General features: G+C 36.6%; 1 long non-coding RNA gene across 1 annotated transcript; it reads right to left on the bottom strand.

Moving 5' to 3' along the window:
- Positions 1 to 26,023: 26,023 nt before the first annotated feature.
- On the bottom strand, positions 26,024 to 31,613 carry LOC127864751 (uncharacterized). Its single transcript, XR_008042270.1, has 3 exons — positions 31,477 to 31,613; positions 28,356 to 28,490; positions 26,024 to 27,506 (listed from the first exon to the last, which is right to left on the bottom strand). It is a non-coding gene; the product is annotated as an uncharacterized LOC127864751 (long non-coding RNA).
- Positions 31,614 to 72,089: the final 40,476 nt, after the last annotated feature.

The following is a 72,089-nucleotide window of genomic DNA, read 5'->3' on the forward strand; positions in this document are numbered from 1 at the left end:
AAATGGGTGTCGACCGTCCATCTGTGCGTGCGTGCGTTAGACTTTTTTGTTTACGCGATTAACCCCACAGTTTTCATCCGATTCTTTTCAAACTTTTTCAGTGTCTTTATATTAATAAGGACTCGAACCCTATTGAAAATGGGTTTCGTCCGTCCGTCCATGCGTGCGTCAACGCCTGCGTTAGACTTTTTCTTGTTTACGCGATAAAGTCCACATTTTTCATCCGATTCTTTTAAAACCTTTTCAGTGTCTTTATATTAATAAGGACTCGAACCCTATTGAAAATGGGTGTCGTCCGTGGGTGTGTGCGTTAGACTTTTTCTTATTTACGCGATACACTCCACAGTTTTCATCCGATTCTTTAAAAACTTGTTCAGTTTCTTTATAATAATATTAATGAGGACTTGAACCCTATTGAAAATGGGTGTCGTCTTTCCGTGCGTGCCTCCGTGCGGGCGTTAGACTTTTTCTTGTTTACGCGATAAACTCCACAGTTTTCATCAGATTCTTTTCAAACGTTTTCAGTGTCTTTGTATGAAAATGACATGAACAATAATTGTTAAAACTGTTTCCCAATGTTGTTTAACATTCCAGCCAGTAGAGCATTTCATGTCCTCGTGGGCCTTTTGTTGTTAATTTCAGTAACACTACTTATATACTCATTATAAAACTATTTTCTTTAAAACATGCATAAAGGTTAGTCGAGTGAAGAATAAAAAATAATGATATATGTCTTTTATATTTACATTCTTCTTATCAAGTAAAAATATGCAGTGGTAATCTAGAGGTAAAACTAATCAACTTACTGGTCCTTTGAATTCTTTGCTGTACAAATCTTCAAAGCAGACAGGAACAAAAAAAAGAAAAAACTTCAGATGGGGATAATAAACAGACTGTGGTCAAGGTCACTCACACTGACAGTGACACAAGTGACAATATGGTATCCATGGAAACAGATGGGACAACTGCTGAACCATGTTTGGCCAACGATAAGGAGCAGCCACAGGGGCGGGTTTTCAAATACAAGTAAGCTACATGTATACATAGGTGCTACAAATCATGTTTCAAATACTCTAGTAATCGTATTTATTTTTATTTTTTATATACAAATAAATTTTGTGAGGGAATGTTTTAGAGTCTCTCTGCTGGTTTGTGGGTGCGTCAGTTTGTCTGCATAAATTGTTATAAGCTTATGTAGTTAACCACATTGCTCTAGCAATAAAATGTCATCACCATGACATGTATTTGTTCAAACACTTTTCATCTTAAGTAATCCACTCTTTCTTTAGTTATTTGCCCTTGAATATAACTGACATAGCAGTGCGGGTTTATCATCCCTCGCCAAAGGCGGAACGATATTGTTTTGGCGTTGTCCGTCCGTCCTTCCGTCCGTCCGGCACTTTTGTGTCCGGAGCCATATCTTGGAAGTGCTTTGGCAGATTTCATTGAAACTTGGTATGAGTATATATATGAATAAGAGGATGATGCACGCCAAATGGCATTGTACATAACGGAGTTATGGCCCTTTGTATTTAAAAAAAAAAGTTTTTTCTGTGACAAAGCTATAGTTTGGCGGGGGATATCAATTCAACGAATTTGCTTGTTAGTCATGTTTTTGACATATCTCTAGTTTAGATTTAGTTTAATATTATTTATTTGAGCCTGGTAGATTTGAAGCACTTGAGTATATTTCCTGTATAAAATCAGTCCTTTTTGTGTGGGGTTAAAGTCCGTAATGGGAATAAAAAATAAGTGAGCTGCATCATGCGGGAACGGGTCTTATGCAATATACAGTCAGCGTTACTCCAAGACCAGCCTATGCATTTGTACAAGTTTGGTCAAAAGCTCACAGTGTAGCTCCTGACCAGACTGCGAGGATGTGCAGGCTGACAGTGTAGCTCCTGACCAGACTGCGAGGATGTGCAGGCTGTCAGTGTAGCTCCTGACCAGACTGCGAGGATGTGCAGGCTGTCAGTGTAGCTCCTGACCAGACTGCGAGGATGTGCAGGCTGACAGTGTAGCTCCTGACCAGACTTCGAGGATGTGCAGGCTGTCAGTGTAGCTCCTGACCAGACTGCGAGGAAGTGCAAGCTGTCAGTGTAGTTCATGATCAGACTGCGAGGATGTGCAGGCTCACAGTGTAGCTCCTGACCAGACTGCGAGTATGTGCAAGCTGTCAGTGTAGCTCCTGACCAGACTGCGAGGATGTGCAGGCTGACCAGTGTAGCTCCTGACCAGACTGCGAGGATGCGCAGGCTGACCAGTGTAGCTCCTGACCAGACTGCGAGGATGTGCAGGCTGTCAGTGTAGCTCCTGACCAGACTGCAAGGATATGCAGGCTGTCAGTGTAGGTCTTGGCCAGACTGAGAGGATGTGCAGGCTGACCAGTGTAGCTCCTGACCAGATTGCGAGGATGTGCAGGCTGTCAGTGTAGCTCCTGACCAGACTGTTATGATGCGCAGACTCTCCGTGTAGCTTCTGACCAGACTGCGAGGTTGTGCTAAAACTTTAAATCTGTATCACAAGGGATGTAAACTAACTGTTATTGACCATGTTTGTCTACTCTCATTCTTTCAATACTTCTGGACATATGAGCCTTCTCAGAAAATTTAGGGGCCCACCACAATTTATAGGGGCCATTGACTGGTGGTCCCCTACTCATTTCCAGCCTTGCATTCGCATAATTTGTCCATATTTATGTACGTACAACATGTCTGTTTTCAGTGTACCAAAGACGTTCAGTTTTGGCCACGGTGTTTCCCGGGATTTCTTCCAGGGAGGGCCAGAGGGCGTGGTAGGGGTCATAAGGGTAGTCAGAAACATTGGCACAATATTGGAACTGAGGACATGGACACTGCTGTGGATATAGAACACGTGGACATGAAGGCACGCAGAAAAAGCATTGAGTTGATAGCTGGAAATTGAGGATACATGTGTGCACTTTGTGATGCTTTGAGATGAAAGGAAATCAAAGTAAAACATTGGCAGACTTACTGATTGTAAGGCATTGAGTTGGTTGGTACTACATTGAGTTGGTAGCTAGAACATTGTGATTCTTTGAGATAAAAGGAAACAAACATAAGACCTTGGTAGACTTACTGATTGTAAGGCATGAAGTTGGTACAAACATGTGAATTATAAATAAATGGCATATGTATGAAGCAACTTACTAGAACTTATCCATTTAAGTAATTGGTAAATGATAAACATGAAAGTGCTTGTGGATTCATTATTGTGTAACATTTACTAGAGATGTGTGTTGTAAGTAATGAATTAATGTGTGAATGAAAACATGGATGTGTGTTATTCATTGACTTGATACTGAAAAATAGACAGTGTGCGAAATGAAAAGTGAAAATATGTTTGTATGCATATATTTTTTGTCAATCTGATGTTGAAATGTGACAGTTCATTTAAGTTTAATTTTGTATTATTTTATTATTAAAATTAAGTATTCATATTGCCTATTTTCAATTGTCTCAATTTATGGACAATTAATTGTCAGCTACAAGCTTGGGGTCTGTTTCTTGGAAAGGCATAAACAATTGTTTCAGGACATTTTTTAGCTCATCTGAGCTCAAAGTGCTTATCGTCAGCTGTTGTGATCGCCTTTTGTCCTTTTGTGCGTCGTCAAAATTTACCTCATTTACACTCTAGAGCACATTTCTTGCCCAATCTTCATGAAACTTGGTCAGAACATTTGTATTAATCATATCTTGGTCGAGTTCAAAACTGGGTCACGTGAGGTCAAAAACTAAGTCCCTAGTTGAACTTATAGAAAAGCTTGTTAACACTCTAGAACTCCCATTTATATTCCAAATGTAAATTAAAGAAAAAGCTTGTTAATACCTTAGAAGTCACATTTATATTCAAATCTTCTTAAAACTTGGTCAGAAGAATTTTTCATGTCAGCCATGTTTGAAAATGGTTTGTTAAAAAACTTTGCTGCCGGGGGCAGGGCGCTTTTACTTTCATTGCTATAGTTTAACCCTTGTTTTAACTTTTGTCCTATATTCATGAAACTTTGTCAGAATAGTTGTTATTATGATATCAAGGCCAAGTTTTAAAATAAAATGGTTCGGATCCATTGAAAATCGTGGCTGCCAGGGTGTGGGGCAGTTTTCCTGATACGGCTTTAGTGAAACCTTGTTAACGCTCAAGAGCCCTCTGTTTTAGTCTTCATGAAACTATGTCAGAACATTTCTTTCAATGGTATCTTGACCGAGTTAGAAAAGGGTATTGGTTCGTTGGAAAACATTGCCGCCACTGTTATAGGCCAATAATTATAAACCTTTCTCTGACAATTTGTTCTTATCATAACTAGACCAAGTTCAAAAATGGTCCTGGCACGTATAAAACAGAGCAGCCAGAGGCAGGGAAATTTTCCTTGGTCAGCTATTTTGAAACCTTATAAACACTCTTGAAGTCGCATTTATTGCCAAATTTTCATAAAACTTTTATCAAAATGTTTCTTCAAGTTATAGTTATCCCCACGCTTTTTTAAAAAAAGGTGGCGATATTGTGGTTATCCCCGTCGTCCGTCCGTCCTGGCCACTATCTCCTCCTACACTATTAGCACTTGAACCTTGAAACTTACACACATGCAAACTATGAGCATATGTGCGACCCTGCATTATTTGGAATTTTGATCCGACCCCTGGGTCAAAATTTATGGTGGTTGGGATGGGGCCGGTTCAGAGATTGTTACTCATTTTTTTAGGTTATTTTAAATTTACTTCTTCATTTCTACACCGATTCACTTCAAATTGATACTGGAACTCTCTTATGACACTACGGTCAATCTTAACCATGCATGGCCCCATTCCCAATCCTGGGGCGCCCCGCCCACATAGGCCACTTCCACCCAAAATTGCCTTTTACTATAATTTCTTCATTTCTACAGGGATTCACTTCAAATTGATACTGAACTTCTCTTTTGACAATACGGTTAATCTCAACTAATCATGGCCCCATTACCAACCCCGGGGCGCCCCGCCCACATAGACCACACCCACACAAAATCGCCTTTTACTATAATTTCTTCATTTCTACACTGATTCACTTCAAATTGATACTGAACCTCTCCTATGACGAGACGGTCAATCTCAAATATGCATGGCCCCATTACCAACCCTGGGGCCCAGCCCACATAGACCTAACCCACCCCAAACTGCCTTTTATTATAATTTCTTCATTTCTACACCGATTTACTTCAAATTGATACTGGACTTCTCTTATGACAATTCGGTCAATCTCAACTATGCATGGGCCCATTACCAACCCTGGGACACCCGGCCCACATAGGTTACGCCCACACAAAATTTCCTTTAACTATAATTTCTTCATTTCTACACCGATTCTCTTCAAATTGATACTGAACTTCTCTTATGACAATGCGGTCAATCTCAACTATGCATTGCCTCATTGCCAACACTGGGGCACACCTAGGTCAAACATTCCGCGTGGATATACGCTTCAGCCTCTGCCGCGCTATTTCAAGTTATCCCCACGCGTTTTGATAAAAAAAGGGTGGGATATTGTGGTTATCTCCGCCGTCCGTCCGTCCGTTCGTCCGTCCTGGCCAATATCTCCTCCTACACTATAAGCACTAGAACCTTGAAACTTACAAACATGGTAGCTATGAGCATATGTGCGACCATGCACTATTTGGAATTTTGATCTGACCCCTGGGTCAAAAGTTATAGGGTTGGGGTGGGGCCAGGTCAGAGATTTTCAATCATTTTTTAGGTTATTTTACACCGATTCACTTCAAATTGATACTGGACCTCTCTTATGACAATACGGTCAATCTCAACCATGCACGGCCCAATACCCAACCCTGGGGCGCCCCGCCCACATAGGCCACACACACCCAAAATTGCCTTTTACTATAATTTCTTCTGGGTTAAAAGATACCTAGATAATACCAATACGAGTACATGGAAATCATTCTACCAGAAAATCCTAAAAAAATATGGTGACTCCTTACTCTTTGAATGTAACATCAGCAATACTATCTTACATGAAATTGCAAACGAAAACATATTTCTGTCTGATGTTCTATCAGCATGGAGTGATGTCACTCATAACCTAGAAACCCAAACCAGCAGTAAAACTATTTTATGGAACAATAAAGACATAACTTCAATCAATAAGACGTTTTTCTATAAAGATTGGTTTGAACGAAGCATTAAATATGTCGACCAGTTATATGACTACAGAATTAAGGATTTCTACTCTTTTGATAATATATGCTACATATACGGAATACCTTCAAATAATTTTCTGAAGTACTACACACTAATCAAAAGCATACCCATACATATTAAATCTGAAATCAATACAAATAATACACCATGTGCTCAAACAACATTCGTAGAAAACATACTTGGAAGAAAAAACAAAACGAATAAAATATTTTACACACTACATATCAAAAACCCTACAGAAAACTCCAAAACCCAAAATAAATGGCAAGTCCTTTTCGGAGAACGTGAACTTAATTGGAAACACATATTTACCATGCCATATAAAGCAACTATTGAAAGCACACTGAGAAATTTTCAATATAAATACATCCATAGAATTATAGCTACAAATAAATATCTCTCTAAATGCAAATTATCTAACTCAAATCTGTGTGACTTCTGCGGTGAAAACATCGAAACTATAGAACATCTTTTTTGGGAGTGCAAACACATCCAGACTATTTGGAATCAATTAGTGTCTTTTCTTGAACAACAGCAATTAAACGTTAAACTATCTTTCTTAAATGTAAGTTTCGGAATTTACTAATTGAAATCAATAGGATGTAATAATATTGTGAATTTTATTCTTATATTGATGAAATATTTTATCTTTAACATGAAGTACAAAAAACAAGTACCACATTTTAATTGTTTTGTCCATAGTCTTAAACTAAAAATCCAGACTGAGAAAGAAATAGCACTCAGTAATGACACATAACAAATCTTTGAACAAAAATGGAATCGGATTAAATTCTCATAATGTTTGTCCACTTATATACATTTCACTCTTATGTAAGTTTATCTTTCTTAAATATTTGTGTAAATATTGTTTTTCAATCTTATAAGATCATTGTGAATATATAACAAAACACACATGTCCAGTATGCTTTCTTCCAACTTTACACAACTCATCATTTTTCATAACTATTCTTCTGTTGTCTTTTTTTTTCTTTTTAAAAAATATATAAGCATATCTTGTATAACATGTCTGAACTTTATTGCTTTGTACAATCACTACGTTGTATGATCATATGCATGTATACATTTTATGTATTATATTGAATAAAAAAAAATATTCTTCATTTCTACACGGATTCACTCCAAATTGATACTGAACTTCTCTTATGACAATACGGTCTATCTCATCTATGCATGGCCCCATTACCAACCCCGGGGCGCCCCGCCCACATAGGTCACACCCACCCAAAATTGCCTTTTACTATAATTTCTTCATTTCTACACCGATTCACTTCATATTGATACTGAACCTTTCTTATGGCAATACGGTCAATCTCAACTATGCATGGCACCATTACCAACCCTGGGGCCCCGCCCACATAGACCACACCCACCCAAAACTGCATTTTACTATAGTTTCTTCATTTCTACACCGAATCAATTCAAATTGATACTGAACTTCTCTTATGACAATTCGGTCAATCTTAATTATGCGTGGCCCCATTACCAACCCTGGGACGCCCTGTCCACATAGGTCACACCCACCCAAAATTGCCTTTTACTATAACTTCTTCATTTCTACACCAATTCACTTCTAATTGATACTGAACTTCTCTTATGACAATGCGGTCAATCCCAACTATGCATGGCCCCATTACCAACCCTGGGGCACACCTAGGTCGAACATTCGGCGTGGGGATACGCGTTGGCCTCTGCCGCGCCATTTCTAGTTCAAAAATTGTTTGGGTCTTTTAAAAAAATATATCTGCAATGGTATGTGTAAGCTTAGCTTACCTTGTTATTTAGGTTAATGTTCAATCTTTTACCACTGGTTGATGTTGCTTTTTTCGACCATCTTTTAAAGTTATAGCTATGATAGTATGTTGGAGATGTTTTTGATGATTGTGATGATGAAGATGATGATGAAGATGAATATGATATGTCACTGTTTGATTGATTTAGAAACATGAACAACAACCAAAGTTTCTAAAAAAATATTTACATTACTTCAGATGATTATAACTATTTTTCCTGAAAACTACAAAGTGCTAAAACCAGTAAAACAGCACTGGACCTGAATGTTATCTCTTATCTATAAAAATTTATAGGTACCCTATTGAATTTTACAGTTTACAGTCACAGTTTTCATCATATCTTTATGAAACTTTGTCAGAATGTTTATCTTGATAAAATCTGGATTCGGATTGTATTAAGGTCATCTCGAGTCAGAAACTAGGTCAATAGGTCAAATCATAGAAAAACCTTGCGGAGACAATAGGGGTCGTAGCTTTCATCTGATCTTAATGAAATATGGTCAGAATGTTCATCTTGATAATATTTGATTTTGGATCGTATATGGGCCATCTTGGGTCAAAAATTAGGTCCCCGGGCCAATTCTAGTAAAGGTGAGCGATTCAGGGCCATCATGACCCTCTTGTTGTTCTACTCACCATTTCTCTCGAGAGAGTTTACAAATTTTTCCATAAAATACATGGCTGCCATGAGGTGATGCAGTTTTCCTGGAATGACGTTAAAGTATGTGTACCAGACTTTTATTGCATGATTTCAAAACTGTCAACCAAAAGCCGTCTGTGCCTCATTTTCAAAATGTGGACAGGAAAATTGTTCCAAAGCAGATCACATCAAGAGATTTTTTGAGGTCTCAGGGATTGTAAATGTAGCATGTCCCTTTTGAAAAGAGATTATATTTTATTAAAAAGTGTGTATATAACTCGATCCTCTTCGCATTTTTTTTAATTACTGGTCTGGTTTACAGCCCTGTTTTGGATGAAACTTTTTGAAGAAAATGCACGCTATTCTATTCGTCACATCATCTGTTTCCGAGCTATGTTTCGATTTTGTTTTTTTGTAAAGCTAGTTTCGTTTATTATGAGCGTTATAGGGGCTTTACTATACATTACATTTTGCGTAAGATACATGAAATTAAAAATATTTACTTAACACCTCAGCTATTCAAATTTTTGAACATTCATGATTGTTTTTGAACGATAGATTAGTGGATAAAGATTCACAGATTACGAATTATGATTGATTTGGGGAAAAAAATGGACTATATGAATGTGCTGAAAGTGTCGTCCCAAGTTACTCTGCGCAGTCCGAAGATGCCAAATACTAAATTAAACTATCCTGTTAAGAATGTCAAATTGTTTAGAATAGTCTTATTAAACTGTACACATGCAAGCAGGGCTCTAAAAGCAACTTAAAAATGGTTCAAATGTATTTAATTAAAAAGAAAATAAACGCACTGGGATTAGAACCCGGGTCCTCTGTACTTAAAGGTTTTCGCCTTCACCAGATGGCATTTTTTTTGGCTTGTAGTAATTTTGCTTTCTTAACAACACTTCATGATAGAAATAATGTCGTGTAAACAAGTGTAACGGAAACAAAAGTGTCATGTTCCAAATTATTTCATCGATTCCCTTTACAAACGCCATGCAATTTTATCGAAGTCAACGCATTGTCACATAGTTTACAAAACGCTATTTTTACAAACACATTATGTTTGGAATTTGAAAAATTGACAATTCGTCCATCTGCGAACCGGTCTCTTTAAGGACAGTGTACGCAGTGAAGTGAACACGAATAAAAAGGAAGCGATAAAGCAAGAACGCGTATACATAACATAAAGCAGTGTACACCGCTATTTACTTAACACTGAAGAGACCCAGGCAAACAGCGTAGATATTGTATTATCTAAATAACCCGAATATAGCTCGCTCGGATCGGGTATCTGGTTCATCGATTGAATACACGAAACGTTTTGAATGGTTATAGGTGTATCTGCATGTTTTCGGTAGATTATTTCTTAATACTTTATGCTGGCGATAAACACATGAACTAATATTTGATTCGAACATATGGATTTATTTTTATCATCGAGTCATGGTACTTATGTTGTTTAATTATGTTACGAATCAATAATACAACTAGTTTATTAAATATGCGTAATAAACCTGTAAAATTAAAACATTGTTTTGCAAAATAAACACATACTTATGAAAATATATACTTTACAAATGACTATTGATAACGTAGTTGAAGTCATAATAACACTTCAGAAAGTGTATTGCCTAAATAACATTGCCTGTCAAAATGCCTGTTTGTTAACCTTTTCAAAATATGGTTACCCGATTGCTTTCGATGAATAGCGGAGTCTTTGTAGCTTTCCGTTTGTGAACGTCTACATCTACGGACATGGTTTTACTTTTATCATTCCGTACAGATGGGCTGCCACTATAATTACTCAAAATATGTTTTATATCTCATAGTTAATTTTGCTTTTACAAAATAACCACGTAAACGTTGTGCACTAGTTTGTAACAGAAATTCTGAAAGCATGCTGATGTAATAATCAATTAACATTCGGATCGTACTGAATACGATATATTCGCTGGAACACACATTTGAGTCGTGCTCTGAAAAAAGGGGGTTTAATGCATTTGCGTTAAGTGCCGTCCCAGATTCGCCTGGGCAGCCCGCACAGGCTAACCAAGGACGTCAATTTTCACTTCTATGGTATTGTTTGCTTATAGGAATATCTTTTTGGCGAAAAGCAAGCTTAGGATGAAAGAGACGTCCCTTATTAGCCTGTGCGGACTGCAATAATATGGGCGACACTTTACGCACATGCATTAAATCTCCTGCTCACAGAGCGCGACTTATTTTGATAATCTTTTATTATAGTTTCGCAAAGATGCTCAATATATACTGAATATCAAAATCGACGCTGTTACTAGACAGATACAGGCATGCAGTTCTTCGTTTTCTGATTGAACTCGGGGATGTTGGCATTCAAGGAAGGGAACACATCTATGAAATGTATAAGAATAGTCGAGGTGCCGACGCGGAGCGTAAATACCAGTACATCGCTATTGCATTAGTTTCACTCCAGGATACCATGCAAGAGGATCATTCTATTGTCGACCAGTTCAGAGGGAATGTAATCAAACAAGATGAAGAAAACTCGAGGAAAACACTTCTATTTCAAAGAGTGTCTGTTGTTATGAACTGTGCACTCAAAAGCTTGTCTGTCCATGGCGAGCGCCGTGTGTTTGATCCAGATAAACGTTACTTGTTTGAAATCATAGATAGCAAAAGGAAGAACAGTTCAGCGTCTATAGTTACTAGTAAGAACCAGATATGCTTAGAGAATAATATATTACAGCAAATGCATTCGAATTATGTTAAACATTATCAAACAACCGAAGACATGATAATATTACTATATTCTCACAATATTCCATGTGATATTTCGTTTAATGAATGTTATTTGTGGACAACGCCAACGAAGTACTTTGTTAAGGTTATGACAAAGCTTTTACGTCATCAAATGAGGAAACAGTAATCCAACATCTTCGGAATAACGAAACAATCAAATTATTCAAACCGGTCGAGATTATGTCAGAACTTCAAAGAATAATGCAGACATCATTTGCATTTCCTGAATGTTCAGATGACATTGAAGACGATCATGCAGAAACATATCTTGAAGCTTTTACAGATTGGCTTCAGCACCTTTCCACTTGGTGAGATCATATTGATATGTTCTGACATACACGATTCCACCTGTCAGTTGAAGCAAACCATGATCGTTCGTTGCAGAAATGATTTATGTTTACATTTTGGCTTTAAACTACTTTAAATGAGTAATGCGTAGTTCAAATGTCTTCGAAGAGAGTGCTTAAAAGATAATGGTACTTTTGAGCCTAGCTGTGGAAAAACGAGATTTAATGCATGTTAGTAAAATGTCGGTTCATATTAGCCACACAGGCTAATCAGGGACGACACTTTCCGCTTGTATGGTTTGTTTTGTTTTAAAATAAGGGAGTCTCTTCTGAACAAAATTCAGTTTCGGCGAAATATGTAACGCCTCTGTGACGATACTTTACCCACATGCATTAAGCCCCGTTTTCCCAGAACGCGGCAAATATAAATTTAAATCTAAAACTGTGTTGCTGATGTACTTTACCTTGTAATTCGATATCAAGCCTTAGTGTTTAAGTATGTTTTCACATAAGTGTGGTTTTTGCTATGTAAACATTATTATTATCGTACATACAATTAACAAACCAACATGGGCAAGGGACACAGAAACCGGATAAAGAACAACTTGTAAACGCCGTTGAGGATTTACTTGAAAGCAAAACAATATGTGTTTGCACTTTGTAAGCTATGTGAGTGGACGCCATTGACATGTGATAGTTGCACCAACAGGTTTGCCAGAATCCTCGGAGACTCCACATGAGCAAAAGCCATTTTTTGTAATTCCTTTTTGATTTATAATGTACAACTTAGAGGCGCAACCTGCTTATGTTCATTTGTCTCTGTCTCAGCAGGAAACAACTTTGGCGCAAGTTTGACATATAAAACACTAATCCGTATTAAACGCATTATTAATATTTGACACATGTCAAGCACAATGATATATTCCAGACATTGTGAACACGACAACCGAAGGTTGATAAAACTGGTTATAACTATTTCGACTCCATGTAATAATAAAGCTGGGTTTAGTATAGAAATGTCAATCACAATCACACATGCACTATACAAAAGATTCGTATTGGTTATATGTGTCACGTTCTGGGAAAACGTGTAAAAACGCATGTGCGTAAAGTTTCGTCCAATATTAGCCTGTGCACTGCGGCCAGGCTAATAAGGGGCAACCTTTTCCAAAAGCAATTGCTTTTTGTTAAGAAGAGACCTCCTTTAAACGCCAAATTTCATTTAAAAGTCAGTTGTATACAAAATATCACTTTTCATCCTATGACAACAGTTGGATAAAAAATATAATAATAATATATCTAAATGGGATTAAGATTATATAACCTCATCAGAAAAACAAATGATTGAACATTATGCATTTACTGCTTATATATGAAAAAAAGTTTATTGTAAGCCTTCCATTATTATTTGCTCTTAGTGGAATTATAACAAATTCATATTTTATAATGGCATTATATGAACATGTGTTAAATCTAACGAAGAGGACACCCTAACTTTTATCTTTTTATTGTAAGTGTCGTGTAATGTATATGCAGTTGCTGGTTTGCCTGGAATCGAGTATAAACTATTTTAATGACATAATTTTATTCTCTCAATCTTATCCAGCATATGAATATTAAATAGGAATTTTGTATTCAATTAAATAACAATATTTATACGACACCAACATTAATTGTTGTTTTCTGCATTGCAATTTCATAACGAAGTTTACGCCGGTACCGACGCGTACACTCGTATTTGTTGCATCATCAAAATTGTGTTATGTGTAATGTATGAACGAAGCTGCATCGAATAAATAGGGTTTTCCCAACAATGTACCTGTTTTATGTACATGAATTAGGTTTCTTGTGTACAGAAGAAATTCTTTGCATTTGAATAAAACTGCAATTTTGTTTATTTTTTGGTACTGTTCTTCTCAGCTGTTATTTAAGTTTTTAATTCATCACCGTTTTATCTGTTTTCAAAAATATAAGATCATATATACTCATTTTTTTAAGTAAAAGACTAATGCATGGTTACATATTTTTCCTCCTGATTGTGTTTGCTGTATTCCAATATTTTTATAAATGATGCCAATTGTATGCATCCTTAGCAATGCTGATTGCAAAAAGGAAATCGATAAAGTTTAGTTAGTTAAAATCAGATGTTTTTTGTGAATTCTTCATAGTCCCAGCTTTTTAGTGGAAGAAAACATTATCACTGACGTAACATTCGGGAAATCTCTTTGGTTGAATTGTTGCAGCTATTTCACCGACAAAAGCACTGCACGACCCAAGTAAATCATACGGTTATAATATTACTTCAAGATGTTGACCCGACAGGCAAAGGCGTTATATGCATTATTTTGTTGAGATTTATGTTGGTATCTTGTTACAAGCAACATGTTTAGCACTTGCCGTTGCAGCCATACTTGCAGACTTACTTGTAAGAACACAAATAGATGTTCCATAAGGAATGCGTTTAAATGTAAAAGCAAGTCTCATGTTCATAGGTTTATATTTTAATTTATATAGAGATTTGATATTACATTAATAAAGACGATGTTAATGTTACAGTCTACATATTTGCATTGTACATGGACAAGACGTAAGTATATGTATCCATGTTGACAACAAACGCCGGATGCGATCCTCATCCTCCCACTAGATCCGTTAACGCTAACAGACGCCGGATGCGATCTTCATCCTCCCACTAGATCCGTTAACGCTAACAGACGACGGATGCGATCCTCATCCTCCCACTAGATCCGTTAACGCTAACAGACGCCGGATGCGATCCTCATCCTCCCACTAGATCCGTTAACGCTAACAGACGCCGGATGCGATCCTCATCCTCCCACTAGATCCGTTAACGCTAACAGACGCCGGATGCGATCCTCATCCTCCCACTAGATCCGTTAACGCTAACAGACGCCGGATGCGATCCTCATCCTCCCACTAGATCCGTTAACGCTAACAGACGCCGGATGCGATCCTCATCCTCCCACTAGATCCGTTAACGCTAACAGACGCCGGATGCGATCCTCATCCTCCCACTAGATCCGTTAACGCTAACAGACGCCGGATGCGATCCTCATCCTCCCACTAGATCCGTTAACGCTAACAGACGCCGGATGCGATCCTCATCCTACCACTAGATCCGTTAACGCTAACAGACGCCGGATGCGATCCTCATCCTCCCACTAGATCCGTTAACGCTAACAGACGCCGGATGCGATCCTCATCCTCCCACTAGATCCGTTAACGCTAACAGACGCCGGATGCAATCCTCATCCTCCCACTAGATCCGTTAACTCTAACAGACGCCGGATGCGATCCTCATCCTCCCACTAGATCCGTTAAGTCGATGCGATCCTCATCCTATCAATAGATCACTAGAAAGTTGTGCATACCCGTCGTTGTTATTAATATAAACACAAAACATTCTGCATTCGAACTTGGATATACGTGACATAATTATATAAACAGAGATTAGCATTTGAATCTTATTTAAAATTTGCACTTACAATATTAATTATATAAATTAATAGTAATAAGATTTTTGAAAACGAACAACGCCATTGGTTATATTTCACATGTGTATGTAATTACGTTATGCATAGATTCCTAATGTGTCGCGCTTGAAAATTCAAATTGATTCGTACTTCAATATGTTTGGTAAGAATAGCCATACTATACATAAATTCATTTCATGTAGAAGATAAAACTCGGTTATTAGAGTGCCCAATTTGTTGAAAGTCTCTGTTATCCAAAGTACCCTATATCGGGAATCAAAGTATCCGCAACTTCATAAATACCACCTATTAAAACATGCTCTATCTTCGTTTATATTTTATTTAATACTATCAAAATTTCAATATTTGAAGCACAGTGATTACCCTACATGCTGGAATATCAAACAATTTCTTGAAATATTTCTAAGTAGTTTTGTTTTGTTAAAATGTTTACTGTTCATCCGGTTCATGCTGTTTTCCGACCGAATTTTCTATTTTTGGGAGAAAAATCTACCATTATTCAGTGATTTTTTTCTTTCCAATATAAAAAGGATACACCATTTATATACTCGACCATGCGCCTTGTCTAAGAACCTAATCTTTATGATATAACTTTTTTTTTAACTGAGGAACTTGCCTCTCGCGCGTGGCTTTTGTTGTTATCTGGTATCGAAGTGTCATCTGTTATCAAAGTATCCGCATACTCAGCGTGAGTTAGTAGAGGGTTTTACACTATAAAAAAAAGTTACATTCGCTATCGAGGTAAAACGTCTGTGCCTGATAATAAAGGTAACTGAAATACAAATCATCTGTTGCTTTATAAAACAAAAATAATATGTCGTATTTATATGATGGGTATAATACCATTAATTGTTACTAATGCATTAAGGTGTTGTAAAAAATACAACGTATTGCTTTATATGCAATATTGAATTTTCTTTTTAAAAAAAATACTTGTACAGTATAGCCATCGCATTGTAAGCGGGAGGTCCCGAATTAGAATCAGGGGTACGTCTTATCAAAGATCGTACCACAATGTTAACTTACGATTGAATTTTGTAATTTACAAATATAATTGTAGCTTGCTCCAGTGCGATTGTGTAAGCCAAACTATTCGTGAACGACGTTCCAATACGCAAGTCAAGTCCCACAGGCATCTTGGACTAACCCTTTCAGAGGATGCAAAATGGGCAACACATATCTCTATCATGGTTGACAAGGCTTGGCAGAGAACTGGCATCCTCCGCTCCCTAAAGTATGTTTTGTCTCGCAAAAGTCTAGAGCGCATGTATTTTTCATTTGTCAGACCCCTTTTGGAGTATGGCGACGTCGTGTGGAACAATTGCTCTAACAAACTCAGTAACGAAATTGAAGCTGTCCAAAACGAGGCTGCAAGGATCGTAACAGGCGCTACCAAATTATGTAGCCTTGACCGTCTCATGATGGATCTTAAATGGGAATCCCTAGCCAACAGAAGAAAACATCATAAGCTCATTCTACTTTTTAAAATGAAAAACAACTCCACCATACCTTTCCAACCTGATACCCGTGCATTATGATCGTACCTACTCGCTTCGTAGCAATAACGATATTCAAACAATCTTCACAAAGACTCAGTTGTACGGATCTTCCTTTCTGCCTTGTTACAATATACAAGTACAAATACATACACATCATATACATTATTTGCATGCATATACAGGAATTCATGCGATAAATTAATCTTACTGGCTAAAATAATTTGTTCGGTAGTTAAAGTAACGCTTTTTTATACAGTTTGTTTACAATATGAAAGTGAAAAACTTTGCGAGATTTATAAATTTGTTTTTGTTTCACAAACAAATCAAAACGATCAGAAAGTAATAGATACAATATATTAATTACATTTGAAGGAGGATTGAGCGTGTATTAAAGCTTCAAATTCAATATAGTGAATACCTTTGTTGTTCGTTGCTATAGTGACGGAGACGGAAGTGGTGGAAGGTCTGCTCAAGGCGGAGGACTCTATCGCCAGGCAGGCCATCTGGCTGCGCCGGAACATCGAAGACATCGGCCGCCAGGAAAGCAGCTACGAACTCTCCAGTTACGACGGTGAGCGCATGCGCACGAACATGTATTATCAACTATGTGCGCCTCGCTCTGGGAAAACTGGGCTTAATGAATGTGCGTAAAGTGCTGACCCAGATAAGGCAAATCCGGAACGATACTTTGCGCACGTGCATTATGCCCTGTTTTCCACGAGCGAGACTATCTATATTAACACGTTCGCTCAATATTTATATCGTTGTTCTCGTATTTTAAGGTCGCGCCTACTGTATAAGAAATATTATAATATTACACAACAGCTATTCGTATATTATTTGTTATCTTTCGAATGATTGATGGGCAGAGTGGGGTTGATAAATATTAATGTTGTGACTCAAGTGATATATGTGGTCGAGTAGTTCTTCTTTTCACGTAGTTCGTGCTGTGACGCAGTTATCGTTGTCGTCAACTTTTTCACGCGGTTAAGCGATTCCTTGTGTAACATAAAGTCACGTGCTAACGTACTGTGTGTTGTCACGTGGTATAGTCACATGCTAACGTAGTGTTTGTAGTCACATGGTTCGTGCTGTCATGCGATTCATTTTGTCACATTAATTCACATGCGCACGTTATTTATGTTGTAACGTGGTTTGGTCTGTTACGTGCCAACGTAGTGTGTTTTGTCACGTGGTTCTTTCTTTCACTTGGTTCATTCTGTCACATATAGTCACGTGCTCACGAAGCGTGTGTTTTTACATGGTTCATTCTTTCACATATAGTCGCATGCTCACGTAGAGTGTGTATTGTCACGTGGCTATACGTTCCGATGTATTGCAGAGTGCCGGGGTGCAAAGGAGATGGTGGAGAATGCTCATCGGATGTTGCGGGAACTCAAGGAGCATCGGATAGAGGGGCGCATGCATTCCGACCAGATCTTACTCGACAACGTGCACTGGGTCGGCCGGGAAGGTATGTCGGAAGCACAAAGGCTGGTCGTTCATACATTCGCTTAACCCTTTTTCACTCTTCTTCTGAGCGGGAAAGGGTTAAAACTCAATTACAATGACGCTCGATTTTAGACGGCAATAGCACCTTATTCTCCGCGTTTGGCTCACACGATCGCACTGGAGCAAGCTACGGACGCTCTTTTCCACTTGCAGACAATCAAACGTTTTATGCCTACACATTTAATAACAATAACAGTTACAGTGTTTTCAACATTGGATTGTATATGCGGACGAGTTAACAAATATTGCTAATAAACATGTACACCTTCAATGCAACACAATTAATGTCAAGACACTTGCTTCGTTACCGATAAAAATTCCACGATTCTGGAGTTTTATTTTTATGTTCAAAGGTAATTGAATAAACTTATGGCGTGTAAGGTATTTAGCAAATCCGGTTTGCGCCGCAGGTATCGAGCCGGATTTCAGCGAAGAGTACCGCAAGTACCTGGCGCGCCTCTGCCATGACTTCGTGGTCAACATGATCTCCCTGGTGACGAAAGCTATTCGGAATCGAAAGCTCCTGCACGACCGACTCATCGAGGAATGTCTGCAGCACATTCGGTTGTGTCAGGCCAAGTGCGCGGAGTTCCATGGACGTACTGAGACGCTGGATGTGCGCGCGCATATTTTAATCATTTCAACATTTAGACCCTATCAATTTGGAGAATCATGAGCGATTTCCCTGCTACTAGTTTACCGAATTGTGTAATGTTCTATCGTATTCATATCTGTATTCTCCACATTGAGTATGTTTGGGTTTTCAATAAAGGATCCCCCAACTGTCCAAGACAGAGCGGTAATCGGAAATAAATTGGCACAAATGTTTTTCTTAGTTTAAACCTATGTATTTTAGCTTGATTGCATCGAAAATCACAGGCTTGTAGAAACGCTCTCGAGTCCGTTGCCTGAGTATATAATCAGTACTTGGTGTCTTTGGGGAAGATCTAGAGAACGCTCCCCGACTGAGATCGATCCAGTGACCTCCCGATCTCTAGGCGAACACCTTATCCAATACGTCATGGCGAACTCTATGTTTATCTTAATAATCAGTTGTAAAGTGCATTCAATTGGTGGCTACTTGTGTAAGGTATTTTCTGTATTAGGACATTAATATAGTATTTGTGCTTATATTATGTGGATGTACAATTATTTTTGTAAAACATGAAGCAAAGACAAAACCTGAGAAGTTTGTCAATGACTTAAGATTTAAGCCTCGCTTTGGGAAAACAGGGCTTAAGTCATGTGCGTTAAGTTTCAGTTCATATTAACTTCCAATACACACAAGTTTTTTTCTATCTAGTTTTTTGAATACGGGCCTATATCTGTTTCACCACTACGATCATTATTTTTTTCTTAAAAAAAATTAACTAACATGAATTATTAGAAAAAAAATCGATATTTCTTGTTTTCAGAATTGGTACCACTTGAGCCAATTAACAGAGCGATTAAATACACAAGGGTAGGTTAACATCGCGATTTTTTAATGTAGACTCCTAATATTTATTTAATACTTCATTTAGGAAACGTTCTTGTGTTGTAACCGGAATGAATGAAAGATAGTTAGCAACACAATGCGGATAGGTGAATAACGATCGAAGGCAAACATTAATATTTATAAGCGTGAGTACACTGCGCTAGAGCTAATGGAAATGTGTAAAGTGAAAATCAAACTAACTAAGCTCTCATGGACGTTTATATACGTAAAAACAAACACTTTAATGTAAGGTAAAATTTTCTGTTTCATTCAAAAAGTAAATGTTGCCTTAAACGTAACATTCGTGTTCCAATAAAGTTATTTAACGCCATAGAACTATATCGTTTATGCAAACAAAGGCGATTGGGGAAGAAGAAGTCTTTATTCAGAGTTAATGAAACTTGCATAAATGCCTTTTCTATTCCATGCGCATAAACAGCAAATATATAAATCATGAAATAAACAATTGAAAAGAAATGTCCTGTTAAAACCTTATCATGAAAATCGCTATTTATGGTGGTTTTGTAGAGTTTATTATCGGTTCATATTTGTGTTCAAGTATAAACGTAAAGTAACATAAATGTTTGACCCGGAACTCTCTGACTGCTAGTAACATTATAGACTTACGCAGCCCGAAAACAAATTGTTTCCATCCGTTTGAAATACTGTGCAAGAATAAGATTATAATTATAATTATGATGATGATGATTCATTAAAGCATTACGTGCTTACCAAATAAAGTTTTATCAAATACATATGGTGTAATGGAGCACATTGATGTGTATTGTATGTAAGACAAAGTCTCAAGCGATGACAATTACTCGTGAAGTGTTTAATAGTAACTCGGTACGTGTTCAGTCTAGCACCTGTAATTAGGTGTAGAAAATAAGTACCAATGGTTCATGTTATCAGACTGTTTTCACATATAACTAGCTGCAAGTTCCGGTACCCGATATACAGGCAGATCTGGACTGGGCAACAGTTTTAATAGACATATTTAATTGACACTAATTGACGGTATTGCACCAGATCACACGTAGGAGCATTACTCTAATAGCAAAAAGAGGAACAGCACAACTTAAATACGGACTATTTTCTAAGTCTATTGATTACGGTATCAACAGTTGAAACTAATACCTCGATAATGTCCGCCCATACACACATTTAAGTTAAGCTGACTTCCGCAGAACGTCAATTCCGGTACGCCTGAATGCAGGTTATGATTATCAGCCGTCACTTAGATGAGGCGAGCCTGCGGTATCATGTCGCCGACAGAACCGGCCACAAGATCTTCAGTTACAATATTCGGTTGGGTCTCTCCATTCTGGATGGCGTCAGAAAAATGTATAATGAAATCGCCGCCAAGAAGGCAGCCGACATTATAGAGCTGCAGCAAATCGTTTTTGACGTCATCGACCCGCGTGACGTCACACTCGAGGAAAGTGATTCTGACCTGTCATCCGATGACATGTCTGTTACTTCGGTTTTCGGAAGTGAGTCCGGTTACAGCATCGAAATGTGCAAATGAGAGCATCAGCACAACTTCTTTCCATGACGTTCAGATGAACGCTCGGGCCTTGAATCGCCTGAGAAAGTATGTCCGTCACCGAGGAATACTATGACTATGTTAAGTCCAAAGACGCGATCATACATTATCACCAGGGCGACCAACCTCTGCCATTATCACCAGGGCGACCAACCTCTGCCATTATCACCAGGGCGACCAACCTCTGCCATTATCACCAGGGCGACCAACCTCTGACATTACCACCAGGGCGACCAACCTCTGCACAGAGACATTATGGCTGATACATAGCATAGCTCAATATTAAATAACTTCCAAGATCTACCATTTTTTACGGGGGAGGGGGGGGATACATCTACTTGCCGGACGACGAACTACGAATACACTCTCCTTCATATACACACTTCCATTGGCCTAAATAAGTCGACTAGACACATGCGCCTTGTTCTTTGAAAACTGGGCTTAATGCATCTGTCTCAAGTGTCATCCCAGATTAGTATGTGCAGTCCGCACAGGCTAATCAGGGACGACACTTTCCGCTTTTATGACATTTTTCGTTTAAATGAAGTCTCTTAGCAAAAATCCCAATTCAGGCGGAAAATGTCGCCCCTAATTAATGCATATGCGTCAAGTGTAATCCCAGGACGACACTTTACGCACATGCATTATGCCCATTTTTTTCAGAACGCGACTCACGTGTATGTCTCGCAGTCTCCTGTCAAAATACAACTGAAGAGTCGTTCAGGCAGGGCATGTTGACGTTACAATTGGTTATTTTTCGTTAATTTTTATGTTAACTTTGTACTGTTTGAAAAGTGTTTTTGTGACAAACATGTATAATATAAAAGTTAAGAAGCAAGTGTGTACATGTTATAGTTGTATTTTATTGTTATGATAAATCAGTGGCTTTATTATACCTTTTCAAATATGACGCCACGCTCGCTATCGTTTTAGGTTTATTTGTAAACAGAAAGTTAGAATCTTCTCTTTTTAAATTCACCGATTGACGGCAAATTCTAAAAATTACTTGTTGTTGGTCATTTCTTATAAAGGTTCATTGTATCCTTAACATATCCTTCTATATCTATTGAATAAAGTTATGCTCTTCATTCGATTAATACTCCATACTGACATATTTTCATAAAACACACACACATACTATTTGCGGCTGTTATACGCACACAACAGTAAAGATATAGCACGACTTAACATGTCAGGGGCGCCTCGCAAGATTCGTGGTTACCTGTCCATGAAAAACCGTCGGACGGCAATATGTAGAGATCTCTTACCAATTTATGCATAGCGTCTAGAAAAAAGGCCTTGGCAAACAACGTCGACCCAGATGAGACGCCGCATGATGCGGCGTTTCATCAGGGTCTGCACTGTTTGCCTAAATGAATTTATGCAAGAAATATTCTAATTATAGAAATAAATATACTAGACATCCCTAATTTTGGAAATAAATTAATCCAATTTAGAAGGATGGGCAAGTCCACTAGGCATAAATGGGTTAAGGAACCTTTTTAATACAGATTTTGACATGTTTTGCATTATTTCCTTTAGTGCTTTACATTGATAAATGTAAAAACTGGAACTAAATAGCTACAATAAAAAAACAAGAACAAAATTACAGAAAACAAAACAAACTAATCCTCAACTGGACTCGAAACAATGGCCCTTACAGGAAAAGTCGTTCACTTATACCCCTCTGCCAGCCATGCTCGTACAGATACTGCTATCATACTGGTGTGTTTCATCATTTATATTAGCTTTCTCGTAGCGTCACAAAATATAACGATTAACATAAGAACTCTCAAAATTATCCAATCGTTTCGCTTTTGTAACACTGTGTAGTGTTCAGGTTTTTAAATCGTCAAAAGATGCATATAATGGATATTTTAGAGTATGGTAAATTTTCAGTATTACTGTTTCTTTGCAAATAGCATCACTACCATGATTTTTTTTTAATCTGAAACATTTTTTTTTTGCCAATGTACCAAAACGTGAAAAGTTCCCTTAAAGGGACTTAATTGTGCCGTTTCATTTTAACCATATATTCAGTCATAGAATATACATGTATAAGCAATGCGACTAGTTGCGATTACCACCAGTACCTTCCTGGTAAAATTGAGCCTCTGTGTTTATTATTTTGTAACATATGAAACCTAATGTTATTCGTAAAATAATAAAGGAGGAAAACAAATTTTTAGACTATACATGGGTCGATTGTAAGTTGACACCAAAGATTTAAGGTTTATTCATAGATATTATGTTGAAACTAAGCAGTTTGGTATATAGAGTACAGGTCCAACATTACTGTCCTATCGCTGTGTAAGATATATCAGGCTAGGCACGCATAAAACAAAGGAGCGGTCTGACAGTTGTGCTCTCTGGTTTGACTTAATTAAATTTTACTCCTTATAAACATGACTTTGAAATGTTCTTAACGTGTGTTACCTTAACAAATGGCCAAATACTGATAATCACGTATAGAACGTCGATATGTATATTGGAAACTATCAAACGTACATTTTCTGTCGATATAGACTAGTTTTTTTAAGTAAATGTTTCATTCAATTATGACGTATGAGTGGCAATTTTGCCAACAACCGATTCAACACGTCGAGATGCTGATAAAAACTTTTAAAAGAAATCGCTACATGCGTAGTATAATTTAATTGTTAATATTCTTTCTTGAGAGTTTTACTGAATATACGTGCTGTGCCTTTTTAATTTTACAATGTTTTATATTTTCACCGTTAAAATCAACAGAAGGGTTAACAAGAAATATCTTTAAAAAGATATACGGCGTTGGATGTTGTAATATTTGCGACCAGTGAAAGGAGATGTAATGAAGCGACCATGTATTTTAATGAAGGTAGTGAATGCGAATGAGATAATATATTTTAATGTATTATCAAATAAAAATGAAGAACAAGAAGAGGTGAAATTGTATGTTTTATTGTCAATAAGTATTGTAATGACTAGGTTTTCATAATTGAATGAGTAATACATTAGTTTCAATAGGAAAAGAAAACATATTGGAATGAAATAAAAGAGAATGTGTTATAATGTGTACAGATATGAGTAGAATGTAAACATAAAATACTCAATATTTTATATTGCAAGCATCATAGTGATATGAATTGTTTGCAGAAAAACAGAACTTTATATAAAAATGAACACAACAGAGTACACAGAAACATATTATCACTATTAAACGCAATATGGATTATAATAAATCAAAGACAGATATATTTCCAACATCTATATATTTCCTTAGTATCGCGGGCTACCGCCCCAAAACTCCCGCTTTGTCGATAGTGATAAACAACTGCGAACCGGTAAAGTGCCATCTAGCCTGTTTTTGTAGTGTTTAGTGTGGCCGCTACGGCATGTAGCAATAGATTCTTTTAATTGTAGAGACATGTGATTAATGCCATAATGCTTCGTTAACTAAGGAGAAAAATTTCGATGTAATGTTTAGAGGATGTTTTGTATCATGACAGTTTTTAACTTATTGTAATTTACATGTAATTTACAATATCTTCATATTTCAATTCAAATGATATGCATCCAATGTTTTTATCTGGGAACCAGACTACCAATGTTTACGGTGATTTTTGTATTATAAGCCAATGCACATTTCGGGTTTATTCATTTCGGACCTATCATGAATGAAGGTCATCTAAGGTCAAACGTGACGTTAAACAGCTATGCCGAAAAACTATTTTTATACCATTGGGAATCGTTCAGTCTATCTTAGCGTTTTATATAGAAGGCGAACAACTCCACCGCGCACGGTTTTGGTTTTCACATGGTCATGTAGCTCATTTTGTACGCGTTCATTTCGAGGGATAACGTTCTCATTTCTCATAAGTACAACATGTTTGCGACACTAAGTATTTATTTTGCGAAGTTACACGTTAATTAAATTATAATGCATTCTCATAATTTTTTCGTTGTTTATTTGTGTAGAAACGCCTTTTCCGTGCAATATCGACTGCGACCTATCGTGGTTAAATTTTTGTCGTGATTCTTATATGCTCTCGTAAAGGTCCAATTACTTTTTTTTATAAATTAATTTAGAAATCAGATAAGATTACTATTTGTGTCTAAGACAAAATTGATCAACATTAGTTGCCTATAGATTACATAATTGTATCGGCCAGGTCATAGGATCTGCTCTTCACCCGATAGAACCTCAGGCCGTTAAGGATATATAAATAAACTATATTTAACTATATTGTTGTAAATTCTGGCCAATTTATGAGCAAGAAAATGAGATTTCGTGATAAATTCCAAACTTAATATCAAGAAAATTCAAGATATGTTGACTTAAATCATTAACCTACAATATCATTAAACATTGAATACTTATGGTTTTTAGACAAACAATTATTGATACTTTTTACTAGATACTATATTTACTAAACCAGTTTTACAGTATAAAATATGAAGACAATCATATAATGGATAGTTGGATATAATAACCAACTTAAAGAGATATGATAATCCCAGAGTCTTGAGACATGTTTGAAATAACCTTAAAAAATGCATTAAAATGACTAAATATTTGTGTTTGGAACTATGATAATATTTCAACAATGATATTTCAAGTTTTTCAATAGCAACTTGTTTTCATGAAGAAACCCAATAATTTGTCGTTTGTTTCTTTATCCCAAGCACATTTTACTTTTTAATAATAAATATTTTCTAAAACAATTTTTCCGTAAGTTATGTGACCAAATTAAGCAGCACATATACTGAACATATGTGTATTCATTAAAATGATATTATGTACCGGTATACCATTATATTTAACTATAGCAACTACTTGCAATTCAAGGGAGGCAAGACGCTGTTTTAAAACTTGACCAAATTTTAAACACGAAAATGAAATTTCTTGACAAACAGCAAATTTATGACAAACAAAATCTACTTTTTAATATTAAATAGCATCTAAAACATTTTTTCTCTGAGTAAAGTTATGCGACAACACCATGCAGCAAATATACTGACCAGATGTTAATTCATTAAACTGATATTAGGTGCATTATGATTTCAACTGTAAAAACAATTTGCAATTAAAGGGAGGCTAGAAGCTGTTTTAAAATCTGACCAAATTATTAGAAGGAACAAACAATTTCTTAATCAATACAATATGTATTATGAACAAAAGTAGAGGCATATTGACATAAAGTGTTGATCTAAAAACTCATTAAAATGTAAACTTTGGGAAACCAGCCTAAATCATATTGAACAAAATAATTTTTTTAATCAAACAGTTTTACAAAATAACACATGAAGACATTAAATTTGCAATTCCAGGGCAGCAAAATGCTGGTTTCAAAATGTGACCAAATTATGAGCATGAAAATGAATTTTTTAAATAAATACCACATTTATTATTATCAAAGTTTGAGACACGGTGACATTTAGTGTTAACCTACATTCATTCAACATTAAAATACTTTAGGTAATTAGCATTAAAATTATTAACAACAAGAGATGTGTTAGTCAGAAACACAATGCCCCCTACTGCGCCGCTTTGATACATGTTTTTTTACCTTTGATCTTGAAAGATGACCGTGACCTTTCACCACTCAAAATATGCAGCTCCATGAGATACACATGCCAAATATCAAGTTGCTATGTGAAGGGACATAAAACGCGAAACCTAAACGCAAAGTGTGAAGGAAGGACAGACAGACAGACAGACGGTCCGATCACTATATGCCCTCCTTCGGGGGCATAAAAATAACTTATTTAGTCTACCAGTCTAACAGTATAAAATATGAAACCGTTAATAGGATGAATGTAAGTCATGATAACCAACAAAAAGATATATAAAAATCACATAAGCAGCAGCAGTCTCACTACAAGGGGATTGATTTAAAAACAACCTCAGTTGAGGAAAATGACATGCCCCCCTTACAGGGTTCAACACGACTCTTCAATTGTATATAAATCCATTAAACTTTATCATTATTAGCAAAATTAATTTGACATTAAAAGGGAGAACATTTGCTGAAAGCAGTAACAATCACACCCCTGAGTCTACAAACACTTCTACTGCCAATGCCAGAACGTACATGCAGTGTACGGTGACAGGTCCCTTGCCCTTATGTCTCATCCACTCCAGCACGGCATCAGTGAGCCGCAGCTGACTGGACGTCCCCACTGGGACACTCTTGTAGTCCGGCAACGCGTTGAACTGGAACTGCTTCACAGCACGGTCCTCTCCCTGCATGGGATACAGGCACAATACAGTATGACATGCTGCTCAGCACTTAGGGGTTTTAAAAAGGTTACACACAACCTACTAGTAGGTTACAGTCAAATATTGGTTCTATAGACAGTGACTCACTGATATTGGTAGGAAATTGACCCGTTACAAAATTGAAACAAGAGCTGTGTTTGTGAAACACAATGCCCCTTACTGCCCTTTGAAGCCGCACGGCAGCTATTTAGAAACAAAAAATGACCTTTGACCTTGAAGGATGGCCTTTACCTTTCACCACTCAAAATGTGCAGCTCCATGAGATACATATGCATGCCAAATATCAAGTTGCTATCTTCAATATTACAAACGTTTTGACCAAGGTTTAAGTTTTGGGACACACACAATGACAGACAGACAGGCCAAATACAATATACCCGGATTATTTGATCCAAGGGCATAAAAACAAACATCAATAAACCACTTGAGATGTCTCAAAAAGTTCTCTTAAGGTTTTCTAGAACAATACACAATCATGACCATAATTTCATAATTAATCAATAAAATATAATGAGTATTAGCTCAGTCTTATTCAAAAGTAGATATTTTTAAATTGTTAAACGCTAATTGAATGATGTATTTTACTGTATTTTACCAATATTACATAACATTACATAAAATATATCACACTATAGGCAACATTACGAACATTAATTTGTATTCCAAAACAATTGGCTTTTAATAATTAAAAAACACAAACTCTACAAAGCAGATATTCCTTATGCAATATAAGAAAACCGATATCAGTAAAAACATGAATTCCTGTGTCCAATACCATCAAAATATACCATGCTTTTTCTGCTGTCTACAAACCTTTGTCCTGTGTGTCAACTTGAATGTCCTCACAGTTATGTTGGCGTCTTCTTCTGATTAGAACAACAGCTCAATACTCAGGGGACCGTACTCCACTGTGTACCCGTACTCTTCAGGCCAGTATAGGGCACAGGACTGGACAAGGGAGACAATACGTACAGTTAGGGGATTGAACTCATGTCATACAACCATATAATGGTGAGATACTCAGGGGACAGTACTCCATTGTATACCCATACTCTTAAGGCCAGTACAGGGCACAGGACTGGACAAGGGAGAGAATACATACAGTCAGGGGAATGAACTCATGTAATACAATCATATAATGGTGAGATACTCAGGGGACCGTACTTCACTGTATACGCGTACTCTTAAGGCCAGTACAGAGCACAGGACTGGACAAGGGAGAGAATACATACAGTCAGGGGAGAGAACTCATGTCATACAATCATATAATGGTGAGATACTCATGGGAACTTTGTCCACTGTATACCCGTACTTTTCAGGCCAGTACATGGTACAGGACTGGACAAGGGAGAGAATACATACAGTCAGGGGAGAAAACTCATGTCATACAATCATAAAATGGTGAGATACTCATAGGAACTTTATCCACTGTATACCCGTACTCTTCAGGCTAGTACAGAGCACAGGACTGGACAAGGGAGAGAATAAATACAGTCAGGGGAGAGAATTCATGTCATACAATCATATAATGGTGAGATACTCATGGGAACTTTATCCACTGTATACCTGTATTTTTCAGGCCAGTACAGGGCACAGGACTGGACAAGGGAGAGAATAAATAAGTCAGGGGAATGAACTCATGTCATACAATCATATACTGGTGAGATACTCAGGGGACCATTCTTCACTGTATACCCATACGCTTCAGGCCAGTACAGGGCACAGAACTGGACAAGGGAGAGAATACATACAGTCAGGGGAACGAACTCATGTCATACAATCATATAATGGTAAGATACTCCATGTACGATACTCCACTGTTTACACCTACTCTTTAGGCCAGTACAGGGCATAGGACTGGACAAGGGAGGCAATATATACAATCATATGATGGTAAGATACTCAGAGGGTTGAACAATAGATGGAATGGAATAGAGTATGTCAGGTTATTATTGCATATGGAAAAGTAGATCTTTCAAGGCTAAGAACAGTAGATGCACAAGCAGGGCCGTACGTAGGAATCTTGCATGGGGGGGGGGCCAACCAGGGAGGGTGCGGGAGGGGTCTTCCCTCCCTATTTTTATTTTGCACTCTTCAAGGTTAACACAATTTATTTTGTAATATGAAAAAAAATATGGATATATTTATATAAATGAATCAGCACCTTTCTGAAGTATTAAGCTTTAAATATTGGTGTGAACAGCATTTTCAGAAATCAAATATATGATATTTGATGAAGAAGGAAAGCAAACTATGAAAATCAAAAACTTTTTTTAAGAAATTTATCATAAAGTATGACTGACATATAACCATAATACTATTTTCTCTTTGAATTCAAACCTCCTCTAAAGTTTCAAAGTAAATTCCTAATAAAATGTTTATCATCTACTACACAGTTTTACTTTCACCACCATTAACACAAATAAACCATCAAAATTATCAACAACTTTGACATTAGATAGGACCTTGAAACTTTTTCTATAATAACCGTTTTCCGTAGTTTTTTTTACATAACTATATCAGATATTGAGCTGATTGTTGGTATGCCAGTCATCCTACATGACCGAAAGATAAAGTGTGAAATTCATTCTAGACCATTGATATTTAGCGAAGTTATGGGCCTTGGACTTAAATTTCCACTATAATAACCATTTTCCTGAGGTTTTTTTGCAACTTTTTCAGATATTAAGCTGATTATTATGCCCCCGTTAGGATGGCATATGACAGTTGGACTATCCATCCATCTGTCCGGCATTTCAATATTCAGACTTTTTTCAAAACGCTTTAGAATATTGACCTGATATTTGGTGTGTGAGTGTACCTACAAGACTTTGGAGGAAGTATGACTTTCGTCAGGTCCATTGAATTTTAGCAAAGTTATGGGCCCTTGACTTTGACAAAGAAACTTGCTGGTTCAAAATAATGAATAATTGTCAATATCACCTCTCTAATTGCTTCCAACAGTATTTGTATTTCACAAATTATAAATGTCAGCAATATTCAGGCCAAGGACGTCCTGTTTGCTTGATTCGCTGCTTCTCTTTCCTTGGCTGATCAAAAAAGTGTTACATCAACCATCGATAGATGAAGCATTCATGATCACAGGGTGAATTCACTGATAGGGGATTTGCATGCAAGGCCATAAGAAAACATTGCCTAGGGGCTTATCTCCACTGGCAAGTAAAATAGCGCTAATCCCCTTGTTTATCAGGGACAATAAAACCCATAATCTCTTTTGTATTGAGGGGAAGTGTACTGTGGGCCCTTTTCATGAGAAAAATTGCAGTAAGTCCATTATTTGAACAAATCCTAACATGACAGCCAGCTGGGGGGGGGGGGCCTGGGCTCCATGGTCCCCCCCCCCCTGTGAACGGGCCTGACAAGCGTAGCAAGATAACTTCTCTACATTCAACAAAAATTCTATATATTCAATAATTTTCACACTTGCATCATACATTAATATAATAAAATCAAATAATAACAGATTATTGTATTATTTATTACGATCAATAGCATCATCATGTAATTATTTACAGCTAAAAGAAGACAATTTTTAAAATAAGTTAAAGTCAGTATCTCAAAACCATCAAACTATATGTTTGACTGATTTCAACCACTGTAAAGGCAGACAAATCATGCTTGATTTAAGATATTTTTATAAGCATTAATATTTTATACTTAATATTACATTTTACATTAATTTTATCAACAATAATTTCTTAAAACATTTATATTACCAAAAGTTTAATTTCAACAAAAAGAAAATATAGCAATGCTCTGATTTAAATTATAAATATCTTTTGAACAAAGCTAATTTTTAAGAGAAACATAACAGCAATCTATTTCACATGACTCGGGTTTCATATTTGATTACATGTATTTGTAATCATAAGATAACATTTTCATTTATCAATTGGAATACATATTCACAAACCTTGTCATTCCTATCAAATTCGTTGAGCATCACCACTGTATCAGAATGGTAGTCGAAGAGCAGACGCCAGCAGTCGGCCGCAGTGTTTGGAAGGGGCATCTGGGTCACAATATAGTAATCATTCTGGGTGTAACTCTGAATTAGAAATACATCAATATCGTCAAGTAATTCCTTTTAAATGTCTCTTGGAAAAGGGATCATTTTTCATGGAAGATATTTTTCATGGAAGAGATGGACATTGACATAACCACGTACGACCTAAATAGTTCAAATTTGAACATGGTTTGCACACATCATGAGTTTATTATTACATGAGCAATGGCTTAATCACTATGATGCCTTTCTAGCGCCAAAAGCCCCAGGTAGTTCTCGTCTCTGTAAGGTACTGACAGAGTACTGATCCTACTGACAGAGTACTGATCACTGACAGAGTACTGATCACTGACAGAGTACTGATCCTTCCAAGGAAACAGCCTAAAGAGTGTCTGTATAGTGAAAGGCTTTCAATTCATTCAAGCATAATTAATAGTTTTAACACTCTCCCATTCAGAAGCAAAGTAAAAATGGGTATATGCAACTAGCATAAAACCACAACAGCCTGTGATAAACTCTCAGGAAGTTCAAGCTACATGCTATTTGCTGCTTATCGGTATCTTAAGAGTTGGAAATGAAGCCTATAAAACTTGAATGTTATACGAAAGGTCTTTTACTTTTCTAATGGACTAAAAGGAGTCAAAATGCATATCTAAGTGTTAAGGGCTTAATTACACTCAGTGGCCTTGTAACATTTTCTTGTACCCAAGAAAGTAAACAAAATTGGGCTGTTTGACCAAATTGCTGTTTAATCATGTGTTTTGAGTTCTTCGATTAAGTTAAGGTTAAATAGACACCCAATAATCATTCTACGAGGGACAAGCTTTAGTGTATTGAAAGTTTCTTGATTTAAACCACATACAATTCAAAGAAATAAAATGGTTAGAAAATTTATGTCATACATGTAAATTAATGCCTATTTCTTTTTTAAAAAAGATGCATTAGAATATCCTTTATGTTTTGTAATTCAAAATATAAAATAGATAATATTACATTATAAATTAAACTTTAAAATATAGGTTAAAAAGTCTTCTGAAGGAAGATCCAGTGTAAGTGGAAAGTGTGGTCCCTGATAAGCATGTATGCACATGCATTAAGCATTCCCAGAAAGAGGCTCACATTCCTAACAAGACAGAAAGCAATCATGGATTTTCTAAAAACACTCACACTGATCACAGAGAACATTTATCAAATTAGCCTTTAAAATAGATAATAGTTGACTTTAAACACATGAAGAATATATCCATCTTGAAATGAACTTTCCCATTCAACTTATTCATTCTTAAGATTGTTTGTGTTGTTCTTATTATGAGATCTTGGGTCAGGCAAAGGCAATATTAATATTGTATAAATTCTTTATGTTGCACACAAGTTACTTATTTTGATTATTTTAGCGGTGAAGGTCTAACAATTTTTTAAATGTTAGTGTGTTGTTGTTTTTTTTGTAAATAAAAATTGCGTATAGTGCTTGAAAATAACTGTGATATTTAATAATTTCTTAAATTCCATTTATTTAAACTGAAATGAACTTAATTTATTGTTGTTTATTATGGATTTGTATCAGATCTTTGTATATTCATGCACGGAGTGTATATTGACAGGAGATGAATCGAGTATTTGACCCTTACTTTAGTAAATTCAATCTTATGCAAAAACTATTCATCCGATTTTATTGGTTTATACGTTATCTTGTTGCTTATTAATTCCTCTTTCAAAAAAATATAACTTTTAGTATATTCCTGTTGTTATTAATGGATTTATAGCGAGTTAAACACAAGAAATACAAATTTTATGTTTTACCACCGCGCGTTTTAACGTGTCGTGGCTATCGATCTTTTACGATTAGCGTACAGCGAAGCGCCGAGGTTATACATTTTGATGTACCCACTCACGTCTTTTGTTAAATTATAGTTTCATTTCTCGGCCGATTTTGACAAATTATATATCATTAGAAAGCTTACGTTACGCAGTAAACAGATATATCAATATATATTAAGTTTTTCTTCTGATTTTGACAGCCCGGCGAGTTATAACTTTAACTTTTGCAAATATCATACCGTTTTGGAGTTTTAGAATCTAGATTTACGGTTGACATGTTCGTACTTAATACCAATTTGTAGCGTTTATATTTGGAGTTCAGTTTTAAAAATTACATCTTGCTTAGGAGAAAAGAAATATGTATACGATAGAAAAAAAATTTGTTTAAAAACCAAAGTAATTAAGGAATGAAGGCGGGAAAATGTAGCGCGCGTTCCTAACGCACTGAACTGATGCTACGGTCTTGGCGATTATGCTTTTGTTTAGAAATCGGCCATTGAATTTCTTTTGCCATCTTATTATATTTTTTATGGAATATATTGTAGTATTTTGTTCACGAAACATATCAATAAAGCTTATTATAAATGAATCTTAATAAATTAACGATTTCAGCTCTTGTTTATAACACAGAAAGGTTGTAAAATTTATGATGAAACAGCGTATATAGCGGACCCTCTCGATATTATTCGGCTTTGCATGCATACTTGAAATAAAATGGGTGTCAAAAACATTCATCGTTTGCTGTTTATTATCAACAAGGTAATTATGTATAATTATTTGAAATGTTATTTACCTTAAATTATCAATTTATTAAAGATTCTTGAAAATCACGGTCCGTGTTACGCGGGTCATTTCGTATTTTGACATCAGGGCATCATGTCCAACTATTGAAAATCAGATTTTTTCACCGGGACGATGACGGCTTGGATTTAGACAGGCAGACAGATAGTTTATTCAGACTTAAACAACAGTACATCGTCTTCAACTCAAATATATAAATTATTTTTAGACGAATTGTTAGGTGATTACACATATAGCAGTGATGATTCTGAGAATGTTGCCATGTTTCTTATCCGTGTATTCTAGAGTCCATGGTTTGAGCATTTTTATCGCGGTGTTCAAAAAAAGATATCTCAATAATCTTGTTTATTGATAGATCTGTGGTTTTATTGCCCCTGTGTTCAGCACAAACCAATTATCTCGTTATGATCAGATACTGTGCCGACCAATACTAAATAACACTATGGTGTCATACGCCACAGCAGGGACCTATACTTGTATATTGGTCCCTAACCACAGGTGGCAATGTCTGGTCAGATTACACTTTTTATGATACCTCCATGTCTTCTCGTGGTATTAGTGGTCATTTCTTGGAGTAATGTAACGCCCAATACTCAATTTTGCGTTTATGAGATATGTAGCGTATTGAAAACATTTATAGTCATCTGCCCATACAGATTGCCATAAACTAAATACTGTATAGATGTCAGCCAGCTAAATCACAATAATTATAAGTGCTTAATACCTATACATGTACATTTTAAACATTTAAAAAATCTAATACTTAACATTTAACGTATTTAGCGGGTACCGGTAAAAAAACTCCGTCATTTCGTAGTCCTATAAAGAGTGTATGAATAATCTTTCCGAAAAATACAAATAATACAGTGTTTTAATTTAGAATTCTATATATTTATAACTCTGTTAACTTATAAAGATATTTCAATATACATGCATAGACAGTTGACCGTGATTTTCAAGAATCTTTAAATAATTTTAATTAATTTATAATTTATGGTTAATAACCTTTCATATAATTTTACATAATTACCTTTTTGATAATAAACAACAAACGATGAATGTTTTGACACCCATTATATTTGAAGTATGCAAAGCCGAAAAATATCAAGAGGGTCCGCTATACATTTGTATACGCTGTTTCATCATAAAATTAACACCCTTTCTGTGTTATAATCAAGAGCTGAAATCGTAAATTTATTAAGCTTCATTAATACTTAGCTTTATGGATATGTCTCTAGAACAAAATATTTCAATATATTTCATAAAAAATATAATAATCATGGCAAAGGAAATTCAATGGCCGGTATCTAAACAAAAGCATAATCGCCAAGACCGTAGCATCAGTTCAGAGCGTTAGGAACGCGCGCTACATTTTCCCGCCTTCATTCCTTAATTACTTTAGTTTTTAAACAATTTTTTTTTCTATCGTATACAGAATTCTATTCTCCTAAGCAAGATGTTATTTTTAAAACTAAACTCCAAATATAAACGCTACAAATCGGTATAAAGTACGAACATGTCAACCGTAAATCTAGATTCTAAAACTCCAAAACGGTATGTTATTTGCAAAAGTTAAAGTTATAACTCGCCGGGCTGCCGAAATCAGAAGAAAAACTCAATATATAATGATTTATCTGAAAACTACGTTACGTTAGCTTTCTAATGATATATAATTTGTCAAAATCGGCCTAGAAATGAAACTATAATTTAGCAAAATACGTGAGTGAGTACATCAAATTTATAACCTCGGCGCTTCGATAAAAGATCGATAGTTACGACACGGTCACGTGACTTAGACACGACAAGATATTTGGCGTAACGGTCCCGTTTCTTATCCGTGTAATCTAGAATCCGTGATTCATGTTTGATTTAATATTAGTGCTTTAAAACCTATATACTGCAGAAATACATGACATGATGACAAATAAGAATGACATACATTGGTGTTGTTTCTATTGCGACTGTTGTTAAAATCTAAGTTTGTTCTGTTAATTAAAAAGAAGTTATTAAATAAAGTCATAAATGATTGTATATTCAATTATTTATCCTATATGTAAACATGGTGTTTAGATGCAAATGGTTATCCCATTAGTACCGCCATAATACCAGATTTCAGGCTATCTATAATTATATAGTCTCATTTATAAAACGCGCAAAGAATTTAGAGATACTTTTTATATGGGCTTAATTCTTTGACACGTCTCATCGGGGAAAAGTCAAAAATGTGTTGGAAACCAGAAAGTTTCATCAATTTGCGTAAATTGCAAAATAACATTACCAACTCATTCAGTTTTAGTTCAGAAGTCCATTTTTACCTCAAATATCGTCGAATTGAACTAGGAAAGGCATAAATTCTTCAGTTAAACTTCTGCTTAAATCGCAAAACAATCACTGACCTGTAGCCATGTCATGAAACTGATTTAATTATGAACCAATCAGCGGGAGGCATTACGGTGTAACGTGTACGCGTAATTTTATTTAACATGAGCATTTACCACCGACTTTTACCTAACTAGATCTAGTATGCTAATCTTTGTCGATTTAATAAGCATATGTTCAAAACAGTTATGGTGCAGTTTCTATTCACTCTTCTTCGTTTTAGCAAGTTTTTATGCATGTCTTTTTCGCACCTCTAACTGTGTTGTTTTATGTACTTACATTCTACGTTACATAGGACGGTATACTGTACGATCTGTATCAATATTAGTTATGTACAGTATAAAAATAAAAGATGTAATTTATTTCAGAACTTTTTTATTGTCACTTTAGAAAAAAAACAATGCTAAATTAATCCAGAAAAGTATAATAACATCAGTTTACTATGTAACGCTCTGCATCACAACAGACGAACGCAAACTGTATTTTACACTGTTTATTCTTCCGCATTTAAACCAGATGTTTTACATCGAGGTCGTGTTATCGATTTATATCTACACAGCAAGTGAATCGAGAGATATTGAAAAATTGAATAGTGGTTGGATTTAAATTGATCAGGCGTGCAAAATTCAAATTGTCATTACATAATTTGTATGGAACATTATCGAGAAGTGAATTTACTACACAGGTATGTAAATAGTATTGCAATCCGTTGATATTAAGTGTCTTATATCGGGGCTTGAATGTTGCCAGTGCCCCAGATAATTATTTGGGAAATAGGGTTTTCACCCATTGATTTTGGAAAAATAGGGTGATTTTATTCTTGAAATAGGGTGAATTAGTTATAAAAATACATACATTAAAATCATTGCTGCTTTACTTCTGTTGAAGCTGCACACTTGTTTGTATTTATTCAATAAAACTGTAAACTATCATAATTAACTTTAAAAAACTTATGTGTCATAATATCTTGATTCCTTGACACTGTCCATAATATAAACTTTAAACTTAAAAAAAAAACTGATGTTAACTGACATCTTTGTAACTGTCAAACATATCGACTGATGTTTTGGTGCAACAATTGCGGACTTCTATCTTCCTCCCTCAGACATTTTTATTTTGCATCGTAATAGAATCTGAAAGTGCAGACGCTTTACAAATACATGCACAACGAGCGACAAATTAAGTCAGATTGAAAACGCATGTATGTCGCCAATAATATGGTCAAACGCTATATTGAAATATGAAATCTAGTCCGCAGAGCATTTGAATAACTTTTACTGTTGTCCTTCTCCATCATCCAGGCGCTTGCTGAATGAAACCGTCGCCGCGTTACAATATTAATTCTAAAGAGAAAATATTGAAAATGAGCAAAGCATTTTCGATCGAAGCTATTGTATCATACGCATTCAATTTGTCGAGTTTGCGTTAAAGTAAAGTTGGTTGCGTTTTCAATACGCATAATATTGTATTTCTTTACGTTTTTAAACAGTTTAATAGGGTGAAAGACGCAGATACGCAGCTTATCTGGGGCACTGATGTTGCGCACAAAATCCTTGCGCAACAATATAGACAAAGAAGGAAATATTCCCACCATAAATCGAATGGTTCAGCCGTTGGACGCTCCAAATATTACCAATATAAAAAGTAGCTTAATATTTGAGAGCGTCAACAAGTTGGACTATATAATTATTGTTGTGATTTATGGGTTTGGTAGAATGTAACCGTGAGCGATTATTACGGGTGTGTAATATTGCAGCACATTAATCCGGGAATCTCTCTCTTTCTGGCAGGAATTCAATGAGAATAGACGTCTAAATACATAGTCTTGATTATTATAGTTTGCGGAATCACTCATCTTGTTTCTATTCACGTTAATTGTTTATCAGTTATTGTTCATTGTTATTAACCCTTAGTTACTAGCAATCTCTAAGGAATAGAGTAAGAAATCACTTCATTGGCGACGAGGAAAAAGAACAACAAATTCAAAGAAGAAATTCGTGTTAATTTTCAAAAGTTAGGACATTTCTCATTGAGTTCAGGATCTTGCGGCTAGTGTATTTAGCCGGCAAACGAACTTTGCAATCTGTGAAAGTGCTGGTGTTCAGGGCTTCTTTGCTCGACATCTGTGACTGTGTTCAGGGCTTCCTTGCTCGACATTTGTGGAATGTGGGCTTCCTTGTCCAATAACTTGACGACATCCAGGGGACGCAGGCAGAATCTGGTAGAGATTGAAGACGGCAGCATCTCAACAGAAAGGTTTGCAAAGTTTGTTTGGGTTTCACTGTAAGGTATAGATTGAACCATTCAGTGTGGGTTTAAGGCTCTTGGATTGGATAAAATTGGGATCACAGGTTACTGACGGGTAAGGGTGTGGAATTTGCACAAGTTACGGGTCAGGTGATTCCTAATTTTGGGGCGTGTCAAGACTTAAACACATTGATTGGGGAGAAAGAGGGTTATTAGGTGAATACTTACAGTGGGTTAGCATACAGTAAATTTGGGGTATTTTTCATAGCAAAGTCAAATCCTTAATTTTACGGGTGCGGTTAATATTATTTCTCATTAATTAAAACATTTTGAGTGTAATATTGGAATTGTTCGTTTGATGGCATCTGAACTTGTCATTGACGGACTGAAAAGGGACAGTGACGTTCATTTCATTAAAGCGCAACAGCGTGTTGTGCTAATTGATTTGATTTTCAGGCGCTGTGGTAGGTAAGACTGTTTATTGTTGACCTGTTCTGTTTGCGGTTTTGCAATCAGGGTTTTCTGTGCATTTGGTACATTAATGCACAGGAAGGGTCTAAACGCCCTTGTTAAGTAGTTGTGGGTTTGGGGTAAGTCAAACCCGCATTACTGGTTTTGTTGGCGTGATTAATCGTGCTCTAAGTTTTAACGTGCATGCTTACTCACAATTTAATTTAATTGCATGGTTATTGAAATTCAAAGTTTTCAGGTACATCTGTTGACTTGTTCCATTTGTTAACCCTTGTTGTTGACATTTGCACTGGTTTCTATGGTGGGCTGTTAGTGTCTAAACTCATGTAAACAATTCTATGTGGTACCAATAGTGTAATATTGGGGAATCTATGGTGGGCCATAGTGTCATATTTTATGTGTACATGTTAATGGTGTCCATAGGGGTCATATTGACTGGGTTATTTTGTATGGTGGGCTATGAGGGTCATAAATACTGTGTACCTTTGAATAGTGGGCCATAGATATTGTTTACTGTTTGTGTCATTTGAGTTAAAATCTAGAATAACGGTTAACGGTGTTATAATTAGAAGGATTAAATGGGTATTGAGTGGGATTGATGAGTGTATTATAAATCTAATTTAATACCGGGTTATTCTAACATGTCAGTACGCGTAAAATATGCTGATGTGAAAGGATTGATGTCTTTGCCGGGTGTGTCTGAAAGGCAGGCATGGAACATTGTCCAGAAACAGCAGAAACATGGTTATCTTGACATGAATATGTTGAGTGAAGACGAGGCAGACGATGAGGAAAGGATTGCGGGCTTCACTTTGTCCCATCCATTCCCGATGGATCCAGCAGCAGTTGGATATCCTAAGAAAGAGGAAACTACTAAACTAGAGAGTTCAGTTGCCAGGGATAGAAAAAGTTGCAACCGCCGTTCAAGAGCTAGAGAGGAGGGCCGCGATAGTCTAGAAAGGCGTCACTTCTCGCGGGACAGGAGCTACTCCCCAAGAAAGTCTTACCAGTCTCCATCTAGAAGTCGCGATGGTAAACATGAATACCATTACAGGAAGCGGAGTAGTTCGCATGATCGCTCGCCAGAAGACTACCGGAGGAGGTCATCCGGTGGAAGACGTCGACATGGGTCGCGGGACAGAGAGAGTGACAGGGATCACTACAGACGGCGCCATGATCATCATAGTGGTCACCATCGCAGGTCCAAGTTTTATTACTCCGATAGTGACTCGGACTCCGATGAAAAGTATCGGACACTGAGGGGAAGAGAAGAGAAAAGGGGAAATCCAGATAAGCTCCCCAAGAACTTAAGATATGATGGAAAGTCTTATTGGCTTTCTTTCAAACAGAAGTTTGACAGCTACAGAAGTGTCAACTCATGGACTGATAGTGAGTGTAGAGACTACCTAAATTGGTGTCTTGAAGGAAAGGCACTGGGTTTTTTCACTATCACGACACAGATGGGTGATATGTTTTTCTTTTCCGAAATCATGAGGAAAATGGAGACTCGTTTTGGTGCCAAAGAGCTGTCGGAAACTGCTAGAGTCAAGTTCCAGCAGGCCACACAGAATGCCGGAGAGTCCTTGGAGGATTGGGCTGACAGAGTGCTGACCTTGGCAATACCAGCTTTCCGAAAACTGCCAGAAAAGCATAGCATGCAGGAGGCCATTTCAAAGTTTTGCCAGGGCTGTGTGGACAAGGAGGCAGGGAAGCATGCTTGCTTTGGGCGTCCTCATTCGATGAAAAAGGCCATTGACCTTGTACGACATCATCAATATGTTACACAGGCGGTGGATGGTACCGGAATGTCCGATTCGTATGCAGTGAAGGCAGTGTCAGGGGAAGAAGACAGGTTACAACGACTGGAGAGGATGGTCGAATGTTTAACATCAACAGTGCTGAAATGTTCACAGCCAAGTCGACCTGGGTCAGACAAAAGGTGTTACAAATGCGGTGAGGTTAGCCATTTTCGGAAGGATTGTCAAACGCAACAAGACGATAAGATAAAGAAGGGGCGAGAGTCAGGAAAAGGCCAGAGTCCTTTAAACTCAAGAAGAGCAGATGACATTGGTCGAACCAGTCCGCCCAAGAAAGTAAAGGGTCAACACACCAGCGTATTCTCTGTTTGTAGGGTTTCTCTAGTGTCGAGCAAGAATAAGGAAGAATGTCTTGAGGTAGGGGCTTATAGTCCTCCTCAAGTGCATTTGGTTCCTGAGTTTTCTAATCCAGTTCCGGATGTGTGTGGCCCATCTCCAGAAGAGATTGGCAATCATAAGGAAGAATGTCTTGAGGTAGGGGCTTATAGTCCTCCTCAAGTGCATTCGGTTCCTGAGTTCTCTTATCCAGTTCCGGATGTGGGTTTCTCTTCTCCAGTGTTGATTGGAAATAATAAGGAAAAATGTCTTGAGGAAGGGGCTTATTGCTCTCCTCAAGTGCATTCGGGCCCTGAGATTTCTATTGAAGTTCTGGTGGACAATAATAAGGAAGAATCTCTCGAAGAAGTGGCTTATTGCTCTCCTCAAGTGAATTTAGTTCCTGAGATTTTAAGTCCAGTTCTGGATGTCAAACAGAAGCTTTCAAAGAAAGATGGTTATAGTTGTGAACAGGCTACTGATGTAATATGTTCTACAATCAGTGAAGGTGAATTGCGTCGTTACCAGTTTGACACCGAAAATGTGGAGATAGCTATCACTTTACAGGAAGAGTATTTACAGTCAATTGTTGGTATGAATGACGAACATTGTGATTTTCAGGATGATTGTACCCAGGATGAGCATTACCTTGGAAATTTCTCTGACATTGAACACTCAATTTACACAGGAAGTGCCAAACCAGTTAAGCCCAGGATTCGAAGGACTCCTGCTTGCTTGGCTGGGGAAGAAGAGCACCTGGAAAGAATACTAGATGCTGGTGTTGTAACAGAGTCGACAAGTGAATGGGTGTCAGAACCAGTTGTGATAAGGAAGCGCGAGGGTACAGACCGCTGGTGTATTGACCGTTGTGCGTTGAACAATGTGACTCTGAAGGATACCTTTCCACTACCCATTGTGGAGGATTGTTGGTATACGCTGTCAGGAAACATTCAAAGTGGCGATAGGCTGCACTCAGGTGGGTTTACCTTACTCCCTGAGTTGGACCGTTCCTCTGGAGGGTTTCCTTTACTCCCGGAGTCCAAGGATGCATCAGGTGGGTTTCCTTTACTCTCTGATGGCAGTAGATGTCCATTATCCATGGATGTCATATTTGTCTGGGATCCTGGTGGGAAACAGGCAACGGGACCATCAACGTAGTCTGGTCAGACAAAAGGGCTTTCTTGTTCGGTCTGCCATACTCTAGGTCATGGTGATACCAGTTGAAATAGAGGGCTTACTTGCCCCGGACAACTGGATTACAACAGAGTGTATACTGTCAAAGTGGAGGGTCCATTGAAAAATGGACCCTATTTTAAGTGGTTCACTCGTTTGTGAAGACGCTGGAGCATGTACTGTGTTTGTGTCAGATGTAACAGACAGTGGCAAGTCGCAGTGCTGGGGTTTCTCCTAAGAAGAGTTGGAAAAGGCTCAAGAGGAAGATGGAGGGCAGTTGTTGATTGCAAGTCCAGAGGTGAAGTTTTCTGGATCAACAACGAATGTTTTAGACTGGTGTACGCGTTCAAGTCGAAGAAGGGCTCAGGTGATTAGGAATTGGTTATTCCGGAGATCCCTAAAGCGACGGTTATTGAACTCCATCATGTCATTCCTTCATCGGGTCACCTGGTATCATGGTTCTTGTGTGCATGTTTCACCGACTGACGCACTGGACATAGACAAGTACAGATGCACTTTGTGTAGGCACAATATCTAATGCTGTTAATTTTCTCTGTTTTAGGGCTTCTTTGCTCAATGAGAGAAACATGATTCAGCTAATGCAGGAGCATTTGTATGGGCTTCATTGTCCAACAAATAGCATTGGTGCATTGGAGGGAGCAAGATTTTGTTTGGCTTCTTTGTTCAACTAAAAGTTGCTCCAGAGACGAATTAGTTGGGCTTCTTTGGTCACTAATGAAAATATGTTTCCCGGAAAGATTCATGACATTTGTTAGGGCTTTGTTGCTCAACAAACTATGAAAAGGCTAATAGTCACCCTACCCCACCTCTGGCTGGAAACTTTTTAGTTAAAGTGGGGAGGAGTGTTGTGATTTATGGGTTTGGTAGTATGTAACCGTGAGCGATTATTACGGGTGTGTAATATTGCAGCACATTAATCCGGGAATCTCTCTCTTTCTGGCAGGAATTCAATGAGAATAGACGTCTAATTACATAGTCTTGATTATTATAGTTTGCGGAATCACTCATCTTGTTTCTATTCACGTTAATTGTTTATCAGTTATTGTTCACTGTTATTAACCCTTAGTTACTAGCAATCTCTAAGGAATAGAGCAAAGAAATCACTTCATTATGTAAAACCCTTTAGATTTCACATACCGGCTACAGCTGTTTCTAAAATGCACAATGATTGGTAGCATAATCATTTAACGAGCTAAGTACATTGTAAGGAAATTCTGTAGCCATATATTAAACAAAACAACAAACTAGTCATGTAATCCCATATTACAAAGGTACGAACATAAATAGGGTACGGAACATTGAACGCATATTGACATAAAAGTCCCGATGTTATGATTAACTACATAGGCTCATAGTCTGTATGTTTTGTCATAAGAGCGTTTTTATTAATAGTAAGTCGAGTTAAAAAAGACTGTTACTTGATTTTGCTTCAAAAATTCACAAACCGCTGATTTATGATGTTTCGACCGAGTAAGCACGTTAACAAAAGAAAGTGAAAATGGTCGAAGGTCATTATGGTCACACGTCAAAACGGTCAGCCATTTTCAGAATCACTATCTTACACTGCCACGGTGATAAGGCGATTACCACTACTATTCCGCTCACCGTCAAAATTTTATACTTCTTACAAGAGCACCGTATCCCTCTGACAAAAAGCAATATGGGGGACGAGGAAATATCCGGTAAGTGGGCGACAAAATGGTTTATTATAAAATACTGCAAAATGATTATCACGTGCGAAGTACTTTGTCGAATTTCCGAACCAACATGTCGTCTATTTTAACGTTTACAAGTTGTGAATTATTTAGCATGACTTTGAAATAGTGTTTACAAAAAGTCGTGTCGCGCTCGACACAATTCGTACTTGTAAGAAAAATGTAATAATCAGATGATAGTCCATGTGTCAGACCTGATATGTCAGACTTAAATCATTGTTTATATATATATATATATATATATATATAACGAACATGCCATACGAAGTTGTTTGTTTCAATATCTGTAAAAAGGCCTAATATTTTGGTGAAAGCATGCATCACTTACATAAATATCGATGCACCGCGCAACACTGATTATACACACCGTATTTATATTCCGTGTAACTGAAATTCGTGGCACCGCTAACTTCTGCACATGGTTTTAAATGAAAAGTTTGAACAAGCCATCGTGAGCTTAATGTATTTACGATAGTCTTCCATTTATCAAAGTTACATGTCCCAGAATTGATCTTGAAAATGATGGCATGCTTGCACCAAAGAAGGTTCACCGGGATCGATTGTCTTGCTTTCCAGTACTTGAAGGGCACATGTTTAGTCTCATGTTTCAATTTATCTATATTGTTGTGGTAAAATACAATCATTATTGTTAATTATTATTTATTGATTTCAGATTCATAATCCGTAAAAAAAGATGTCCAGCTACGATTATGGAAAGGTATAAGCAAATGTTGGTGTAAAACTAACTGAAGGAAATAAATTTAGTTATGTATAGTGTACGGTGTGACAGAGCTCCAGATAAGGTTTTGTGAAATTTTGAACGTTACTACCAGATTTTCAAAAAGAATTCTTAACTCTGAAATTGTATTCTTAACGTGACTACTAAGTTTTGGAAAATAATTCTTAACTTTTCTAGATGACCTAAAAATAAATAATAATTGGTTATTTTCATGCACAAAATCAAAATAAACATACTAGCAACTTTATTATACGAGTTCAGCAGTGTCTATTCAGTATTATACAATTTAATTTTTCAAATACCTTCATATGCCCAAACTGTGCTTACATTGCATGCCTTCGATGAGTTTTTACATATTTCACAATTAAAACGGGTCTTTTCAACGACTATCAATGGGAATTGTCCCTTCCACTCGTTCAATGTTTTTTTTTGTTGAAATTTGGACCCGTCGTGTAGCGTTTTTTTAGCTTTTCCCACTGTGTCGGCAACTGAATATACAACATTGTATAAGATCTTTTCTATAATGTCTTTCTTAACATTCAACTTCGGCTCACCTTGCGTACAATATGTTAAAAGCGTGTTTTTGCACGCTTTTCAGTATCATATGGTTGCTTAGCGACCGTCTAAGGTGATTAGTCTAAAATTCAGGTCGATACGCCTTATCTACTAGGAGCCCAATACCCGCTTACTACGCGTATCCGCGCGAGAAATAGTTGTACTATTTATGCAAGAGAGTTCTCCAATTATATTCATTCACAAATGGAAACATGATATTTTAATATCGTGTTAAATGCAAAAGTTTCGAACGGAGCTTTTATAGAAAAGAATCAATAAACAATGATCGTATTGTACCTGTCGCGGAGAAGATTGTTTATGAATGAATAAAATAGTCCACTTTCTGCAGCGCCTTCATGACGTAGTATTTTTGCTCAGTCCATTCATAATATCAGGCTATTAATAGATACGCCGGTCGATAAACAAAGGAAAGTCCACGGGCGATAACAACGCAATAGGTAACGCTCTCACATACACCTCAATGACGTAGTACAGGCCATTCGTAAATTGAGACTATTAATAGATTCGGGAAAAAGTTAACGCTTATTTATATTCTTAATTTATAAAACGCTGATCGTAAGTTCAACAATAACTTCAGCGATACGATAGACAAAAAAAATGTTTCATAATCACTAAACCCGAATATAACAAACAATTTATAATAATAATACGAATGACCTGTTTTGTAACCTCGTTCATGCTTCTTCAGCGTGTATTTCTGGAAAACGTTCTTTGGTTCTCAACAGATAGCGGCGATCTTTTGTATTTACGGGTGCTAGCAACTCAATAGTAGAAGGTTAGTAGAAGGTTAAGCTTGTTTATATTCACAGTTCTCAATACATAGGCAGTTGGATATGAGTTCATCAATTACTACAGGCATACTATAGGCAATCTCGAAAATGCTTAATAATCGCTAAAACCGAAAACAACTAAATATATTATATTAAATATATTTATATCAATAAATTACATTCAATGACCTTGTAGCATTAGATGTGTCTTTTTCGTGGATATGCTCGATATGTGATTGCCTTAAATTTTCAAGTGGCTCATTGCACTCGTTTTCGTCTCTCTCTTCCCATAACAATTTTGAACCACTCAATGGTGTTACAAAGACCAGATGGAATACAACGCAGACGGCCACCAAGCCTGGGACACAGAAAACACCATTAAACAAGTATCCAAAATTAAAAGTTATATGTGTAAACTTTCAGTCTATTGCAAATAAAAAATCTGAATTCTTTGCCTTATAAGATTATCATAAACCAGATATTGTTGTAGGTACAGAATCCTGGCTTACTGAAGATCAAAAAGACTGTGAAATTTTCCCAAAGTTTTTAGGTTACACCCCCTTCAGAGAAGACCTTAGCAGCAAAGGTGGAGGAGTTTTTATTTTGGTGAGGTGAAACAATTTTGGCAACTGAACAGAAACAGCTAAAAACTAACTGTGAAATAATATGGATTAGAATTCATTTTACCTCATGTAAACCATTATATATTGCAGCATACTATCGACCAAAAGAAGCTGACGTGCAAAGTTCGGAAGAATTTAGGAAATCTCTAGAGCTAACCGCCAACCTTAAAGAAAATTTTGGATACTCGGATATTGTAATTGAGTGTTCTTTAGATTTCCCCCAAAGACACCAAAGTACTAGTTCTAGGTCTAGTAAACTGCCTCGAGAGCGTTTGAATAAGCCTGATACTTTCGATGCTTCGAGCTAAACTAAATAGGTTTAAAATAACAATTTACTTCAAACAATGATTTCGTTACTATCGAACAAAAGTTACGACATTACTGAATCTTGACTTGAAACTTGTTTATTTGCTTAAACGCCAACTACTATTAAAATACATATTCAATGGCGTTTTACAATAAGCTGAAAATAAAACAAGTTAAACAATATATAAATAATAAACCAATGATAAACCTGGTAAAAGTATTCAATGGCGTTTAACAATAAGCTGAAAATAAAACGAGTTAAACAATATATAAATAATAAACCAATGATAAACCTGGTAAAGTATTCAATTATGGCGTTTTACAATAAGCTGAAAATAAAGCAAGTTAAACAATATATAAATAATAAACTAATGATAAACCTGGTAAAAGAGATAAATTCGGGGTTATTTAAAACATTGAACCACATACGATATTTCGATAAAAATACATAATCTCAGAAAAATGCATAAAAATCACGGAAAAGGTAAGTTTGTAAATTCCTCTTAAAAGATTCTAAAGAATTCGATTGTCTAAGATCTTGAGGCAAGGAATTCCAAAGTCTCGACCGAGCGGTACTGAAGCTCCTGTCACTGAATGTCTTTCGCTAATTGAACGGAACGTCATATGGGTCCATGTTAGAGTCGCATGACCGCAGACCTTGTCTATTTGGAATATGTTTCGTGAGCAGTTCAGTGAGGTAAGTCGGGGCCTAATCATTTGAGCACTTGTACATGAATGTAAGTAGTTTGAATAGTATCCTTGCTTTGATCGGCAACCAATGCAACTCATATAACGCTTGTTTCGAACGGTCAAACTTGCTTCGTTGTAAAACCAATTTGGCGCACATATTCTGAATTCGCTGCATTTTGTTGATTTCGTACTCTGTTGACCTAAACTCATCTGATTCCAGTTATAAAGTATTGTTGAATGTATTTCGCCCCAACATAGTCAGTGACCAAGAATATGGTCAGAACTGCCCACAATTCTGGGTAATAACGGAAAAACTTGTCCGGTCATGTTACTGGCCAAACATTCGATCACAATAATGACCAAAACATGGATAATACATAGACACAATTTATATAACGTCAAAATAACAAGACAAAATAAACCTCCTTATTAAGGAAAGCTGACCAAGGTAACTTTTAAGACAGGGACTTCCACAGAATACAAAATAAACAAATGACCTTCAAAAGTACAAGTTGACATTTGAAATTTAAATATATACTGTAAAATTGTAAATTAATTAAATTCACAAACAGGAAAATACATACAATTAAAATATGGTCTTAATATCAAGATTAAATCAATTGGCAATTACGATTATGTAAACTCAGTTATGCAAATTTGTCAATCGCTATTAAAGTGGCCTTTACACAGATTTTGGCATATTATGAAGTTTGTCATTAAATTCTTTATATTGATAAATGTAAATGTCATAGAGTAAATTTACGAAATCCTTATTTCTTTACAATATCTCATCATACGAAATCAATATCTATCTATTTTAATATTAACCTGAATTCTTTTCAAACAGTTACTACAGTTCAGCTAACAACCTAACCAGTTTTATCACTAAGCCTATTACACGCATGATTGGTTCGCGGCGTTGGTCAAGTGGAAAGCGCAAGTAACCGCGCATTTGCCACTTGACCGCCAGAACATAAACACCTTATATATCTTTGATATATTGTTCTGCGTCATTATTACAGGTTAGTGATAAATCAATTGATAAACTTTAAACTTTGTATTGTTATAATCTCTGTTCTAATTAAATGCAACGTAAGGTATTGATTGTATTTATTGTATTTATTGTATTTATTGTATTTATTGTATTTATTGTATTTATTGTATGTATTGTATGTATTGTATGTATTGTATTGACTGTATTTATTGTATTCATTGGATTACAATATTGCCATGTTTTTACAAATGCTATTACTGTTATTGTTGTATAATAATGGTGATTAATGTAGGCATTTGCCACTTGACCGCCAGAACATAAACACCTTATATATCTTTGATATATTGTTCTGCGTCATTATTACAGCCCTTCACACGAAACCTTTACACAAATTTGCCGAGAGTACGTCGACAATGGCGCCCAACGTTCGGGAGTGAAGGCCGCTGTTACACACAGACGACGACATCTTGTCGCCATTTACACAGCTTTGTAAACAAATCAGTTTACACATATGCCAGCTGGACGGATTTCCTCGGGATATCCTAGCTACAGCGTACAACTACGTCATCACAGACAGACGCGTCTGATTGGATATTATATCCACACCTGTACGGGAAACCGTGTTGTTGATAAACATTGTCACGTGTACACATCGTTAACCAGGGCCCAAACTGAACTTTCCACTCGCGAGTGTATTAAACTTTTTCATCAAAAGGATCCTTCGCAGCATCGTTGATCGCCGTTGGATGTGACAGTGACTTTGATGTGCTTCCAACTTAGCTGGAAGTGTGAACACTAACTGTTTCCGGTCGTGAGTTTTAACATTGTTTTATTGTTTTGTTTTATCATGTGTTAAGATATGTGGACGGATAATTGGATGAACTGGTAAGAATTTTGTTTATTTCATTTGCACTCAGCTTTAAAATAACTCCATTTTTGATTAAATTGTATTGGATTTAATTTAAAAAAATTAGTATATTAGCAAACAAAATTCTCACTAGCTCTATAAATGAAATATACATTTTAGTTTTATCAGGTATTGAATGTAATTACTTATATAAATTGCAAAACTCTGTTCAAACTGTGAAATTTAAATAGCTGGATATATAGATATAGAGAGAGATAAGTGTATTAGTCATTTTAAGTGTTATATATTTTTATTATATATAAATCTAGTATAATCACAACTAATAAAGTCGTGTTGCACGATAATAACCATTCATAAACTAATTATTAACCCCTGTCAAACTTCTAGTTCTTATTGGTCCGTGTTTTTATGTCTATTGATCACTGAATATTGAACACAACTATGCTCAAGAAATCCTTGCAAGGTTACGCGCGATTTTAATCGGAAAGCGTTTGCAAGTAAATTGAAATACTGAGCAGTATTTCAAAAGTAAACAATCGGTGCGTGCGACATTTTAACAAAATGTAAACGTGCGATACCAATCGTCGTTCGTTCCGAGTATAGAGCGGATTATCGAGTGCGCTGCACACATGCATTTATTGATGGGTAGTTGTTATAGCATAGTCGGTGTGGTTTAGAATTAGAAGTATAGCGGTAATTAGTTAAATTCTAGTAGTAAGGAGGATTAGTCCTCGGGAAAGTGAAAGTCGATTAGTTTTGTCACAAATTTGTCTTTCTAAAGAGGTTGAGTAGGCGAGATAATTATAGTTGTTTAATATCGGGACTGGTTAAAAGAACATCAATGGGTATTATAGGAGTAGGTCGCATGGAGTGATTGTGCATTTGAACGTCTTGCGGCAGTTGTTTCCCTTGACTCAATTGATTAATTGTGGTTATGCCCCTTACATATTATCCCATATAAATATTGTGTATTTAATTGAGCACAGAATTAAAATAAAGTGTTATATTGAGAGTGTTTGTTCATTGTGTGATTATTTATTTGCTTGTATATTATAATCATTTAATTATATTTGTTTTACCATTATAAATATAACAAATATTTGCTTTTTATACATATTTTGTATTGAGAATGGCACAGGCAATAAGTAAAAGAGAGTTACGCTGCATCAGGAGAGAGCGTATACGGGAAGAAATTTTTAAAGAGGAGCAAGAATTAAAGGAAAGGAGAATAAAAGAGAGGATTGAGAGAGAATTACGGAGTGAATTATCAGATGAACAGGACAGCATAGTTTCAAATATGAACACGATCGATGATTATTTACAAGAAGAGTCAATCAATGGCGTTGAACATATGTTAATGAATGAAAAGTCAACAGATTGTTTTGAAACACAATTAAATGGTAACACGCACAGATTCTCTACGTTACTTGGATGAGCACATGAGAAAACTTGATGTTACATTGCGTGAATTGAAGTACGAAGACCGTAAACGTGAAGATAAAACTTATGTCTCAAGTGCAGACCACATTCACACAAGAATTAGGGACAATTCTTCAATTGTGGCGGATAGAAATTCAGGAATAGAAGAACGTCTTAGCAACAGAGTAGTCGACACAAGATTGAGTAGAAATGAGACAGGGAGTGCACATAAATATGAATTAAAAGAGGATATAAGGAGAGTACATGATGAATATGCAGAAATAAGAAGCCAATCTGAGAAGTATGAAATAAAGAATTGTCAGTTGATGAAAAGTCGAGAAGATGAGGAAAGGAGCCACAGAATGATGCTTGAACAGAGGCTTGTTTTAGAAAATGAATTTGAACGAAAACGTCAGGCTGAGAAAGAGTTACTACGAAACATAGAACAGCTTGAGTTACAGGAAAGGGCATTGCTTCAGCAGCGGAGTAGAAATGAACTACTGGATAGAGAAATAGCTGTAAGAAGAATGAAAGATGATGATATGAATAGAAGATTAGAGGTGTTGAAACAGAAAGAATGCGTTCTTAAAGATAAAGTACAACAGAAGAATGATAATTATATGATAAGGGAAGTGACAACAAATGATCAAATTAAGTTGAGTACAAGAATTCCAACATTGCCGAGCTTTGATGGCAAGAACTTTGAAGAGTGGAAGCTTGAAGCTGTTTGTATGATGAGGACGGGACTGTATTCGGATTACGCAGTGTCACAAGCTATAAGGAACTCATTGAAAGGTGATACTCGTAGGATACTATTAACAATCAAACCATCTGAGTCAGCAGAGGAGCTTAGCGCTAAAATGACTGAGACTTTTGGAGAAGTAAAGTCTGGTGAAAGAATAGTACAAGATTTTTACTCGGCAAAACAAAATGAAACAGAATCATGTTCTGCATGGGGAATAGGACTAGAAGCTCTTTTTCAACAGGCAGTTAACAAAGGGGAAATAGAGGAACGTAAGAGAGATAATAAGTTAAAGGAAAGATTTTGGAGAGGATTGAACTCTGAACAACTGAAATCAGCAACGAGAGTTTCATACGAATCGAATGATAGTTTTGAAAAGTTAAAAAGAAAAACGAGACTAGAAGAGGATGAAAATAATCCAGTAAATGCAACAGGAAACACACTTGTTAATCAGCAATCAACGGATGATAGATTGAAAGTTCTGGATGAGATGCTAGAAAGGCTTAAAACCATTGAAGCTGAAATGAGTAATATGAAGAAGCGTAATCTGGAAGGGAAGAGAGGATATGAATCATACGAAGCGACAAAGTCGAGTGACCAGGATAGGAGACAGAATAGACACACCAATAGAGGGCGTTATTATAGAGGAGGCTATAGAAGAGGTGCATATCCAAATAGAGAACAGAATCGATATAATAACCCAGAAAATGAATCAACAGCAGAAAACAAACAGAGTCATTTAAACGAGAAAGCGCTTTCACGGCAGGGCACGATGGAAGCGAAGCAGAAGTAAAAAGCCCTACGAGAGTAGCAAGTTACCTTAGAGAAAGGCTGATAGGCGCTTCAAACGAAGGAGTAGTAATCATTGAAGGCAAAGAGACGAAAGCTTTAATTGATACGGGATCAATGGTCACTACTTTGTCTGAAAGCTACTACAATACAATGGATCCAAAACCAGAACTTCTACCATTGACCGATTTTAAAATCCAGTTGACGGGAGCCAATGGAACGGCAATTATATACACAGGCTATATAGAAGTAGCTGTGAAATTACCGTGTTCATCGCGGCAGTCTCAAATGCTAGTTTTAATAGTAAAGGACACTGAATTTAATTCTAAAGTGCCAGCCATTGTTGGAACAAATCTGTTGCGAGAGTACAGGCAAGAATTTGAAATGCAGAGTGAGGAGTTTCCTAAGTCATGGAAAATAGCGTTTGATGCCATGCTATCACCAATAGTAGGTCAGGTAAAGGCTACGAAGACCGTCATTCTTCATCCATTGGAGACTAAGACCATCACTGGTTTTGTAAGGAAGTCAGATTTGATTGAAGGAGCTGTTACAGAAACCGGTGACCTGCCTACAGCTTTCAGCGTTTGTCCGAGAGTAGTGAGCCTAGAGAATCCAGGGAAAACAGCAAGAGTACCTGTGAGAGTTTGTAATTTATCGGCCAAGACAATCAGGATCGAAAGTAAAAGTGTTCTTTGTAACCTTGAAGAGGTGAATGTATTACGGTCCGTTCCGCTTTGCGAGAAAAGTGACGCTGAAAATGAAGAGGTGAACGTTTACAACATTCAAAACAACGAACCACATCGTGACTTCGGGGTTGATATTGAGGATTCAGAGTTAACAGAGGAGCAGAAAAGTAAAGTGTTTAACCTATTCAAGAAATGGGAAACAATTTTTCCAAAGTCGAAAATTGACATAGGACATACAGCCGAAGTTAAACATAAAATTGAGTTGACAGATGAAACTCCATTCAAGGAACCATACCGACGGGTACCACCTCATCTGTTCAACGAAGTAAAGGAACATCTTCAGGAAATGATCGAAATCGGCGCCATCAAAGAATCGAAAAGCCCCTGGTCTTCGAATATTGTTGTTGTGAGAAAGAAGGACGGATCCCTAAGATGCTGCATAGACTTTAGAAAATTAAACTCTAGAACTAAGAAAGATGCATATGCTATTCCAAAAGTTGAGGATACTCTTCACATGCTTGCTGGCTCGAAATATTTTTCAAAGATTGATTTAAAATCTGGATTTTGGCAAATTGAATTGGAAGACGATGATAAGGAGAAAACAGCGTTCCAAGTTCCAGGAGTTGGTTTCTTTCAATGTACCAGGATGCCTTTTGGACTCTGTAATGCCCCGGCAACGTTTCAGAGATTAATGGAACGTTGCATGGGTGATCTGAACCTGAAAGATTGCTTAATCTACCTAGACGATATCGTTGTTTTTTCTTCGGATATAGACTCCCATCTAGATCGACTTGATTCCGTGTTTTCTCGTCTTGCACAATACAATCTTAAAGTTAACCCTAAAAAGTGTGAATTTTTCAAGACCAAAACAACTTATCTGGGTCATGTAGTGTCAGCAGAAGGAATCCAGGCTGATCCACAAAAGGTTGAAGCCGTCCAAAACTGGCCTGTCCCTAAAAAATTAAAAGATGTCAGAAAATTTCTAGGCTTTGCTGGCTACTACCGGCGGTTTATCAAAGGATTTTCAAATGTTGCCAGACCACTGAACGATTTGTTGCTGGGAACTTCAACTAAGAAGACAGTCAAGAAAAATCCAAAACCAAAGTTCAGATGGGAAGCCAGCCAACAAAACGCGTTTGATGCATTAAAACAGAAGCTGTCAAATCCACCAATCCTTGAGTATGCTGACTACACCTTGCCATTCACGCTGAACACAGACGCCAGTGGTACAGGAATCGGAGCTGTGCTGTATCAGAAACAAGACGGAAAGGACCGAGTAGTGGCTTACGCCAGCAGAAGCCTTACCAAGGCCGAGCGGAATTATCCGGCTGACAAGCTCGAGTTTCTCGCTGTCAAGTGGGCTGTGTGTGATAAGTTCCATGACTACTTGTACGGCGGGAAATTTGAGGTTGTTACGGATAACAACCCTCTCACCTATGTGACGACATCGGCAAAGCTTGACGCAACGGGGCAACGATGGATCGCGGCTCTCGCAAATTACGACTTCAGCATTCGTTATCGGAAGGGAAAGAACAACAACGATGCGGACGGACTAAGTCGTATTTCACCATCGGTCATGGACGCCGTATGTACATCTGCCGAGGTCAACATTCCGATTTACCAAACCTTGGTTTCGCCAGGAAATGAGCCACCTTTGAATGATCGAACTGAAGATATACCAGAAGATCTTCTTCAATCATATAGTCTTTCTAACAAGGACTGGATCAAGGCTCAATCGGATGATCCACAGCTGAAAGAACTTGTCTGTCACATTCTCAGTGGCAATAGACCTTCTTCGAAGGATAGTTGCAAACATTATGCTAGAGAGTGGGACAAATTGGTTGTACAAAACGGTGTTCTATATCGCAGGGCGAAGGTCAATGATGTTGACCGAACACAGATTGTTGTGCCCGAACATCTCAGGGACGATATGTTTAGATGTCTCCATGATGACCTCGGACACCAGGGTAGGGATCGTACCACTAGCCTGATGAAGGAGCGATTTTACTGGCCTGGTTTAGATGCGTTTGTTGCCGAAAAGGTGAAACAATGTGGTCGCTGTACTCGTAGAAAAAGCCGCCCAGAGTGCGCTGAACTTCAGCCTATTGAGTCGACAGCACCATTAGAGATCGTATGCATCGATTATTTGTCGTTAGAGCGTTCAAAAGGCGGGTTTGAAAACGTTTTTGTCATTACTGATCATTTTAGCCGGTATGCACAGGCGTATCCAACACGCAATCAAACGGCTAAAACAACAGCTAAAGTATTGTTTGATCAGTTTATTGCTCACTATGGTTTTCCTGCTAGGTTGCATTCTGACCAAGGCGCAAATTTTACATCTGCTCTAATCAATGAATTGTGTCAGATTTCAGGTATGGACAAAAGTAGAACCACACCCTATCATCCAATGGGCAACGGCGAAACAGAGAGGTTCAACCAGACTCTACTTGGCATGTTAGGTACCTTGGAAGAGCATCAAAAGGCTGATTGGAAGTCATATATTCCAACATTGGTGCATGCCTATAATTCAACTCATCACAAAAGTACGGGGTTTTCTCCGCACTTTTTGATGTTTGGCAGGCATCCACGTTTGGCTATAGATGCATTTCTAGGGCTTCCTACAGATGACATTGCCGACAAACAACATACGGAGTATGTTGCAACGCTCCGAAAACGACTCAGCGAGTCTTATGATAGGGCGCGCCAGAATGCTAGGTCCTCGGGGCTGTTGAACAAGAAGCACTATGACAAATCAGCTAGATCTACTCGACTTCAACCTGGCGACATTGTCCTCGTGCGTAATGTTGCTCTCCGGGGAAAGCAGAAGTTGGCCGATCGCTGGGAACACCAGCCATACGTGTTTGTAGCACAGCCCAACCCAGACACACCTGTTTATGAGGTTAAACGGGAAGGAGCAAGATTCACGAAGACTAAGAGGCTGCACCGGAATCTGTTACTCCCGTTTATGACAGTAACCGATGGGTTGTTAGAGCCATCAAAACCGTGTCATAAAGAACAACAGGCGCCATCAACATTAGAAGCGTCCGGATCAGACACTGATGTCGAAGAAGGGAAGGTTGCCAGACCACAGCGGAAACGGAAGAAGCCGCTTTGGATGACGACAGGCGACTTTGTGGCATAACTTTTTACTGTGATTTTTAATGTGATTTTAAACATTATTGGGATTTATGCACTTGCTATTATTGTTCTTATGACTGTGGTTATTTATGGATGCCAGTCAATCGTTTTATTACACGTTCTCAGCTACGAATTACTCTATTTTTATATATAAGTTGTGTAATTATTACTTTAGAGCTGTATTCATCAAATTCATGTATAATGATGTTTTAAATTGTACAGAGATATTCACAGTATTTACGCATATATAGTCAAACAAATATATTGGTGCTGCATGAGTAGGTGGTAATTGTTACTACTATTGTTCAGACTGTATTGGTAGCAATAATGCATGCCTTTGTAATCGTTAGATTAGTCAAATAGTATACTTCTGATAGATGTTGCAGTTAAACTGTTATGCAGTCCGCAATGTCCAATGTTCGTGAGCGTTCGTGATATCTAGGATATTACCGCGAAACATATTTTCTTAACCGTGCATTCCGTAGCCGTATTGATGCACACAACGTTATGTTATTATTCATGTACGATTATTATTTAAAATAAATAAATAATATTTTAGCGTTGAAGTATTGAGGTATATGCGTTGCGTTTAAGTATAAGTCAGGAGACTTATTTTATGGGCAGGGGAAGTATGTCATAGAGTAAATTAACAAATCCTTATTTCTTTACAATATCTCATCATACGAAATCAATATCTATCTATTTTAATATTAACCTGAATTCTTTTCAAACAGTTACTACAGTTCAGCTAACAACGTAACCAGTTTTATCACTAAACCTATTACACGCATGATTGGTTCGCGGCGTAGGTCAAGTGGAAAGCGCAAGTAACCGCGCATTTGCCACTTGACCGCCAGAACATAAACAACTTATATATCTTTGATATATTGTTCTGCGTCATTATTACAGGTTAGTGATAAATCAATTTATAAACTTTAAACTTTGTATTGTTAATAATCTCTGTTTTAATTAAATGCAACGTAAGGTATTGATTGTATTAATTGTATTTATTGTATGTATTGTATGTATTGTATTATCTGTATTTATTGTATTCATTGTATTACAATATTGCCATGTTGTCATAAATGCTATAACTATTATTGTTGTAAAATAATGGTGATTAATGTAGGCATTTGCCACTTGACCGCCAGAACATAAACACCTTATATATCTTTGATATATTGTTCTGCGTCATTATTACAGCCCTTCACACGAACCCTTTACACAAATTTGCCGAGAGCTACGTCGACACGTTAAGGAACATATTGCGAAAAAATCAGTGGCAGTCTTGCTCAAGTCTGGAAGAATGCTAACACACCGGTAAGAAAAAATGTTATTGCAGTTGTTAAGAACTTAAGTTTTTCAAATATCTCAAGTTATTGAAATATATTTGAAAAAATAAATCTTTAGTGCATAAAAAACAAATGTTCTTGAAGTTTGTGCCAATATCTCAAGGTATAAGAATACATCCTTGAGTACATCTGAAATCGGTGACAAAAGTTAACGTTGCTTGACGCATAACCGTGCAGTTCACAATGAGTTTTTAATTAAGAACACGGGCTTATTAATTTTGATGTATTTCACACTGCCATATCAGCATAAAAATCTGTTTTTATGCACTCGTTGAAATTCTTGTTTTAAAAAATATTTAAAAAGAGCACCGCTTACCGGCGTGTTTACAATCATAAACGTTTAATTGGGAACCCAAAAAAGCCGCGTGATCCTGCACCCTGGTATTGATGAAACACTCAATGCTGCAAGTACTTCACTAGTGCACGTCGGTAGTCATTGTTTGCGTTTGTTTTCGTTAATTTTTCGGAAAGTTCCAATAATTATTTTAATTCGTTAATTTGTGAATATTTCCATTCGAAGGAATGAATTAAATGTAAGGTGTATGGTCAGTTCATCGTTAACAAAATTAATAACATAAAATGTGCACACGTGTGTTTGTATTGGTGGTGGTTGTCCGGTTTCGGTGGTGGTGGTGGTGATGGTTAAGGTTGTTGTGATTGTATTACCATATTGATAATCTTTATTATTGCATGAATAAATAACAGTTACAACATGTATTGACATGTACTTGTAACTCCATTTCAGACGAAGGTCTTCATTCTGTGCCGTTTCATAGAATTGCTAGGGGGGGCATCTTAATCGTACGATGCCACGTACTGTATTTAAACATTTTTATTATTTTTCTCCATTGCATCAATATCCTATGGCTTATTTAGACACTCTAGAGTTCGTTTCTTGTGTAGAGCCAGTTATTGGTGTGTTTAGACATCTTTCAAACGATCTACGATACAATACAGACTTTCAAGCATCCGCTTATATGTCAAGCAGTGCAAACTAAGTTTGATGGAGACAACCCGAAATTAAAGCAAATATGGATACATACGAAAACTGTTTCGAAATACCAAACACCTAACAGTGGTTACATCCCTATTGGCGAAAGAGACGAAGAGCAACCTATTTTTACAATCTTCATGACGACTTGTCGTTCCTTGTTCTCAAATACAATCTCTGCCATCACAAGAACATCCTACTAGATTTGGAAGGATTATTTGTATGATTCTATATGAAAAGTAGTATAATTTTATTTTGTATTTAAAAAATAGTTTATAATTAGTTAAGGTTCATAAAAAAATACCTAAATAAAAAAACACGTAAAAATTACAACGGGTAAACTATTGTGCCACGTCGCTCGGCTATATCACGTGGTTAGTTATGGAGGCAGGACTTCGATCCAGCTATGCTGGTTCCAGTAAAATCTCTGCGCGGAGGTTGTAGTTTTTGTTGTTGCACATGTCGTTGAATGATTTTATCGGAAATACTGTCATGTGGTTAGTACTCTGCAATAATTATAATGTCAAGTATAATAGCTTTCCGTAGGATTCAAACCCGGGAACTCTGCGAGTCAAATATAAAGCGCTTCCTCTGTGTCTGTCCAGCTTTAATACTCTTCAGCCTATTTAAAACGCCTTGAAAGAAATAGACGTACGCTCCAAATTATCATTATTCCACTCCAGATTCTTTGCAGTCGCTTAACTATATTAATATATGTATTTCCTTTACTGCCCAACCGATTTATTCAACATAGTATATGTTCCAGATCTGAACGGTTACTGTCATACATGATTGAATTAATACCTTTATAATATGGGTAGTAAATATTTCAGTTTTTTATTTTCAGTTATTCATTTAACATCTCCAGACTTATCGGATAGTTACAGTCGGGTCCAGCTGTTTAATCGTCATACTAGTATTCAACAACTGACCTGTAAGAGTGATTATGATTTTTAGTTATGCATACATGCCTTGCACTTGACAACACCGTAACCGAATAGTAATCATTTCGGGCATTTAAGTTAAAATGTGCATCGATGATGAAGTTACAATCTGGACAAGATCTGCCAGACGCAATTAACTGAATCGTCATTGTGACGGTTGTTTTATCGAAAAGTATGTTATTTACGGTATATGGTTATTAAAATGTATTTATCAAATTACAACATTCTGGTTCGGTGTAATAATAACGAAATCAAAGAGAAAATAATGCCCATCCCTCTGAAGAGTACTTCCATTGCTTCGGTTATCATCGGTTATCATCGGTTATCTTCAGTTATCCTCGGTTATCATCGGTAACCTGCAGTTATCATCGGTTATCATTGGTAACCTTCAGTTATCATCGGTTATCTTCAGTAACCTTCAGTTATCATCGGTTATCATCGGTTACCTTCAGTTATCATCGTTCATCATCGGTAACTTGCAGTTATCATCGGTTATGATCGGTTAGCTTCAGTTATCCTCGGTTATCATCAGTTACCATCAATTATAATCACTCTCATCGCATCATCATTAAATATACCACTTAACATAATTCTTTAGTAATATAATAACGATTAGTTAATAAAATATATATCGGTAATTCACATTTATGTTCAACAATGTTTAATAAATACAAACATTCACATATCAGGAATCAAGCGAACAAAAAACGCGTTGAATGTTTCTTCATGCCACTTGATGAATCCTTGGGTAAATAATAGCCTCTTTCTGGGAAAACGTGGCTTAATGCACGTGCGTAAAGTGTCGTTCCAGATTAGCCTGTGCCGGACAAGCGTACATACGCCGTATGCTGTTATATGGAGTTGTACGACGCAAATTTCTTCCTACACGGACTAATGATGAATAGCGTTCCACTCTACACTTTCTTAAGGTGATACGCTTTCACACTTTCTTAAGGTGATACGCTTTCTTAAGACTTTTTTTTATCTTGTCGCACTTGTGTGTTCATTTTCATTGTCAAATCTTATTTCATATTATTTGATGGCAGCTTTTACACCATAGGTTTAGATCAGCAGCAATCTCACAAATACTTTTGGTTAAAATTGTTATGTAAATTTGAATGATAACTTGTATATTATGTGTTTTAACCTGAATAAAAATCAATCAGTAAATCAAAGTAAGTTCAATAATATGGAATACGCCTTTCAGAAAAGTTCTTTAAGGTGGAAATTTTATAGTTAAATACAGTTAAATAGTGTGTTTTAGTTAATATTCGGTGTTAATTATTTGAAAGTGTGACGTACTTTGGTGGGGGGGGGGGGGTGTCCGAGAGTTTTGACAGCTGTGACAAGGGGAAGGGAGTGGGGGAGGGTAAAATAGTTAAAAAAAATAGCGTGACATACTTCATGGACGACCCCTAAGCAGAGACGTTAAAATCTAATAATAGCATGAGTTGCGATGTTTCTTCTACATTTTTCTTCGGTCCTTCTGCTTCTTCTTCTTCTCCTTCTTCTTCTTCTTCTTCTTCTTCTTCTTTTTCTTCTTCTTCTTCGTCGTCGTCTTCTTCTTCTTCTTTCTTCGTCGTCGTCTTATTACTACAATTCATATTCTTATAATTATGTTTTCTTCTTCTTCTATTTCTTCTTCTTCTTCTTCTTATTATTATTATTACTGTTATTATTGTTATCATTATTATTAGAAGTAGTAGTAGTAGTAGTAGTAGTAGTAGTAGTTGTATTGTTATTATTGTTTTTATTTTTATTTTCCTATTCTATCAATTGCACATATAGCAGAATCATGACATGATGCAACCTTTCTTACAAATACAACGTAGAGCTAAGTTAGCTAAATAAGCAATGTGGAGTCCCTGCGGGTGTTTTCGAAGAATTCTAATTTTTAAAGGGATCCCACCGACAGAGGAACTATATATGACGCTAACAAAATATTAAGTGTCTAGTGAGGACTCGAGAACAGAACAGACACAACTCTACAGTGACGAAGCTAATTTTACTAAGGTTCGTTTAAATATTTCATTGACTTCTTTTATTATGATTATTTTTATTATTATTAATTATTATGATAATATAATAATAATAATTATTATTATTTGTATTATTATTATTAGTATTATTATCATTATTATTATAATTATTATTATTATTATTATTATTATTATTATTATTATTATTATTATTATTATTATTTAAATCTTCATCATCACTATTGTAGCAGCATCAGTAGTTATAATATACATGTATATACTTTACTACAATATGTTAACTATTCATTTTTAGGAGCAGACGTCGTTGTAGTTTTGAGTGGTTGTAGTGGTAGCAGTAGCAGGAGTTACTGTAGCAGTAGTTGTTGTATTGCGGTTTTTGTAACAGCAGCCGAGGTACTAGCAATTATTGATGATATTTATGTAGTGTGGTTTAAGTTAAAGGGACTTGTTCACAGATTTTTGCATGTTTTGAAGTTTGTCATTTGATGCTTGAAATTGATAGTCCACAATCCTCGTAATGTCACAAAATATAACAACAGAACTTTTCAAATAATTCAATTGTTTTGCGTTTGTAACGCTTTATAATTTCCAGTTTTGTTTTAAGTCATAAGATGCATATATTGGATATTTAAAGCAGGGTTAAAGTGATATTATGCGCACGTTTCATTGTTGACTTGAGCTGTAAAGAAATAACAGGTCAAACGAGTTAGTTAAAATGTGGTAACTGACTAATTTAATATCTACAACTCATCTTGCTACCAGTTGTTTATAAAAAGTATATATTAATTTCGATATTTTACATGACTCTCCCAGACCTCTTAGCCGAAATGACTCGTAAAACAAAATTGTGTCTTTGTGTCGTATGAACGAATCTGCACTAAAACTAAATTTAGATTCACATCGTACATCGAATCATTTATGTCGTCAGTTGTCAAAACGACAGTACGGTTGATATTCAAATGCATTATTGTTCTCTTTCCGGGATATTGTTTTAGTATGTTGATGTTGCATAAACAAATATAAATGATAACACTAAAAATAAACAACGGTTGCGATAGACATCTATAAACATAGAATATACTGTTAGATTCGCATGATATCACTTTCACGTTCAGTATTACTGTTTCCTTGCAAAAAAAACATGACTACATCAAAACATTGCAAATATGAAACTTTTTTTTTCAATTTTGTCAATGTATTAAAGAATTATTCGTGTTTAGGCTTGTCTGAAAATATATGGGACTTATGCGACTTGAATGTGGCATATCAAAAGCATTTTATGACGTGTTTTTTGTTTTGTTTATTTAGATTACAAACCAAATATGGAAGCCAAGTTAGTGACAGCTTGTATTTTTCTGCCATGGGTAATGCTGACAGATGGGCGACCTTGTACCTCCAACCAGAGAGGTGAATACTTTAAATGGGCGACCTTGTACCTCCAACCAGAGAGGTGAATACTTTAAATGGACGACCTTGTACCTCCAACCAGAGAGGTGAATACTTTTAAGAGCCTCGCTCTGGGAAAACGGAACTTAATGCATGCGCGTATAGTGTCGTACACTGTCCCCACAGGCTAATCAGGGACGACATTTTCCGCTTTTATGGTATCTTTCGTTCAAAGGATGTCTCTTCTTAGGGAAAATCCAGTTTAGGGCTTAAGAACAGAACATGTGTTTTATTACAACTTGCACAATGTACATCGTCAGTATAACAAAACAAACAAATCGTGGTTAAGATTCATGTCACGTTAATCATATGTTATATAATTTCAGTACATACGATATATTATACAGTACAATATCACATGCCATACCCTGTTTTCAATGTAATACAACCATTACATTTTGTTTATTACACATGCGTAATACAACATTTTTAAGCTTTTTCATTGGCTTAGTTTTCGTTTATTGGCCAATCGCATTTTGTTAGTTTGCTGAAATGACGTTGCAACGTCAAATGACAACATTCGGGATTTATCATTATGTTTGCGTAAATATTTATTTAATTTGCTCATTTAAAAGCATGCGATAAAAAAGATCTGACAGGCTAAAGGCTCGCTTACTAACACAATTCCTGAACTCGTTTAATAAAATATGGTATGATATGACAACTCGTGCCAGATCCTATATTTAAGTCAAATAATGTATACTTTCAGTACATACAAGTACCTGGACTGCGACTGAACATGATAATCAGGGACTATACTTAACGCTCATGCATTACACTCGGTTATCTCAGAGCAAGGTTCATTAATTAAATTAACTGCTTATGATATAAGATAAGCACGTTAACTATAACCGGGCCGAATGCATGTCGTAAATTGTCGTCCCAAATTAGCCTGTACTGTTTGCACAGGCTAATCAGGGACTACGCTTTCCGCTCTCATGGTATTGTTTCGTTCAAGGAAGTATCATCTTAGCGAAAGTCCAGTTTAAGCGGAACGTGTCGTCCCTGATTAGGGTGTGCGGACTGCACAAGATAATCTGGGACGACACTTTACAAACATGAATTAAGCACGGTTTTCCCATAGCGAGGGTCATTTATATTTGGACCATGAAACATACAGTGAATTGTACGTCAGACTTGATATGAATACAATCTCTATGCGCGTTACATATTAATAACCTCTCTAAATGTATGTCTTTCAGAGTACTTGTATGCCCGGTATGGTCAATGCCAGGAGCTGCAGTGTTGTGATCGCGACCATCTCAGTCGTGGGAACTTATAGCGCCGGATACATCCGACATTCTATTTTTGGAACGGAATGCCACTCTTGCCACCAACCTCGCGCAGTTTTCCGACACCGGACGATACAAATACACGCGCCCTTCCGGAGAGTCAATCCAATCAGACGAGTCAGGGACAGAGTTCGATCTAAAAGTCGTCGCCTGTGACCAGCTCGCGGGTGGTCCGTTCCCAATAGCGCCATTGCCTTGCGGTGTGACGTCAGCAAAAGTGGGTGATCACGTGACTATCCCGTGCACAGGATATTTCGGTTGCGATCAAGATGACGTTAGAATGGTGACATGGTTCACGAAAGCCAAGGCTAGCGATTATAGCTCGTTGACAGAAGTTCTAGCAGCAGACGACATAATCACGCAAACAAATCGACAAGTGATTATTTTCCCTAATAGTAAAGGCCTTATTCTCTTCAATGTTGAGAGTCCTATGATATTTTGAATCTAACAAAGCGAGCAGTCAAAACATAAATTATGGGTCAAATAGAAAGCACTTTTTGCAACTTATTTTTGTAAGGACTGGTACAATTTAAATCATATAAATGGAGACGTATCTTGACTTAGTCAATAACATATTGAGCAATATAACTTATAAGTTAAGTCACATTCACTTCATTTTTATACTCGACTGAGCACATTGTGGTTGGATTTTTGTATGCATTTATGAAATTTTATGCACACATAAAAGGTTTTATGAATCGAGCTTGGTTCTAAGTTATGTAAAGACGCGGGGCGGATTGGAATTATGCCAATAGGTTGCCTAATGTTGCATAGCGCTCAGCCAATCGGGCTCCGGGGTCCGAGTCACGTGACCACGCGCTTAGCGTCCTTTCGCAGACAAAGCAAAGCGCCCTTCTCTCAGTCTTAGAGAACGCTGTAAGCAGAAAGTTGCTAGAAAAATTATCGTACCTCCATTCCGCCTCCGCTTAATACAATAATATATATATAAAAACAAAGAATTTTTTTTTTTATTTTTTTTGCTCATTCATAATACCTTCTATGTGTGTTTTTGACAAATGCCTTTTTACATTGTCATGTATATTGATGCAGTTGTAAATATGCCTTTTATTATGTACCTTCAGGTATGCTCTGCCTTATATGTAATAAGGCGGGTTTCTTGCTTGCCCAGCAGGGTAGAAGGGATCTAGTCATAAATCTAATAGATTAATTTAGATGTTTTGTTTAATTTATGACATTTTGCAATAAATGTCCTTTTCACTCAGACTGGTTTTCTGTACTTTCTTTGTTACTCCGTCCTTATCCTTTGGTGGTGATAAGTCGCTATTTAAGTGGAAAGGCGATTCATAAAAACGGGTATAGCCCCTTTATTAAATAAGGGTAGCACAACGAATATTTCGACGCTGTCGGTCGCATTCATTAAATATTGCGGTTTCATTGAATCACGGGTTGTATTGCACAATCTTATGAAATATGAAAGTTTCATGTTCGAAAATAATGTGGGTGCTTCTACCTGGTAAAACCTGTAAATAATCAAATATCATAGTGTACGTTATTAATAGTTTTACCGAGTAAGACCTCCCAGCAAATGGCTGGGTTTAATATGTAATAATATAAGTGTTTATCATATGGTTTACATGATGTTTTTTTGTAAACATACATTTTCAATAATGTTTTCGTACGTACGTCTAAGATAATTAAATCGTTTTATTTGATAGCATCACTTATCAATCTCATCTCACTATGTTGGTGTCAAAATGATATCCAGCACGAATTGATTTCGCGTACATAACGAATTTTAAGATTTAAAAATATTTTTTGGATAACTTTGGATGATTGTTTCTTCCGAACAAAAGTATGTGACGCTCTTTATTTAATGCAATATTTACTTAAATTCGTCCAGAACAAAACTTAGTAAGTAGACGGAGCGGCTTGATTATTTGGAAGGAGATCATTGGACATACCTTATTTATTACACTTGCTTAGTTGATAGGAAGTAGAAGGGACGGTTTGCTTAGTTGGCAAAAGTAGACAGGACGGCTTGCTTACTAGTATTTGAAAGTAAGTAAACGCAACCACTGGCTTACGTGGTAGTAAGTAGATATGACGGCTGGCTTAGTAAGTAGTAATAAGACGGGACGGTTGACTTAGTTGGTAGTAATTAGACGGGACGGCTGGCTTATTTGGTAGTTATTAGACTCCACGGTTGGCCTAGATGGAATTAAGTAGAAGAGACGCCAGGTATACTTGGTATTAAGTAGACAGGACGGCTGGCTAAATTGGTAGTAAGTAGACGGGACGGCTGGCTAAATTGGTATTAAGAAGACGGGACGGCTGGCTTAATTGGTAGTAAGTAGACGGGACGGCTGGTTAAATTGGTATTAAGTAGACGGGACGGCTGGCTAAATTGTTAGTAAGTAGACGGGACGGCTGGCTAAATTGGTAGTAAGTAGACGGGACGGCTGGCTAAATTGGTAGTAAGTAGACGGGACGGCTGGCTAAATTGGTATTAAGTAGACGGGACGGCTGGCTAAATTGCTATTAAATAGACGGGACTGCTGGTCTAGTTGGTAGGGGAACGCTAACTGGAATCACAGCCAGAAAGATATCGGTAAGCCGTTTAGAATTCGGCGGTATAATGATTGTGACGGCCATCCGTCCTCTACCTCTGATTCAAGTTAGGCAGTTTTACAAAACTTGTAATTGAAATTGTAAATAAACTTTATTTGGCAACGAACACTTGATTTTAAGTGGCTTTAACGCTGTCACTAAAAATTTATTAAAATGGAATTGATTCAAAATGAGTTATAACGGCCAATATCGTTGTCAATTTGCTTGTTTAACATATTGAAAGATTACGGGCATATTAACCATCCCTCTAATAGCACTCAGTATAAAAGGTCAAATTCACAATGTTCTCAAAATTGTATGAAAAATATTTACGAAGAACTTTAGTTTGTACTGACATCTTTTGAAGTCATGACGGCGTCCTGGCGTCAAATCTTACCGTCTCCAACGTCGAAGATCGGGACGCAGAGCTTGAGTTTATGTGCATCATCTTCTCTGACCAGTATTTTTGTGTCAGACGAAAGTGTTCACATCACTCTTCATCGTGAATGGTAAGTGTATGTGCATTTTCTACTCTACATACTACTTCGAAGGCCAGACAAAAGTGTTTACATCACTACGTCGTTAATGGTAAGTTTACTAGTATCAACTTCTCTACACACTACTTCTATGGTCAAACAAAAATGATCACATTACTACGTCGTGAATGGTAATTTCATATGCATCCTCTACTATACAGTACTTCTAGGTTGAAACAAACGTTTTCTCATCACTCTCCTATGAAATTGTACGTTTATAATTGTATAAACATCCTGTACGCTGTACAGTACTTTGAGATACAGATACAACATCTTCACATCGCTCGATGCTGTGAATAGTAAGTTTATGTGCATACTTTTACACAGTGCCTTAATGGTCAGATGAGATCTGCAGAACGCAATTACGTACTAACAGTGATTTTGTTATATTACTTTCGCATAGTCCAGTGCAAAAAGTTGTTATGTCGTCAGATTATCAAAACGTTGTTTACGGTAATCGTATGCTGTGGTCGGCTGAAAACATGCACTCACGAGTAAGTATATATTTTTTAAATGTTTTGTTCCCAATAGTTATTCTTACTTGTTACTGAGTCTCTGTATGAACACGCTTTATAATTTAAATATGTTATCACGTAATGAGAAACATTGCTTCTGTTTTAAATTGTTAGCGCCAATTAATTATGGCGAAACGTTATTGCATTCTACGCATTTTACTGGAGTGAACTGATATCACTAAACTTATAGAGAATAACAGGTTACTGTCATATAATCGCTATGACGCTACATTTTAAGATTGATTAAATATGATGTTTAAAGTTTGACGTGTTAATAATTACTTCATACGCACTTGCGATTATTAATTTTTAAAGCGTGTTTTTAGTTGTCGTGTTGCTTTTTGTGTCTTAAATATATTACATCTCGGTATCCAAGTATTTGTTTAGTTGAATCTAATTCTTTTTTTACCAAAAATGATGAATTTATAGTTGATTCCGAGTAATATGACCTACCTTCAAACATGACGTGATATTAAAGAAATTTATAAGGCAGCGTTATATCAGGCATATATCAATGTAGTGGTATAATACAAAAATACAAAAAAATGGCTTGACTGGTATTATCAATTTCAGAAAAGGAGACATGAGCGGACGCATCGATGTTGCTTCCGGTGAAAATCATTCCTGCAGCAGCAGCGTCCGTTGTCTTGGTTACGTTACTAGCAAAAATGTGGTTATGTCACCTAAAAGCGAGGCGGAACTTAAAATCTTCTTCAGACGGAAACGTTAATGACGTCACGCGGTTTATTCACATACATATCGTTACCACCGACGCAGTTAAGCCGACTCTTGTTTGAGCTCAGACCTTCATTGTATCAAAGATCTCGTAGGAAATTTTAAGTAACGACGTAATTTTGCAGTTTAGACGATAATTGCTTTAATGTGATCTGTATGTATCCGATATAAAAGGGCTTGTGGAACTTACAAAAAAACAACCTTTATACAAAGTCATCATTAGATTTGCAATATTGGCACTTTGGACGCGTACTGTTTCGAAAATAAAGATATCGCGATGTGTATTTTCCCTACGATGGTTAATAATATTTTTTGCACTTTATTTCATGGCTATAAGGATACGAGTACTACAATATACAATATGCAGACTTTATAACACAGCGCTGTACCGGTAACTTTTAAATTACGTATTTGACATGCTGTCCATGCCAACTTTTCTCTTGATTAGTGCGCATTTATTTAACGGAATGTTTTTAACTTATTTGACATTTGTTATATGAATCTCACTCTAGGAAAATCGGGACTGGTGCATGTGCTTAAAGTGTCGTCCAGATAACCGTATTCTGTACGGTCTGCACAGACTAATCAGGGATGGGACTTTACGCTGTTATGGAATTGTTTTGTCATGTAACAGCTTATAACATATCGTTTAATCTTATGAGTTTATTCTTATGATGGAAATTAATAAGGCTAATATGTATATTTCAATAATATGTATATGCAATGTTAAGATGAAGTTTGAGAATTAAATAATACATCTTGGGAAGTATTTGTACAAACTAAGACCTGATTTAAGATTTATTTCAAGTAAGAACACAAATACGTTTACACACAGGGTGGGGTATAATTGGAATCAATAAAATGGAAAGTCAGACCTGATTTAAGATTAAATCCAAATAAGAACACAATGAGTCCAGAGTCAGCATATAGATACGAGATTATAAGTAACACGCATGGTCAACAAACAGCACAGATGAAAGGGTCACCTATTGTCTGGGGTACAAAAGTTATGGCACTGACAAATACTCTATACCAATATAAATTGATTAGATTTTAGTGCATTTGGCAAGCAAGTAAATACATGAATAGATTGTTCCTTCTAGAAAATTCTAATAAGTCAACCAATCCGTAATAAGCCCGGACCTTGGTGACCAATGGAAATTACAAGTAGATTTTATGTAAATTAACCTGGGGATAAAATGCAGTGTTTTAGTTAGTAGTAAAAGGATCTGCGGTTAGATTTGAAAAGAACTTGGAGAGTTGTCACGTCTTCTTGACGTGGCGGCCATGTTGGCTGCCGCGCTGTAAAATTGTATTTCATGAACATAAGCAAGCGTTGTGTTAGAAAATATTCAACAGAAATAAATCTCGATGAAAACAGAAATGCACTTTGGTGGTTACTGTGTGTTATTAACGAACAACGTGTAATTACGTGACAGTTTGTTTGAATGAAGTTTCTTCTTAATACAAATCCAGTTTATTTGGAAAGTTTCGTCCCTGATTAGTCTATGCAGACTGCACAGGCTAATATGGGACGACACTTAGCGTACATGCATTAAGCCATGTTTTCACAGAACGTTGCTTATATAATGATGTATTGTTATACATGTATACATTTTTCATGGTGTGTTTAATTGTTTCTACAATTGATTGCTCAAATTGTTAATTTATGTTAAAATACATTTTAACTATGTTGATGTATTTACATGTATATGTTAATATATTACAGTACTTGTCAAATATTTTTCGTCCATGTAACGTCAAATATTTATTTGAAAATATGTTTACATGTTCATGCATTTTATGGTGATTATTTAACACAATAAAAGATAACGCAAGCATTAATAGAATTATGAATTTGTTAAATTGTATTATGCATAAGCCACAGTGTTTTAGACGTCCTGTCAGATATTTTGATGCTATTCATCCTCTTTCTTTACTTCAGCCGTTCATTGAGACAGCTGAACGAAGCAAATAGGCGCGTGATTTATATTAATAATAGCATCTTTGAACTGTTTCTCTTCGGAGTGCGGACCACAAACAGCAGGATGAAAACAAAATATTTATTGAAATTTTTTATTTTCCGGCAATAACATTATGTATACAATATAGTTAAAAAAATAAAAAAATAAGTTTTATGAATGCAATGTATAATTGCGCGTATTTTTCAAATTACAATCACATCATTTCAAAATGGAATTTCAACAAAATAACAATACATAATAGTTTTACTAATGCAAGCAATGAACACGTCAATAAGAAAGCTTCGTTTTGGGAAAACTGGTTCTAATTTCATGAGCGTAAAGTCTCGTCCCAGATAAGACAGTGCCTTAACTGGATTTTCGCTAAGAAGATACTTCTTTTAAACGAAAATTACCATCACAGCGGAAAGTGTCATCCCTGATTATCCAGGGCGGACTGCACGTGGTAATCTGGGACGACACTTAACGCATATGCATTTAGCCCATTTTTCCCAGAACGAGGCGCAATGTAATATAAACACTACCATTTTTTATTTTATCAAAATACTTCTGAGCTCTCCATAATTGGGAGATATATCTCCATTAAACGTCAACGACTTTACGTAATTTAAGTGCGAAAGCGAAGTCTCAGTCACGTTAAAAACTGTCTGGTTCACACCTAAGGCACGTATAACATCCAAGAGAAATACTTTATCATTCGAGATCGAACATAGCACCTTTCCCGCTGGAAATGTGCAATGCGGCGACTTCCGGTGAAGAACGAGGCTCGTACGACTTGATTCGAGATCGTTCGAAACTAATTGTTTAAGTCCCGCAACCGTGAGATCACATGGGAAAGATTTCAATTGAAGTAACTGTAACTTCCGGGTGAATTCTTCGGCTCGTTGTTCTATGAAGAAGGCAAGCAAGTAATGCATATTTACACAACTCTCTTCGGCGTATGGAATTCAGACATGTCTAGTAATAGACAATTAACAAGAACCCTAACCATATGAGTCGCGTTCTGAGAAAAGCGGGCATAAAACATGTGCGTTAAGTGTCGTCCCAGATTAGCCTGTGCAG

This window comes from Dreissena polymorpha, chromosome 1 (assembly GCF_020536995.1).
Source record: "Dreissena polymorpha isolate Duluth1 chromosome 1, UMN_Dpol_1.0, whole genome shotgun sequence".
Taxonomy (NCBI): domain Eukaryota; kingdom Metazoa; phylum Mollusca; class Bivalvia; order Myida; family Dreissenidae; genus Dreissena; species Dreissena polymorpha.